Below are 72,089 nucleotides of genomic sequence, written 5' to 3'. Positions count from 1 at the left end.
TTTCCTGTTGAGTATTGCATTCTAACAGATTTGTTCTAGGAATAGATATTCTTGTAAACAGGTGATCTAACTTGAGTTTAGTTCATTCTTGAGTGAAAAACATGAAGAACATAGCTAGAAATCCTTATATTTTAGTTTATTTTTTAAAATTGTGACTCATTTAATACTTATTGAATAACAAAATAATGATTCTTCTTTATACAGATAGAGCCAGGTTTACAACCATTCTTGTAAATTTGTAGATTCCATACAAAATATTTAATATGTAATAGTCTCAGGAAATTGTTTCATGCTTGGAAATTCAAAAGCATATTTGGAAATTAGTAATTTGATTAACTACTGGAATAATTCTCAGGAAACATACATATGTATGTATATGCATACATATGTACACATGCATATATGTGTATATGTATATGCATATGTGTATGTATGTGTATATGTATATGTATGTAGTAGTATATGTGTGTATGTATGTATGTATGTATGTATGTATGTATGTATGTATGGTAACTAAGTAGAGCAGTGGATAGAATGCCCGGTCTAGAATCAGAAAGACCTGACTTCAAATCCAGCCTCAGACACTTACAAGCTATATGACCCTGGGCAAATCACTTAACTCTGTTTGCGTCAGTTTCCTCATCTATAAAATAAGCTGGAGAAGAAAATGCAAACCATTCCAGTATCATTGCCAAGAAAACCCAGGTCAAGAGGTCAAAAAGAATCCAAACACAACTGAAATAACACAACAACATAAACAACATCTATACCACATTATGTGTGTGTATGTGTGTATATATATATATATATATATATATATATATATATATATGATATATATAATTTATACTACATTATAAACATTCCACTAAGTGAGAACAAATAGCATCAGAATTTCAACTGAACAATTAAATTTCAGATGGATGATATATTGGGCAGTGTGCTTGACAATTAGTAACAGGTTTCTCGTAATGGCTAAAAGAAAGGAAAAGAATGGTAAAAGAATCGGGACAGTGGTTTGGGGGATCATTCTTACTACTCTAAATTTAAAAATATAAGGGAAATGTCACAACTTTTACTTTTTTTAACAGTCTTGCCCCCTCTATCTCAACAGACTCACTTAGGCATTAATGGTAAACCTAAAGTAACAATTTCTTATGAAAAATTAAGGGAAAAAAAAAAAACTAATGTGCTCACCGTATTACATTTTCTCTATGAAAAAGGACAAGAATAATGTTCTGTAAGAAATGAAACATATTGCATTTCCCCCTACTATTCAACTCTAACAACTACGGTGAAGATGTCTGTAAAATAGATTTATAACAGAAAGAGAAACCTTACAATGGAAAATAAATAACAAGGAAAATAAAATGCACTATAAATAGAATCACATTACAAGTCTCCTTTGAAATATAGTTTAATATGAACAGAACTGCATGGAAAAGAAAAGCTATAAAATAGACTAATATTATTACCCTCTAGAAATCATCTCTGTATTTTGGTGTTTGGTCACAGAATTGTGCTTGTCCTAAATGGATTCCATGCCAAGAGGAAGTCTTTTATGAAGGTCTTAAATAGCTGATGCAATCCTGTGCTACCCCTTTAAATTCATTCATAGGTAGATGCATTTCTGATTGAAAACCTACTTGCACTTAACACATCTCTATTTGATGGATATTAACCCCCAAAGAGCATTAAAATGGTGTTTATGATTCATGGTGTCATCTCTCAATGGCCACTATATAATATTAGCCCCACAAAAATGTTTTATTACACTATTATAAAAAAACATTGTGTGCTATCATATTGAAGTGAAATTGCAGCTAAAACTGTATGTGAGACCTGGTTCAAAAAGTTCAAAACAACCTATGTGATTGACCATTTGATATTTTGTATGACATCTATTAGTCTCTCTTGTGTAATTGAGAAGGATGTCTCCAAATGTCAGCATCCTTTTGAATTTCCAACCACCATTACATATAATTTACTTGTTCTTGACTGACATTTGGTGACACTATTTTCCAAGCTGCTTCTAACTGGAGGTCATTCTTCATATGTTCCTACACCATGTCCTTTTGCCCATGTTTTGCCTCTATGTCATAACCTAAAGCATGCTATCCCTTATACTTCCCAAGAAAGATGAATGGATTTTTATTTTAATCTGAGGTAGAAAATAGTAGTGCATTTAAAATGTCTAATCAAGTGAGATGATAGCAGAAATTTTACCTCTCTCATTCTGGAAAATATGCCACTTCAATTGTAGCTTGAGTTTGCATTAGGTTTTTGTTCATTTGTTTTTTGGGCTCCTGTATTATACTGTTTAATCAAATCGAGTTGGTAATCCACAAACACTTTCAAATCCTTCCTGGCAAATTGCTGCCTATCTACACATGTTCCAATTTATACTCATGAATGATTTTTTAAAAATATTCAGCACAAGACTATACACACAACACACACACACACACACACACACACACACACACATATATATATATAAAATTCAATTCAGTGTTTTGACCTGCTAAGAACTTTTGGAATTCTCATTTTCATTCAGTGTATTGGTTATCTATCCCAATCTTGTCATCTGCAAATTTTAAAAGTATTCCATCTTGACTTTAGCCCTAGTGATAACCACAAATGATAATAAATTAAATATCAAAGGTTCAAGTGTGGATTTCTGGGTTTTTTTTAAGGCAATTGAGTTTAAATGACTTGCCGAGGGTCACACAGCTAATAAGTATCAAGTGTTTGGTCTGAGGCCACATTTGAACTCAGGTCCTCCTGACTTCAGGGCTGGTACTCTATCTACTATGCCACCTAGCTGCCCCCTAAGTGTGCATTTCTGAGTCAGCATCTAAGAAACTTCCTTTCCTGTTCAACTTAACACTGAGTAGTTAGTAACTACTCTTTGGATCCAGACATTAAATCAGGTCTGTAGCAATTTTTTCTATCATCTAGCCCATTCTTTCCATTCTTTTTCCACAGGAGTATAATCAGGGGACTTCCAGGAGCCAAGATGGCAGAGTAAATAGTAAATAGTTGTCATTCTCCCTTATTGGCCACTGGAAAAAACAAAACAAAACAAAACAGAAAATAGGGCCCCAGGAAAAATCCTGGAACAGTGGAGCCAGCAGAAAGACAGGGTAGACCAGTCTTTTAGTTCAGGAAACTTGAAGAATCAGGAAGAAAGGTCTGTCTCACTTGGGTAAAAAGGGAACACATTCCAGAACAGGAAGCTTCCCAGCAAGCCATCAACAAGCCCCACGTCCTAAAAGCAGTGGAAGATCCTGAGCCCCAGGGTGGTGGAGCAGGCAAATGTCAACACAAGGATCCCCCAAATACCTTAGAACATCCAGGGCAAGTGACAGACTTGAGCTCTGAGAACCACTGCATGTGCTGGCACAATCCTGGGTGGTTAGGTGTCCCCTATATGTTTAAGCACAGACAAGGGTGAACAGGCATCCTCCATTGGTTAGACCCCAATTTCCTTCAGTGTAGTTCCTGGAAAATGCAGAAGAACCTCACCTGGTCTCAGGACATTCCAGACACCACCACTATGGTCCCAGCTCAGCACCAGGTAGGCTGCCAGATGGCTACAGACTCCACTTGCCATCATCTGAGACCCCAGCACACAAAAAAGTGATCAAGCCCCTGGTCCCCAGCACAAGAAGCTTGAGACAGTTCCACCTGTGCCCCAGCAACAGAGCTCAAATTTGAAAGCCAGGAAATAGGAAAACATCATGAGCAAAAAGCAAAAAATATTAACACTGACCATAGACAGTTTCTATGGGGACAGGGAAAATCAAAACACAAACTCAGAAGACGACAACATTGTCAACATACCTATATCTGAAAACTCAAATGGGAATGTGAATTGTTCTCAAGACCCCCCCCCCCCCATAGCCTTCTTGGAAGAGCTCAAAAAGGTTTTAAAAGTCAAATAAGAAAGTTAGAAGAAAAATTGGGGAAAGAAATGAAAGGTATGAAAGAGAGAGTCAAGAGTTTGGAAAAGGAAGGATAAAAATTGACTGAAGAAAACACTTCCTTAAAAAATACAATTGGCCAAATAGAAAAAAAAATCCACTGAACAAAACAATTCTTTAAAAAGTAGAATTGGCCAAATAGGAAAAGAGATTCGAAAATTCACTGAAGATTATATGAACTGATGCTGAGTGAATTGAGCAAAACCAGGAGAATATCATATACAGTAACAGCAACAATGTGCAATAACTAATTTTAATATGCTTAGCTCTTCTCATCAATGCAAGGATGTAAGATAACTTCAAAAGACTCATGGTGGAAAATTATATTTACATCCAGAAAAAGAACTATAGAGTCTGAATGTAGATTGAAGAATGCTATTTGTGCTCTCCTCTTCCTCTCTCTCTCTCTCTCTCTCTCTCTCTCTCTCTCTCTCTCTCTCTCTCTCTCTCTCTTATTATTTTTACAACATGAGAAAATATGTTTAATATGAATGGATATGTACAATCTATATCAGTTTGTACACCATCTTAGGAAGGAGGGAGGGAAGGAAAGGGGACAAAATTTAGAACTCAAAATCTTATGGAAATGAATGTTGAAAACTAAAAATACATAAATACATTTAGAAAAAAAGAAATAGAATGATGGATCAGTGGAATAGGGTAGGTACACAAGACACAGTAGTCAATGACTACAGTATTCTACTATTTGATAAACCTAAAGACTCTAGCTTCTGGGATAATAACTCACTGCTGGGAAAACTGGAAAATAATATGGCAGAAATTAGGCATAGACCAACATCCTACACTATATAAAAGAGCAACACATAGTTTACCTGTCAAATTTATGGAGAATGGAAGAATTTTTGATAGAGAACATCATGAAATGCAAAATGGATGTTTTTGATTACAGTAAATCAAAATGATTTTTCACAAAGCCAATGCAACCAAGATTATAAGGGAAGCAAAATTGTTTTACAGCTAGTGTCTCTGATAAAGGTCTCATTTCTCAAATAAATGGAAAACTGAGTCAAATTTATAAGAATACAAGAAGTCATTCCCCAATTGATAAATGGTCAGAGGATATGAACAAACAGTTTTCAGATGAAGAAATTAAAATCACATGAAAAAATGCTCTAAATCACTATTGATTAGAGAAATGCAAATTAAAACAACTCTGAAGTACATCATACCTATTAGTTTGGCTAACATGACAAAAAAGAAAAATAATAATTGTTGGAGCAGGTGTGGTGAAATTGGAACACCAAAGCATTATTGGTGGAGTTATGAACTGATCCAACTATTTTGGAGAGCAATTTAGAACTATGCCCAAAGGGCTATAAACTATGCATACTCTTTGACACAGCAATACCACTTCTAGATCTGTATCCCAAAAAGATCATTAAAAAGGGGAAAGGACCCACATATACAAAAATATTTATAGAAGCTCTTTTTGTGGTAGCCAAGAATTGGGAATCAAAGGGATGCATATCAATTGGGGAATGGCTGAATAAGTTGTGGTATACAGATGTAATGGAATACTTTTATTCCATTAGAAATGGTGAGCAGGGAGATTTTAGAAAAACCTGGAAAGACTTACATGAACTGGTACTGAGTGAAGTGAGCAGAACCAGAACACTGTACATAGTAACAGCAACTTTGTGTGATGACCAGCTTTAATGCACTTAGCTCTTCTAAGCAATGCAAGAACATAAGACATCTCCAAAAGACTCATGTTGGTAAATGCTATCCACATCAAGGGAACTAACTATGTGATTTGAATGCACATTGAAGCATACTATTTTCTCTGTCTCTTTTTTTCTCGCTTGTGGTTTTCCCCTTTTGTTCTGATTCTTCTTTCACAGCATTGCTAATGTGAATATATGTTTAATAGGAATGTATATGTAGAGCCTATATCGCATTGCATGTCATCTTGGAGGGTGGGGAAGGAAGGGAAGGAGCAAAATTTAGAACTCAAAAACTTATGAAAGTGAATGTTAAAAATTAAAATTAAATAATTTTTTAAAAAAAGTATCATGAGGGAAGGTTTATCAAACATTTTACTAAATGTATTACTTAACAAAAAAACAGGCAGACATAGAAAAAAAAACTTTGTCCAAAATAACCACAAATAATGTGTAAAATACTTAGGAAGCAACCTACCAAGACATGAAGAAAACTTGTGTTAATACAACTACAAAACACTCTTTACCAAAACAAAAAGCATGATATGTAATGAGAGAACTACTCATTGTTTATGGTTGGACCTAAAAATAAATACTCCTTCCTAGATAAATTTGTATATTTATAGATTTGTAAGATTATCCATCAAATTATCAAGGGGTCACTTTAGAAAACTAAGCACACTGATCATAAAATTTGTGCAATTCAAATGTTATAAAAATATAAAATGTAAAAAAAGAATTATAAAAATTGAAATCATGGGGCACTAACACGACCAGATCTCAGGTAACATTACAAAACAATAAATCTAGGTTATTTGATACTTAGTTAAAATAGAGAAAAGTTGATCAATGGAAGACCCACATCTAATTGAACAGGGCAACATGATATTCAGTAAATCTGAAAATACCAGTCACTCCTATTTTGTAAATATTCCTTATATTGAAAAAAAATGGGAAAATTATAAAGTAGTCTTTCAGAAATTAGGACAACTTATTCCATTGTAAATTTCATATGAACACATGACCTAAATATGAAAGGTAATATCCTAAACAAGTTAGAGGAGAATGAAAGGAGAAATATTATACACATATGTTTGGAGGAAACATTCTTTTCTTTTTTTTTGATGGATTCATTTATTTATTTATTTTTAGTTTTCAACATTCACTTCCACAATGTGTAAGAAACATTCTTGACCAAACAAGGGATAAAGGTAAAGACAGAAGAAAATATGGGCAACTTAGATTGTGTAAATTTGAGAAGCTTTTGCCCAAAAATTGTGACATGTAGAACTAAAAATTTAAGTAAAAATAAGTAAGAATTAAGTAAAAAAAACTCCATACAACAAATCTAATATAGAGGTTTTGATATCCAAGATATAGTCAAATTTATGTTGAATAGATATATCATGTGTGAAAAGAAGATGTTTTCCCCAATAGATAAGTGGTCAAAGGATATCATTAGTCAGTTTTCAAAAGAAGAAATATGTTATTAACAGTCATATAGAAGGATGATTTAAATAACTAATAACAGTAGAAATGAAAACAAAAATGTTTCTGCAGTTCCACCTCATGCCTATCAGATTCTCAAAGATAATTAAAGTTGAAAATGATGATTGTTGAAGATGTGATTCAAGAGGAGGCAGCCTAATGCATTGCTGGTTGAGCTGGGGATTGGCATAAATATACTGAAAAAAAATTTAGATTTCTGCTCCCCCCTTTTTTAAAACTATGTAAACCCTTTATTTCAACAATATAACTACTAGAAATATAATTCAAAGAGGTTATATAAAGAGGGAGATGCACCGTATGTTGTTATGTTAATAGTAGCCCTTTTATGATAACAAAGAATTTGAAACAAAGTTGGTGTGAATCAAGTTGTGAATGGCTGAGCAAATACTGGTGTATGAACAAAAATTTATATGATTATGCATGTGAAATGATAAACATAGGCAATACAAAGAAACTTGGGGAAACTTATGTAATGTATGCATCTTATGCAGGTTATGTGTATTTTTATATGCATTGTCCAAATGTAGCTTGAGGGGAGGCATTGAATGATAGCTCTGGAATTTTGTGCACTCCTTTCCAATAGAGACTTTGATTCCTGTCTGGACAGGGAAAAGAGAAGTGATCTTGAGACTAGCCATTCAGTTCTCCTCCCAAATAGGGTATCTAACTAGAATTATCTAACTACTCACCTAAACATTGCTAATATAGGAGCATGATTTTGGAGGTTCAGAAGTAACAAAGGCATTAACTGTTTTGGTCACCATCACTTGAAAGGAAAAGGGTAACCTCAAGCTGACTCCTTATCACCAAATGCTTGTCACACTTTTATGTAATCACAAAAAATAATTACAGAGTAAATTAATTTGTTTGCACATAGCAAATAGAAATCAAAATTAGGAAAATTAGAACGTTCCAGAAAAATATAAAGAGTGATTTAACTATCATACTGGAAGCAAGATATCCTGTTACAAATACAAGATCTTGTTAATGCTATCTCAAGGGTTGAATGGCAATGAACAGGAAAAAATACTGATTCCCAACATGAGGAATAAAAAGAAGAAATGGCTAGCTCATGGATTCAGACACTTTTCAGTTTGCAACATTTTTATTTTCCACACTTTTTTCAGTGACTCTAATATAATGTCATGTCACACTCGGAATTCTCTCCACCAATACGGAATTCCAACTCATCTTTCACATGCAGCCCTAGGCAAAACATCCCAAATGTGATTGAAAGTCTAGTTGCACATACTTGAAATCTTTTAAGCCTAGGCCCAGACAAACCTCAGAGTTGTTTCAATTTGCGTTTCTCTAATCAATAGTGATTCAGAGCATTTTTAAACATGATTATAGCTAGCTTTGATTTCTTCTGAAAATTATCTGTCCATGTCCTTCAACCATTTGTCAATTGGGGAATGAGTCATATCCTTACAACTATTATACATTCTGTGTGTGTTTGTGTGTGTATGTATGTATGTATGTAGATATACATATATATACACACACACATATTTATATATATTATATATGTATACACACATATATATGTATGTGTGTATACATATATTTGAGAAATTAAACCTTTATCAGAGAAACTTGCTGTACATTTACCCCTTCATTTCCTACTTCTCTTATGATCTAGGTCACATTAATTTTGATTGGGTAAATCTTTTTAATTTTATGTAATAAAATTTTCCATTTTACATCCCATAATGCTCCTTATTTTTTGTTTGATCATAAAATTTTCACCTATCCATAAATCTGAAAGATAAAGTAGTTCATGCTTCCCTAATTTGTTTATGATATCACTCTTTATGTCTAAATCATGTACCCATTTTGATTTTATCTTTGTATATGGTGTGAGATATAGATCTATTCCTAGTTTCTACAAAATAGCTTTTCTCGGTAATATTTGTCAAATAGTGATTTCTTGTCCCTAAATCTTAGATGTTTAGGTTTATCACTAGATTAATATGGTCATTTACTAGTGTACATTGTGCACTTAATTTATTCCTCTGATCCAACTCTACCTTTTTTTTTTTTTGCCAGTACTAGACTGTTTTGATGATAACCACTTTTTATTACAATTTGAGATCTGGTACTGGTAAGTCACCTTCCTTCATATTTTTTGTTTTAAATTGATTCTCTTGACCTTTTTCTAGATTGATTTTATTATTTTTCTAGCCCTATAAAATACATTTTTGGGCACATTGATTGGTATGGCACTGAATAAGTAAATTTATTTGGGTAGAATTTATACATTTAATATATGGACTCAGGATACCTATGAACAAAAATTCTTTTAGAGCTGACTATATCTGTGTGAAAAAGTGTTTTCTAATTTTATTCATGTAATCTCTGGATCTGTCTTGGCAGGTAGAATCCCAATAATTTTATATTCTGTACAATTATTTTAAATGGATTTTCTCCTTCTATCTCTTCCTGTTGGACTTCGTTGCTGATGATTTATGTGGATTTATTTAATATCCTGAAAATTTGCTGAGATTGTTAATTACTAGTTTTTTAGTTGATTTTCTAGGGTCCTCTTAGTATATAATTATGTTATCTGAAAAAAGTGATGGCTTTGTTTACTCATAGTCTATTCTAATTCCTTCAATTTCTTTCTCTTGTCTTATTGCTATTGGTAGCATTTTTAGAATAATATTAAATAACAGTGAAGAAAATGGACATCCTTGATTCACTGATGATCTTATTGAAAAGGCTTCTCGATTACCTCCATTACAGATAATTCTTGCTGATGGTTTAAAATTGATACTACTTATTATTTTAGGGAAAGCTCTATTTATCCCTATGCTTTATAATGTTTTTAATATGAATGAATGTTATATTTTGTCAAAAGCTCTTTCTGAATTTATTTAGATAATCATATAATTTCTGTTGGTTTGGTTATTGATAAGGTCAGTTATGTTGATAATTTTCCTAGTATTGAATCAGCTTTGCATTTCTGGTATAAATCCCACTTGGTCATAGTTTATAGTGTTTTTTTGGTGATAATTGCTGTAATCTTGCTAGCATTTTATTTAAAATTTTGAATCAATATTCATTAGAGACATTAGAGACATTGATCTATAGTATTCTTTCTCTATTGTTGATCTTTCTGGCTTAGGTATCAGCATTACATTTGTTTTGTAAAAGGAATTTTGTAGAACTTCTTCTTCGCTTATTTTCCCAAGTAGATTATATAATATTGCAATTGATTGTTCTTTAATTGTTTGGCAGAATTCACTTGTGAATCCATCAGATACTGGGGATTTTTTCTTAGGGAGCTCATTCAATGCTTATTTAATTACTCTTTCAAAGTTAGGGCAATTTAAGTATTCTATTTCCTCTTCTGTTAATCTGGGCTATATATATATATATATATATATATATATATATATATATATATATATATATATATATATATATATATATATATATATATATATATTCTTTAAATATTTATCCATTTTACTCAAATTGTCAGATTTATTTGCATATAGTTATTTAAAAATGCTCCTAATAATTGCTTTAATTTCATTTTCATTGGTAGTGAATTCACCCTTTTCATTTTTGATACTGATTATTTGCTTTGCTTTCTTTTGTTTTAAATCAAATTAAGCAATGGTTTATCTATTTTGTTTTTTTTTTAATAAAACAAGCACTGAGTTTTATTTAGTTAGTTTAATAGATTTTTTTTTTTACTTTCAATTTTATTTATCTGTTATTTGATTGTCATGATATCCAATTTGGTGTTTAATTGGGGATTTTAAATTTATTTTTTTTCTTAGTTTTTCTTTTAGTTGCATGCCCAATTCTTTGATCTGCTCTTTCTCTATTTTACTGATAAAAGCATTTGGAATATACATTTTCCACTAATTGCTACTTTGGCTGGATCCCATAATTTTTGGAATGTTGTCTTATTGTTGTTATTCTATTTGATGAAATTATTGTTTCTATGGTTTCTTCTCTGACCTATTGATTCTTAAATATTAAATTAGTTTTCAATTAATTTTACTCTATGTTCTTATGGTCTTTTATTAAATATAATTTTATTGCATTATGGCTTGAAAAGGATGCATTTACTATTCTTCTCTTCTGTATTTGGTTGTGAGGTTTCTGTGCCCTAATATATGGTCAATTTTTGTGAAGATTCCATTTACAGCTGAGAAAAACCTATACTTCTTTCAATACCTATTCAATGTTTTCCAGAGATTTATCATATATAACTTTTCTAAAATTGTATTCCTCTTCTTCTTTCTTATTTATTTTATGGCTAGATTTGTCTAGTTCTGAGATAGGAAAGTTGGGATCCCAGACTAGTATATACTGTCTATTTAATTCATTTAACTTTTCCTTTAATAATGTGGATGTAATGCCATTTGGTGCACATATATATACATATATAGTATTGATATTTCTTAATTAGCTATAGTACCTTTTAGCAAAATGTATTTTACCTGTTTATCTCTATGAATTAGAACTATTTTTCCATTTTGCTTTGTCTGAGATAATGTTTGATAATCGCTTTTTTTGGTTTTGGGTTTTTTTTTTTTTACCTCAACTGAAGCATAATACATTCTGCTATTCTGTGGATTTTTGTGCCTTTTTTTTTTTTAACAATTTGGCCAATTCTGTTTTTAAGGTGTTATTTTCTTCAGTATTTTTGTGCATCTTTTACCAAGCCCTTGACTCTCTTCATAATTTTCTGGTATCATTTTCATTTCTTTTTTTAGGTTTTTCCTCTACCTTTCTTATTTAATTTTAAAATTGTATTTGAGGTCTTTCAGGAATTTTGTTTGTGCCTGTGACCAGTTCACAAGTTGTAGCTGTAGTCAATGTAGCCACCCCCAAAGCTTGGCTTATGCTTTGCTCCTGAAGCCTACCACCACTTCAGAAAGACAGACTTTCCTGTTGAACTCTTAAGTTGCTGTAGGCTGGAAAATTGATTCACCCAACCTTTTGTTGGTTTTTCTGCTCCAGAATTCCATTTGAGGCATTTTTTTAATAGTTGTTTGGAGGGGAATTTGGGAGAACTCAGCTGAGTGCTTTTCTGCTTTGCTGTCTTGGCTCAATTTCCTAAACCTTGCTTCTAAAGGAAAATAATGCTTTATTTCCTTCAAAATGTAAGTGCCTTTGTTCTTTATAAACAGGTAAGTGTTAAGGAGAAAACATGTAAATATGTCTTTTTGTCTCTCTATTAAAGTGACAATCACTTTAAGAACTCTGAGGTTATGTCTACATAACAAACTCATTTGACCAGTCAAGTCAAAAAGTTCCTATTTTGTTGAAAATCAGTTTTATGAATCTTGACATATAAAAGAAAACAAACATGCTCCTGTAAAATTGAGCAAATGCAGGAATGAATAATAATAGGCTTCAAGTTTCTGAGAAAACAAGTTATACCATTCTAGGAAACAGCTTGTCTTCAATTTAATCTTATATCTTGCTTTTTTTTTCTCTGCATAAGGTGTTTTAGAAATATTTTATTAATGCATTTTTATTTCATGTGTGGCACTTTGACATTAACCAATAGAGGATCAAGTGAGTTAGTATATCCATACAGCTACTCACAGTTAGGATGAAATGCTGATACGCAGATTAGTATTTTTATAAAAAATTTCCCTAGAATGTCTTTAAGACAAATAATTCATATGCTCTCTCAAAATAATGTTAACCTGGGAAAAGTGAATATCTTTTTGAAAAGTATTTTATTAATTTTTGCCTTTCATAATACTCTACTTTTTTATGATTTCTTTACTCTAATGATAATCCCAACCCAAACCCTCAATAGGATCACAGAAGCTTATGATGAAAGCATGAATTATGAAATATTTTCAAATACTTGATAAGGTAAGGTCTGTGTCAGTTATCTAGCATTTATTAAGCCTTTATTAGCTAGGCACTATGTTCAGCTCTAGACAATAATAGCTACCTCCTCCTTATTCACTCCAGCTCTGACACCTCCAGCTACTAGGCATTCACAATGACCACCTTCTTCCCCTTGACCACTGCAGCAGCTGTGGAGCTGGCTGCATCTCCCTATTTCCAAGCTGCTCAACAGATAAGGATTGCAAAGAGCTATATTTTGGAGGAGTCCAAGCAATTTTATTTTTCATCATTTCATGTTGTTATACAAAAATGCCAGCAGGACAAGGACTTATAGGGAAACAACAAAAGTTGATTAGATAACACTATTCATGTGTGAAAGTATTTCACCACTTTCTCCATAATATCTTCTGGATAACTGTTCTCCCCGCCTCACCCCCCCCCCCATTCTAAGGACTTGTTGGTTCACAGGTTCTGGAACTGTAGGGTCTCAGAAGCCTCAGATCTTCCTACTGACACTTAACAAACTCAGGTCTTCCAGAAAGTTGATATATTTCTGGTATCCCAAGGCAATGCTGAGCTCAATCAGTTCATCCACAAATGTATTTCACAACCCTCAGCTGGTCAAGAAATCCATTAAGTGATCCCAATTCGAGAAACGTGTTCAGCATGTAGTTTGTGTCTTTCTAGTCGAACTTGCTGGTGGACTAAGATAATTTCACGGATGCAGAAAATATCACTCTTATCTTCTTCTTCCTGTTGAGCCTTTTTAGCTGGATAGTGGCAGTCCAACATAAGGGCCTTCTTTGGTATCATCTTTCACAGCCTCTGCCATGAAGTTCAATATTGGTTTAAGTTCAGGTCCTTGCTGCTCTTTTGCTTTCTATCCCTTTGGTGGCTCATCGTCAAATGTTGGTGGGTTACTGTTAAGATTGAATCTGACCATAATCTTCTTGCTAACTAATCTCTGGACTAACTTGGCTTCTGTCTTTTGCACACCCAGTTCCCAATCCCAGAACATCTTGGGGAGGTTTCTTTCTAGATTTTCCTCTCATCTTTAATTTTATCTGTCAGGAATTCCTCAGAAGCCTTTCCCCCCTTGCTTTAAAACATGTACACAAGCCTAGGCCATAGGAAAGGTACATTTATGAAGTCTCCAAGGAAGAGGCCTCTGAAAGCATAATGAGGCAGTGGAGAACAGGACCTGGCCCCATGATACAGCCACAACAGGATCATGATCCAGGCATGTGAAGGGGGTTGCAAAGCACTTTAAAAATATCACATGTTATCTTCACAAAAGCTCTTAGAGGTAGGTGCTATTATTATCTCCATTTTACAGATGAGGAAACTGATCCAGGCCAAGGGCACACAATTAGTATCTAAAGATATATTTGAATTCCCATATTCCTGACTTCAAATCTAGTCTTCCATCCACTCTGGAATCAAGCTGCACATCTGATTAAAGTTACCTACTGAAACCTCCTAACATCATCCCAGATTTTTTTCCTTTTTCCATTTTTTTTTTAGAAAAAGGTGGCCCTTCTCAAGGCTAACACCTCTATATGTATACTTAATTTCATCTCATCAGACTTCTCCAGAAGATTGAACCATCCCTCATCTTCCCTCCCTAAGATCTTCAACCTCTCCCTATCTACTGCTTCCTTCCCTACTGCCTCCAAATCCACCTGTATCCTCTACACAAAAACAAAAACAAAAACGAAAAACATTTAGTCACACAATCATCTCAAACTACCATCCTATATTTCCCCCCTCTCAGACAAAGTGCCAAAGTCTTTGGAAAAAAAAAACCTGTCCATGCTAACTACCTGTACTTTCTTTCCCCTTATTTCTCATATTTTTGGGATCTGTCTTCCAACTTCAATACTCAATTAAAATTTTTCTTTTTCAAAGTTAGATATCTAAATTGCCAAATCTAATGAACTTTTTTCAGTTTCCAGACTCTTTAATCATGTGTTGAATTTGCCCCTCTTGGCTTCCTCTTCTTCGATGCTCTCTCCTCTCTTGGTTGTCACAAAACTAGTTTCTCTGAGTTCATCTTCAACCTGTTTATAGGTTTTTTCTCTCTTCTTTGAAGTTCATCATTCTTTTATTTTTTCATTCATTTATTTGTTTGTGTTTATTTATTTATTTAGATGTAACAATCACTTACATAAGGTTTTGGGTTTTAAATGTTTCTCCCCCTCCGCCCCTCCCCACCTCCTTCCTCAAGATGGTACGCAATCTGTTATAGGTTATACATATATTCCTATTAAACATATTTTCACATTAGCGATGTTATAAGGAAGAATTAGAACCAATGGGAGGAACCACAAGAAAGAGAAAACAAAACGAAACAAAACAGAAGGAAAAAATAGCAAATAGTATGTTTTGATCTGCATTCAAACTCTGTAGTTCTTTCTTGGGATGCGGATAGCATTTTTCCATCATGAGGCCTTTGGAGATGTCTTAGATCCTTGCATTGCTGAGAAGGGCTAAGTCTATCAACTTTAGGCATTGCACAAAGTGACTGTTACTGTGTGCAATGTTCTCCTGGTTCTGCTCACTTCACTCAACATCAGTCCATACAAGTCTTTCCAGGACTTTTCTGAAGTCTGCCGGCTCATCATTTAGCACAATAGTATTCCATTACATTCATATACCACAACTTTTTCAGCCATTCCCCAACTGATGGGCATCCTCTCAATTTCCAATTCTTTGCCACCACAAAAAAGAGCTGCTATAAATATTTTTGTGAATGTGGATCCTTTTCCCATTTGTATGATCTCTTTGGGATACAGCCCTAGAAGTTCTATTGCTGAGTCAAAGAGTATGTACATTTTGATAGCCCTTTGGGCATAGTTCCAAATTGCTCTTCAAAATGATTGGATCACTTTACAACTCCACCAACAATGCATTAGTGTTACAATTTTCACACATCTTCTCCAACTTTATCATTTTCCTATTTTGTCATCTTGACCAATCTGATTGGTGTGATGAGGTGAAGTTCATCATTCTCATCATATTAGTTTTTTTTTTTAGGAGTTGGGAAAGGATCACTTTGTTTTTTATTACTGAAACTCAAATACACAATAAGAAAAGAAAAAGAAACATATTATAAACTTAAATATCAAAACCTAAATACAAAATAAGAAAAGAGGAAGAAAAGCATGTCAGGTGCACAGCAGAACATAAGAGAAGATTCATTATATATAGTAATAAACTTTCGTTTCAAGAAAGCCTATATAATAAATACTTCATTGTGATTGAGAGTTGTCCATATTTTCTTTGCTTCTTTGTTAATTTCTTTGCTTCTCGGTTCTCTGCTGTGCACTTTTTACTTTGCTTTGTTCCTCCCTCCCCCAGAAAGCTGCAATTAAGTGTGGATATATTTATGTATAGATATAGATGTATAGATACACATATACATATGTGCACATACATACATATATACCTACCTACCTACATACATATATAGACATATACTTTCCCTAACAAATTCTACTTCTTATCTTTGCTTTTATGTTTGTGTGTATCTCTTTTCTTATCTCTCCTAACTTCTCTACTTTACCTCTATCCTCTACCTTGCCCACCTATTACTTAACCTGCCACCCCCACCAAAGATCCCTCTCTTATCCTCTCCTTCCCATAAATCTAAACACTCTTTTATAACCCCTCCTTTGACCTATTCCCTCACTCACCCCTCTAGAGATCCCTCCCTTATCCTCTCCCTCCTCCCTATCCCCTTAGCATTTTTCTTTCTAAATTTAGAAGACTTCTATACTTTTCTAAATACATATGTATTATTCCCTCTTAAACCCACTCCTGATGAAAGTAGGTTTCCAGAACTAACAGTTCTCTCCCATCTAATTTCTCTGCATTGGCTCTTCCTCTGGCACCTCATTGGTATAAGATACTCTTTTTAGATGTTTCTAAATGGTTTTACTTTTTAAAGCTATATCATACTCAGCTCTACCCCAATCTTTCTTATGAAATATCCAATTACTAATAACAATCTTACACATACATTTTATATCTCACATACATAAAAAGTAAACAGGGTGCCCTTATTGAATCCCTTGTAATTATTATTTGGTATGTACCTTACATGTATCTTGGCTCTTGTATGTCAAATCTTCTATTAAGTTCAATTTTTCTTTAACAAAGTACTGAAAGTCTGACAATTCATTAAGTACCCATTTTTTTAATTCAGAATTATGCTTAGCTTTGCTGGTTATGCTATTTTTTGCTGAAACCCCAGTTCTTTTGATCTTTGATATATAGTGTTCCAAGACCTGCTGTCTTGTAGTGTTGCCACTGCTAGCTCTTGTGTGATTCTAATTGTGGCACTTCCATATTTAAATTGTTTTTTTTCTTGTTGCTTGTAATATTTTATACTTGAGCTGAGGGCTTATCACACTCCTTAAACTCTTCTTTTCCCAATATATACTCTATATTTTGGTAAACTTATCAGAACCCATGGATTTATCTATCATCTCTCTCTATGTAAATGGCTCACAAATGTATATATTCAAGTATAATCTCTCCCACAGCACCAATTGTGTACTGGCTATTCAATACTAGATGTCCTCAAGACATCTCAAACTCAACATCCCTAAAACTGAACTAACTATCTCCCTTTCAAAATACAAAGAAAAAGAAACCTTATCATCTTTCAAACTTCCCTGTTTTAATGAAAGACACTACCAATCTTCCAGTCTTCCAGGCTCAAAATTTTGGCTTCATTCTGGTCTTTTCCACTTTCCCCCACTCCATATATTCAATGAGTTTCCTAATCTTGATATTTCTACCTTTACAATATTTCTTTTATCTAACCCTTTCTCTCTGTAGACAAAAATATAACTAATTCAGGTGCATATTATTGCAATTTCAAATGGTTCTTTCTCCTTGCTTCAAGGGTGTCACCACTCCAGTCTATCCTACAGCTTCCTGTCAAAGTAATTTTCCTCAGATCCATATTTGAACATTTGATTCCCTTATCCAGTCAGCTGTATTAGTTTCCTATTTCCTCTAGAATAGCAAACTCTTCAGTTTGTCATTTAAAGCCCTACACAACCTAGACTCAATTTATCTTTCTGGATCGATTGGATGTTAGAATCTAGCTTGCACTTTTCCTTTAGCCAAACTGGCCTTGCCTCTACTCCTCACACATGAAACTCCTCCCATTTTGATACCATTGTAGAAGCTGTCCCAAAAGCCTTTAGTGTATCCTCATCTTTCCTGATAGAGTCTATCTCTTGCTTTAAGTCACGGCTTAAGCAACATCTTTTATGTGAACTTTTTTTGAACTACGAAACGTTAGTGCTTCCCAAACTATCTTTTATTTACTTTGCATACGTACATATTTATATTTATGTTATATGTACTTATTTCCCCATTAGAATGTAAGAAATTTATGACTATGTTGTTGTTTTTTTCATTCTTTGTAACTGCAGTGCACAGTGTCTGACACATGGTAAGTCCTTAATAAATACATGATGGTTAATTGCCTAAGGAGCCTGGATATATGTCTGAATTAACTGGTAAACTTTTAACTGAGCTGGTGGAGAGATAAGTCGATCAACTTAAAAACAACATATTGAGAGCCCCCATATAATAAGGAACCCAGATGCTCTATTAACAAGTTTTGAGAATATGTAGTTTGCCATTAGTTGGAGGGATGGATTTGTTTTCAGAAAGAATAACGAATCACTCGATATTGAAAAGATGTGGAAAGTAACTTTTGGTGTGTATCTTCCTACCCAAAGCATTAAGCAACTTCACATATGTTATATTTAATTGACCTCCTTGCTTAAGGATAAAGAGAAAAGACTTCAGGATTTTTTCTTCTGTTCTGACTCATTACAGTGGGAAAGGAGTTCCTAGAGAAAATAGAAGAAGAAATATTCCAGAAAAGAAACCTCAAAGTAAAATGTTCAATGGAGGCTTAGGAAAACATGCAGAAAGGATGAGAAAAAGGGAGGATGAGGAAATTTGGAAGCTATGCCACAGGGATAAGAGCCTTTTCACAGAGAATGAATCTTGGTTATAAAAAGAAAAAAAAACCCAGTATCTCCCACTTCACCGAATAGTAAGGAAACTCTCTAGGAACTAGCAGAAGTAAGATGAAACAAGACAATCTATTACTGAATCCAGAAGAAAAAGAAAAAAAAATTCATGTTTGGCAATGATGAACTTCTGAGAGGATAGAAGTAGTCATATATACACTTGAATTCTCCATATGCAATATACACAATGGAACAGAGATCTCATTGTGGCTTATCTAACCCTCTGACTGCTACTTACTAGTGCTAATTCATGGGTAGGAAATGATATTATTTGAAAAAGGTAGGAAGCATTTTTGGCTACTGTAAAGGCCTTTATAAGAAATTTTAGGACAATGAAGGCCAAATTGTACTTTAAAATATTTTTTTCTCCATCCAAATATTGGGATTTGGGTAGATAAAGAGGCTATGGAAATAGATAGATATAATATATGATCAAAAATGAGATACCATATTCTGGCCCATGACTTAATATATTAGAATGAAATTTGATAATACAGAGAGATTTGAAATGAAATGTAGGGGAAAGTGGAAAAAAAATCTCTAAAGTGGATATATTTTTGGAATAAAAATAAGCATAGTATAGCTATATTTAAAATTATAAAAAAGCAAATCATTAATTCGTGAGATGAAATAACTATGAAAATGGTCAAAAAGTATATGAGGTTTCTGGTGTTTATGTTTCATTGCATGTGTCAGAAATCACTGTATCATCTGTACCCTAGATTAGAAAAGAAATGTGAAGTGTAATAATAGCTAATAGTAGCTAACATTTATATAGTGCTTACCATATGCCAGGCAGGGCACAAAGGGCTTTACAAATATGATCTCATCTTATTCTCACAGCAACCTGGGAGGTGGGTGATATTATTATCCTCATTTTACAGATGAGGAAACTGAGGCAGACAGCAGTTAAGTGACTTTGCCCAAGGTCACAAAGCTAGTAGATGTCTGAGGCTAGATTTGAACTCAGGTCTTCCTGATTTCAAGCCCAACACTCTATCTCTTGTGCCACCTAATATGACTGATGTACTCAAGTATTTGGAGAGTTGTAATGTAGAAGAGAGCTTAGTTTGTCCTTTTTGGCTATAGAAGGGGGAAGTAAAAGTAATATGTAAAGAGGAGTCAATTTCCTTTTGATATGAATAAAAACTTCCCAACAAATGAGAGGGGCTCAAAGGTGTAGTGGATTGCCTAGGGAAGCAATGAGTCCCTGATCGATGGAGACTTTCAAGTGCAGGTTTTATAACCTTTGCTTGTCCAGTCTAGGAGTCTTAGGAGAATTTGGTGGGCTGCCTTAGTCCATGAGTCACTGGTACCACTTGTGTCAAAACTAGAAGCTTATTTCCCTTTGGGTAATGATTGTATCTCCCAAAATATTATTTGCTTCAGAAGTCTGGGCCATCTCTCTAGCTTTACAATCTTTATTGTGAAAATTAAAGGTGGGCAAGCCTTTGTGTCACACATGTGTAGGCCGTGTCTACTGAGTAAGAAAAAAATTACTCTGTCTTCATTAGGGATGAGCTGATGTATGGCAGTGATCAGGGTAATTAATAGAGATGGAAAAGAACAGAACAAGTCTAATGTCAATTCTACTTGCTAACTGTTAAAATATTGGAAGATACTCATTCTACCTTTAAGCTGTCTGTCCTCCAATGTGATTAGAATGTTGTGTTCCAAAATATAGCAAGTACTCAATGTGTTTTTAAGTCAGAACTAAGAAATAGGATGCTCCCTGTGTGGCTCAGGTGTCATCATTTTGTGAAAAGAGGACTTGGGGTTTTTAGAAGAAGTGCAGGACTGAAGGTCAAAGAAGCTATATTCAAAATATACCTGTGCTGCTTTCTTCTGTGTGAACCTAAGTAGGCTATATAACAACTCTAGACCTTAAATTTCCTATTTGTAAAATAAGGGGTTTCAATTAAATTATTTCAAAAGTGCCTTCCAGTTTTAAATTATTTTCATATGCTCCCAATTCTATGGCTTGATCTAAATGAGTATGGGCAAATGTTGTTGTTGTTCCTCTTCCATTTTCTAAGAAAGCCAATGATATATCAAGAGTGATGTCTTGACTTGCACTTGAATTGGATTTAGGTGGAGCAGAGTTGTGCAAAGTTGTCAGCCTCATTCTCTCTTCCAGAGTCATCAAAGTCCAGGGGCAAGACAGAAGTCAGGATGGCTGGCAATGGCCTAGGCTATACTGTTTCCTTGGCATCTTTGATGTCTTATCAAACTCTAAGTGCTTCACATAGCTTGCTTCAGTCACCTTCATGGTTAATGGAACACATTGTTCTCTCTTCCCCTAGAAGCAAATAAATCCAGACTGAAGAGTCAATTGGTTTCATTTTATTTTTCAGATGGTTTATGGTAGAGCCTCAGGAATAAAACAACCTTGAGCAAATTAGCCCCAATAAAATTTTCGGTTCTAGTTGTCTGATTCATCTTTGGCAGCATTGTTATAATAGCCTATGACTAAAAGTACTTAAAAATTTTGCTTGGGAGCTCAGCCTTCAATCATGCAGTAATGAAAACAACTTCTGGGATCATTACTCATCAACAGAGATAGTAAGCTCATGCTTTGGAAGAAGATGTTAAAGTTTCATTTTTTTGCAGTGGGAAGTTATTTCATTAAAAAATAAATGTATATTAAAATGTTGAAACATACATCTCTTCAGTTTGGGGCTATAATTAACTTCAATCTCAAGAATCACTCTGACAACTATTGACCATGTTGGTTTCAGTCAGTTTCATAACCTATCCTCCTTATTTTGGTACTAAGGCACAGTTTTCCTTATCTTCAGTATGAGAAGTCAGAGTAAGTAAGCAGTAGAAGTCCTAAGCTTTCAAAAATCTACACTGTGGATTGAAATGAATGAATAGAGAGTAAAGAATTTTTGTAATAGAATTCACAAATAAAAAAAAATCATAATATTCCTTAATAATTTATGTTCCCTCAAGGGATATTTCTTTTCCCCCTGATATATGAAAAAAGGCAATTAAAAAAGAAAATATCATACCCAAATCCTCACCAAGATGCAGTAAAATAGAGGATTTATGATATAATTGGGAAGATTTATAGATAACATCCTAAAAGGGATTACATATGTACTGTCATTACACAAAAAATACTTGGAATATTGTATATTCTACCTCCCTGTAAAAAATCTTGTGATCTTAATGCTTTCTAACAGTTAGTATGTGACTCCTGTGTTGCTAGTGATTCTTATACTTCAACAGCTTTCAATTCCTGAGGCAAAATCCAGATGGACAAATGGTAAACCTGATGAGATTTGACTCTGATACAATGTCGCACAAAGTAAGCTAAGTGTATTTTCTGTAGAAATGTAATATCACCTCGACTCCTGGAAGAATGCCTACTGACTTTCTGATATGATATAATACCCATTTTCTACAAGAAATGCATTATATTATGAAAAAAAATCTTTCATAATTCTTTGGGATACCATTAGATTGAGTAACCTATTTCACAAAAGGGCAGATATCCATTTCAAGTCAAAAAGCAGAATTGAAAAATTGGAAGGGGAAACCCCACATTCCATTAGCACAACAAAATAATGGAGAGTGTTTCAACTACAAAACTATTCCATTCACATCTGGCTGTAGAATATTTTTAAAATGGTAGCTACCAGTACTGGAACATTTTGACATCAATGTGAACAACATACATTGAATTTGTGTATGAAAACACCAAATTCATCAAGCAGTTAATTTTCCAGAGTGATCAGAATAAGTGGTGTTTCCAATGGTTTGAGTGCCTGGACAACACAGTCCTTTAGGCACTGAAAGCTTCAACAGTTGTTGAAAAGTAGAATGTAAGAATAAAGGTATATTCTTCTTACCGAACCTTTTGAACTGTGAACTCCTTGAGGTCAGGGACTATTTTTTGTCTTTCTTTGTATCTTTAGCTCTTCCTTTTGTTCCTTTCTGTTCCAACACTTAAAACAGACTTTCTAAATAATCCTATAGTAATGATTAAATCGAACCAAATGATTAAATTATGTCCAGTGTCTCCTGTTTAGCAAAGCATAAAATAATATGATCCATTTTTGTAAGATAAATTATACCAAATTATGCATTGTGAACATATGCACTACTAGGGCACATTGTATGTAGATTAATGCTTTCCTAGTCTACTGAGGTACTGTGTTTTAGCTTGACCATTAGTAGCTATGGACTATTGTTATCTCCTTATCATTTCTTCTATTGATTTTCCTGCTAATTCCTTCTTGTGCCCCATTATAACCTCTGTTGCCACCCGTGACTTTCTACTTCTGCTGCCTTCTCTAGCTTCTATTTCTGTATTTCTACATTTCAGTTCTGAGGTTTCTTCTTTAAAGTTATGAAGGATGGTTTGAGATAGGGAAAGATCGTCCTTAGCAGACACTCATTCCTAAATAGTGGAGGAAGAGAGCCCTAATGGGTTTGAAATAGGGATATGGTTTTATGCCATTATGCAGCCTACTTTGGAGATTGTGAACATTGCATCTTCCCAAAAATATATGCTCAGTCTACCTTCTTCATATTCTTCAGCCTTCTTGACTATATTTTTTTGTTTTTTGGCTTGGTCATTATATGACATCACTAGGACTTTCTTTAGCCCTGGGCTTTCCTGTACTACAGGGGACAGAAAGGTGAAAACTGTATCTATTTATATTTTGTTGATGGAAAATGCAGAATGAAAGTTGAGGATTTTTCCTCTTTTTCACATTTTAATGATGTAGCTATTACAGCTGGTGTTGGAATAGAGATGCCAAAAATCAGTAGACCAACTGTTGTTTCGTCTGAACCTTTTTCATAAGAGGTACAAGGGCTCTTTAACTCCTGGGAATTAGTCCTAAAGAGCCTGGCACAAATCATAATCAAATCTCTGCTCAAAACACCTTTCCATTTCTTTCTGTTTTGGATCAGGATACTGGTTTCAAAAGCATTCATAATAACACAAGCTGGCACATGCTCAGAGCTAACATTCCCAGTAAATCAGCAACCCAGGGTAATCTCTTTTGAGCATTCACTTGTCTTCCATTTCTAATATAAACTAGGTGGAAATGCACTCTACAGTTGAAGCATAGTGGGGTCTAAGATTAGGGGAGAAAAGGAGAGGTGTCAGCATAGAACAATAGGCAAAAATGATTTGAAGAGGAAAATAGAATGTGGTCAAGAGTCAGTGTGATGCAATGAAAATAGCACAGAATTTAAGAGTTAGAAGATCTAAAAGGAATCTGTAGCTCTGCCATTTACTACATGGGACCTCAGTTTCCTCATTTGTAGCTAGAAAACCTCTCAGGTTCTTCTAACTCTTAATCTACCATCTATAAGATGGGTCTCACTAGGAATACAAATAAGTGATAGGTATAGGAGTATGTTATAAAGAATGCAACTCAAGCATTAACCTACTATGTAACCTCCCAGATTATTCATGTACAAAATGAAGCAATTGGAGTAGGTGATCTCTAGGCTCTTACATTGTATATATAATATTTTTGTGTGTGTGTTGGTCCAGTACTAGATCTGTCAACTTTAGGAGCATGTCTACATACCAAAGGTTAGAGTAAGGCCAACCATCTTAGCAAAACAAAATTAATGTATGTGTAAGATCAAGACTAAGTAATGGCAGCAGATTAGAAATCCTGTATATAGGTAAGAAACAGAAAGAAGTCAAGAAGTCAAGAGCTCTAGGTAAATTATCATTAACCATGATATCAATGGAAATTAAGGAGAAGGACATGGCAATGAGGATTTTTGAGACCCCTGACCTCGACAATAATAGGCTTTAGGGAGGAGGGAATGACAAAGAAATCATTTTCAAGGAGGCATCTATCATTCACCTTGTGACAGGTTTGTTTACACTACATATCTTTAGTTTTCTCTCTGTATTCCAGGTATTCTAGTACCAGAGCCTAACACGTAACACTCTCAGGTAAAAAAGTTAGCATGGGAAGGAGAAGCCCATTGAGACACAATGGAAGATAGATGCCCACTACAATGAAAGACACCAGGAATAACTGAATCATGAATACAGGATACTATAGGATGAGGAGATCCTACGGGTGTCTTCTCTCTCTTCTATGACATTATTTTTTACAATGTACAATTTGTACAATTAAACTAAATACTATTAAGAAGGCTAGTTTCAAATACCACAAGTAAAAGGCCTATGTCTTTTTCATTTCATGTGCTGGCTGAAGCTAGTCTCCCAATGTGGTAAGTGCCTACGTCCTCCTTAGTGGTACTGGTTGAAGCTATGTTACCTGACTGTCCTCCACAACTCAACATTTTCCTTTCCTTTCCAGATGCAAGACACATTAAAAAGTATTTATAATTTAGACCAAGTGCCTTGAGCTAGAAGGAATCTTAGCAGTCATCTTGTTCAACACTTTGATTTTACAAATGAAGAAGAGTGAGAGGTGGTAACTTAACAGTCATATAGGTAGTTTTAGAACTATATTTTGAATCTTATATCTCTTGAATCCAAATCTATTCCTTTTCTTCTATAGCACTTTCTCTGCTGTTCCCCATCCCAACTCCTGAAGGTCTAGTGACTTCATAGAGTCCTTTAAGAGTCAAAAGCTAAGCACTGGAATGGAGAGTCTAGACCCTGAAGTTAAGAATAAGTAACAAAGCATTAACTGAGGTGAAAAGCATCCTTTCACATTCTTTACACAGGGTAAGTAGGAGAGTCTGGAAAGAAAATTCTGACAAGTCAGAGGGAAGAATCATTCTAGTACAGGTTTGGGATAGAGATGAAATATAAAAATAAGAGTATCTTAGAGGTTACTACACCTGCTTTCTCATCCTCCCTCACCCCCCATCAATCTTTGACACTTCCTGTCAAAACAGAGTTAACAGGAAATACCAAGTCATAACTTCATGATGCTAATCCCATCCAATTCACTTCCTTACAAGAATGTAACTGTGTATGCATTTCCTTCTCTCTAGCTGATTTATATGGAACTGTTTTTTCATTCTTTTTGGGAATTCCAAGTGAAGAAACTCTCTCCATGTATGTAAACACATTATGCACCTTATAGTCTTGGAGAGTTTTGAAGGGCATTAAAGTTTAGTGAGGTAGAGCCAAGATGGTGGAGTAAAGGCAGGGAATTGTCTGAGCTCTTCCTCAAAGCCCTCCAAATACCTTTTAAAAATGACCCTAAACAAATTCTAGAGCAGAAGAACCCACAAAAAATATGGAGTGAAACAAATTTCCAGAGCAAGACAACTTGGAAGGTCATCAGAAAAGGTCTATTATAGGCAGCAAGGTGAAAGAGAAATGCAGTCCCTCATAGGCCACACTAGCACAACCTGGCCTCAGCAAACCAGAAGCAGACTTTTGGAGCCACTGAATCAGCAGCAGGAGTCGTAGCAGCTGCTTCTGGAGCTCTTAGCCCACGGATGGTAAGGGGTGGATGGATAAACAACTGGTCAGAAGGAGATTACAGGGTTCTGTTTTTTCTATTATTAAGGCAGGATTCTGTTGTTTTGCCTATAACCATATCCAGTTTGTCGTGCTGGGTAACAGTCCCAGGGGGAGGAGAAGCACTAGCATAGCAGAGCTTGTGGTAGTAAAGGAGGGGGGACCCTCCTTACAAGTCCAGGGCAAAAAAAGAGTGCTTCTAGTCACTCACAGAACAGAAGCACAGCTAGAAAAGTAGTAAACACCTCTCCTTTGGTCATACCACTTTAGAAGAAATAAAAACTTGCAGGTCCCTAGAAGTATCTCTGAAAATAGGCACATAAAACTCCTGAAGCTTGGGACAGTGCACCCTCCACCCTGGAAACAGAGCCCTACTTTATTTAATTTTGTTTCATTTCATTTTGTTTTTAAGCAGTTGGGGTTAAGTGACCTGCCCAGGGTCACACAGCTAGTAAGTGTCAATGTTTGGTCTGAGGCCAGATTTGAACTCAGGTACTCCTGACTTCAGGGCTGGTGCTCTATCCATTATGCCACCTAGCTGCCCCCAGAGCTCTAATTTAAGAAAGAGTTAAAAGTGAACTGATAGTCTGGGAAAATGAGCAAGGAATGGAAAAAAAAATCTCTGACCAATGAAATTTACTATGGTGACAAGGAAGATCAAAACACATTCAGAAGACAACAAAGTCAAAGTTCCTACATCCAAACCTCCAAGACAAATATAAATCAATCCCAGGCCATGGAAGAGTGCAAAAAGGATTTTGAAAATCAAGTAAGTAAGGCAAAGGAAAATTGGGAAGAGAAATGAGAGTAATGCAAGAAAATAATGGAAAAACAAGTAAACAGCTTGGTAAAAGAGACAAAAAAAATTGAAGAAAATAACACCTTAAAAAAAACAGACTATACCAAATGGTAAAAGAGGTCCAAAAAGATAATGAGGAGAAGAATGACTTAAAAAACAGAACTGGTCAAATGGAAAAGAAGGTCAAAAAGTTCACTGAAGAAAATAATTCCTTAAAAATTAGATTGGAGCAAATGTAAGCAAATGACTGTGAAAAATCAAGAAACAATAAAACAAAAAGAAAAGAATGAAAAATAGAAGACAAGTGAAATATCTCATTGGAAAAACAACTGGCCTGGAAGAGATAATTTTAAAATTATTGAACTACCCAAAAACCATGATCAAAAGAAAAGCCTAGACATCATTTTTCAAGAAATTATCAAGGAAAACTGCCCTGATATTCTAGAACCAGAGGGTAAAATAGAAATGGAAAGAATCCACTGATCAGTTCCTGAAAGATATCCCCAAAGGAAAACTCCTTGGAATGTTATAGCCAAATTGCAGAGTTCCCAGGTCAAGGAAAAAACATTGCAAGCAGCAGAAAGAAACAATTCAAGTATTGTGGAAACATAATCAGAATAACCCAAGATTTAGCAGCTTCTACATTAAGGGATCAGAAGACTTGGAATATGATATTCTAGAAGTCAAAGGAACTAGGATTAGAACCATAAATCACCTATTCAGCAAAACTGAGCATAATCTTTCAGGGGAAAAGATGAGTATTCAGTGAAATAGAGAACTTTCAAGCATTCTTAATGAAAAGACCAGAGGTGAATAGAAAATTTGACTTTCAAACACAAGACTCAAGAGAAGTATAAAGGGGTAAATAGGAAAGAGAAATCATAAGGTACTTATTAAGTTTGAACTGTTTACATTCCTACATGGAAAGATATTTGGGCTTATATTCTTATAATCTAGCCAGACTCTTAAGGAGTCTGCACAATATGACGGATGTTTAATAAACCTTGTCTTTGGCTGAAAGAAGGCTTGGGTTGAATTCTTTCTGACAGTACTCGTGTGTTGTGATATTGGGGTCCCAGCACCCATGAACCCCTGAACTACATCATTTTGGTGGCCTGTACAGGGAAACTACCTAACCCTAAGTTCTTCTCCAGCCAAGACTGGAAGGTATGTAAGCCTCTCCTCTCCCCTCCTTTCTTGCTATGCAGTTGGGGTTGCTCTCCAAGCACCAAGGCTTGGAGATGCTTTTCTGGCAGACAGTTATGAGGCTGTCTTGCACTGGGTCTGATGCTCTCAGGCTCTCAGTCCACTGGGTCAGTTCAAGGCCATGGACCTGAGTACACCTTTTGCAGCATAGAGGACAAGGATCGGCTCCCTATCTGGAAGTGTATGCTTAATTCCCTCAGTGCTAGGGAATTGGGGAAAATTGCAGTTGCTTTTTGGTTCCCTGAGGCTTACTTACTCCCTTCCCTCTTCACCTCTGAATCCTTCTTCATGGAGGTTATAGGAAAAGTTAGAACAGCTAAAAATATCTTGGCACATTCTGGAGGTTTTGTGATTGATTATTAAGGAGTTTTGAAGCACATGTACCACCTGTTCACTACCTTTCTTTGGGTCAAGAGGGTGTCTGTTAACCCCTCTAATAGGAGAAGAGAGTTTCACTCTTTACCTCTCACCTTTGATTTTGCCCTCCCCCACCTGGGAAAAGAAGATGGGGGGAGGGGCAGCAGCTACAGCATGGGCCCCACTGGCAATGGCCTTGGGCTCTAGGGCAACCTTAGCTGGAAGCATCACCCAGGTTCAGCATATCCTGCTCAAGGTAATGAAGCTAGCCTCCAAACTTGGGTAAACACCCCTTTTAAATTTGTAGTTTTAACTGTTAGTGATGAGATGTTGATTCTCTGTGTAAAGTAATTTAGAAGTTCATTTAACAAAACTGAAGTCACCTTGTTGGTAATGGGTTTGTTTCAAGTTTCAAATTGGTGAACTTTCTGTATCAGTTATGTCAAGCAAGTTTTCATAATTTGGTTACTGCTAAAATAATTTAGCTATTGTTGGTTATTGTTTTAATGTGTAAACTAGCCCAAAAGCTTGTTTGGGTTACGTATGGATTGCTGAAAAGTTGCAAGTGTATAGACATCTTTAGTGATTGGCTTTTTACATCAGGACAAATTTAGTTTGAGGTGTAAATCCTGGAAAAGTTTTTCCTAAGCTGTGATCAGTAAAATTTGTTTTAGGTAGAAGTTTTAGGATTTTATTTTCAGTTGAGTTCAATAATGAATAATCCACCATCTGAGAGAAATGTTACAAGCTACTCAGAGAAGGTGATACTGGTGGTAAGTCAGCATTGGGAAAAGCTGAGAAGACAATTTTAGTCTCAATATAAGATGGGATCCTCCTGGCTCAGTTTCCTCATTATATTTCTTTGAAAGGGAATGTTACTCACCTGGCTATTTCTGAGTCTGGCTATGAGGTGGATTTGATACTGCATGGTTGGAAAACTGAATCATCTGAATCCAAACAGAGCTAAGGATGTTTCATCCTCTCAAAATTGGGCCCTAAATCTAGTCCCTGTTTTACATATGGGCCCTGCAGTCTTTTCTGTCAGATTTGTGTTTTCCAGACTACAGACCAATTGTAGGTGAATGGATGCAGCCTGTGCTCCATTCCAGTCAACCTCCTCTTTGGGACCCCCTCCAGGCAGTTACAGCTCTATGTCCCTTGCCAGCAAGAAGCAGTTTCAGAAGCTGAGACCTTCCCCCCTTGCTCCAAAAGAATTTGGGTCCCATTTGTTTGAGGGGGGAATAATGAAGGTGGGATCTAGACTCCAGAAAGGAAAAACCCTGGACTTTCCCAAGAGGCCAAATCTCTGATATTCCCCTGAGGCTATAATCCCATCAACTGGCCTTTCATTGTGGCTAAACCAATCTCCCCTCCAATGTCTTGTCTCCCTATGGCCCCAGGCTACTTCCTACCCTTAGTAATTATAGTACCTTATGGACTACTTGGCCACTCCTGGATCCCTCCACTGGTTTTCTGTATATAAGGTCCATCTTGTCTCCATTAAGGTGCTTAGATTCTTATAATCTAGCCAATAGCTTACTAATGTTCAGACTCCTTAAGAGTTTGCCCAATATGAGGGATGTTCTAATAAACCTTGTCTTTGGCTGGAAAAAAAAAGAAAGATGATATTTGTAACTCATGAGAACTTTCTCAGTATTTTCTCAGTATTAGGATAATTGGAGGTTGGATATATATATATATATATATATATATATATAGATAGATAGATAGATATAGATACCTATATCTATATCTAGATCTAGATCTAGATCTATATCTATCTCCAACCTCCACTGACTACACATATAAATATATAGAGATAGATAGATAGATGATAGATAGATAGATAATTACAGAGGGCACAGGATGAGTTGAAGATGAAAGGATGATATTTTAAAATAAAATTAAGGGGTGAGAGAGTGAATGACCTAACTAGTCTCAGCAATAAAATGATCCAAGACAACTCTGAAGGACTTATGATAATAAATGCTGTCCATCCCCAGAGAAAGAACTGATGGCTTCTGAATATAGATTGAAGCATACGTTTTGTTTTACTTTCTTTATTTTTCTTGAGGGTTTTTTTTGTGTTTTTTTTTTCACAACACGGCTATTATGGATATGTTTTTCAGGGAGTGGTGGGGATAGAAGAAGAAAGAGAATTTGGAACTTATAGTTTTTAAAATGAATGTTAAAATTGTTTTTACATGCAACTTGGGAAAATAAAATACTAAATAAATTTTTAAGGAAAGTTAAGTGGCTTACCCATAGTCATGAAACCAGTATTTGTCATATACTTATTCTTTCCAAACTTCAAAGTCTATCTCTTTATTCAATGCTCCATATTGCTTTCTTTGTAGTAAACACTGTCGGTAGATTTCTTCAATGAAACATGATGATTCCCATGTTCCTGGGCAGATCTAGTCTTCTAAATTGCACCTCGACAGTGATGATAGCTGGGTAGCATATAATGCTCTACCTTTCTCCCTTCAATATATCTCAGTCACATGCCGGTTCCTTTGAAAGCTGAGGAGGTTTATTTATTGAACATACAAGACTAAAATACACATTGAAGACTTTGGGGAAATATCTGAAGAGACAGACATGCTGATCCATCCAAATAATCTCTAGGCTTGGGGAATATTAGTACTCATACAGAAATACTCAAAATCCATTCATATATCAAACGCACAGACAGGGTTGACATTGATTGCATACTTCTACTGCTTTTGGTAGATGGATGCCAAGTTCACAGAGGAGGTTAAGGATGCCAAGGCACATGACAGTCCTTCAGAAACATGAATGCAACTCTAATATTCCCTCAAGTGTCTTTTTTCTTTTAAAGGATGAATCCATATTATCAAAGAAATTAAGAATTTATCAGGATAGGAATCCTGGGAAGATGGAGGAATGAAAGGTATCCTAAGGGTATTTCTCTACTAACACACTAAGTGATTTGAGTTAAGAGCTCCAAAATGCAAAAAACTCAGTAATGACATGAAGAAGAAAAGTTAAAGGGGAAAAAAAGTCTTCAGAACAAGGTGATTCTTAAGGAAAAAAGAAAACAACTGAAAACCAGTTTGTTAGAGTAGTGTTACTTTATTATGACAATGCTTCTTCCTTTCATCTTCCCTGGCTTGCAGAACTCAATCTAAGCCCAGGAAAACCTAGAATCCTTATATCTGAAGTTTATTTGGACACTTTTGTAATTAACCTTTGAAGTAGAAGAGCACGAGCTCTCCTTCCAGGCTGGACAGAGGTCCAGTGGCTCTGGATCTTCTTGTCCCTGCCATCCATTCCCTGACACTGACGTAGGGCATTACTGTTATTTTTATTATCAAGGTCATCAATTTATTAGACACAAAACCAGAATGGCTAATAATGATAATCATAATGATGATGATGATAATAATAATAAATAAATAACATTTACATTGTGCTTACTATGTGCAAGGAATTTTGCTAAAAACCTTACATTTATTTCATTTGATCCTCGCAAATATGGGAAGCACGTACTATTATAATCTCCATTTTACAGATGAGGAAACTGAGAAGAACAGAAGTTAAGTGATTTGCCCAAGGTCACTTGTAAGGATTTGAGGCTGAATTTGAACTCATATCTTCTCGACTCCAGGCTTGGTGCTCTCTCCACTGTTTCATTTAGCAGCCTACTATGCCAGCTGGCTGTCACATGTGGTTAGTATATTTTTAAGTAATTAACTTAAGAACTTGATATGTTGTCATTATCCCATTAACAGGTTGAAATAAAGCCTGATAATTAGATGAACCTCAGATTGGGAAGAAGGAAAGGGGGCCATTATGAAGCAGTATAGAGCTCAGGGGAATAAGAGAGAAAAAAGGATACCAGAAGTACAGTGCTACATTTAACTAGTTTATATAGTACACAAGGAAAGAAGCAGCCAGTAGAAAGAGAAAGAAATTCATAAAGAAGGCATCCAAACACTTCTGAGATGGGGCAGCTAGGTGGTGCAGTGGATAGAGCACTAGCCCTGAAGTCAGAAGGACCTGAGTTCAAATCCAGCCTCAGACCAAACACTTGATACTTACTAGCTGTGTGACCCTGGGCAAATGACAACCCCAATTGCCCAAAAAACAAACAAACAAATGCTTTTGAGAGTACTACATTTCAGCAGTAGAATAACCAACCCCTGGGGATAAATCTAGGGAACTGAAGAAATTAAGTTTCAGAATGGAAAGAGGAGACCAGAAGAGTTGGATTTGGTGAACACAGGCCTTTAGGCTCTCTTCTGCAGTAGCACACCAGCAGGTCTGGTCATTTTAACTATTTAAGGGACAGATATTATCAAAACCTGGTGGTCTGAAGAAAGAGAGGAAAAAGTAGCAAGATCAAAGGGTGAGCTATAGTAGTAGAAGCCATTTTGGAGCAAGGAAACCAAAAAAAAAGATCAGCAATGATTGATAAAGATAGGTAAATACTGACTGAGGAGGAAAAATGAGCAAACATTCAAAGGAAAAGCTAACAGAAAGACACTTAAAGGACACTGATTCAAAATTCTCTGAGGAAGATGAAGCTATCACAATTTCTGTAAGGACACCTGAAATAAGAATAGGACAACTTCAAGAACCTGTAGAATGGTCTTGGAGGGCAAATTAAAACAACAACAACAGCAACAACAACAACAACAACAACAAAAACTGAATATGTCAAAGAAATGAGGCTAGCAATTAAATATCCTAAAGAAACAATCAGCAAGTACATTCATTAATTCAGAATTAAAAGTAAAGATGCTCACCATTACTGTATAACCTCTGAAAAGAGGAACTACAGAATTGCAATACAAAAATGCAAAGTAAAGGAAACATAATGGAATAAAACTTAAAGCAACATTGGAAAAACATAATAGCCCTAAGTAGCAAGAAAAGTGATCTCTACCTAGCAATCAAAATCTTGTCAGTTGTTCACAGTCAAATTCTTAGAAAAAGGAGGAACTTGCCTGTTGTTTCCTCACTCCTACTTCTTAAGCTTTTGCACCCCTCTCAGGACTTCATCACTTTGTTAAAACTTCTCTCTCCAAAGTTCCCATTCATGACTTCCACTTCCAGGAGAGAAGATGGTGGAATAAGAGGTGAGTCTCTCTTATCCTCTCTTATTAATCCCTGAAAGCCCAGAAAATATCACCCCAGGAAAAACCCTGGAAGAGATGAACCAGAAGAAAGATGGGGTGCAGAAATCCAGTAGCCCAGGTGGCTTGAGGGGTTAACTGGAAAAGCCTGGGGGAAGGCGAGCAGTACAGAATGGGAGGCATCCCAGCAAGCTAGCAGAAAACTCCACCTCAGAATACCAGGAGGAGATCCTGAAGCCCAGGTGATGGAGCAGGCAAACACCAACACCTGGACCCCCAATTGCTTTATTGAGGGTAGGGGAACTAGTGGAAACCAGCTCAGAAAATACCAGGTACCTCAGCATTCTACAGCAACTGGCTCTCACACTGCCTCAGCAAAACTAAGGGAAGCAGCACTCCAAGGGGCCCCAGGCAGATGAACACCCTACGACATCCATCTGAAAGGAGTTGAAGAAAGCAAAAAGAAGGAAAGGCCTGGGGGAGCAGGAAATCTTCAGAAGCTTCACTACCCAATCCTACCCCCAGAGTTCCAGTGTTGCTGATTCCAGCCCAACATCAGGTAAGCTGCCAGAATCCTGCAGCCTCCAACTGCCAACATTGAAGGCCCAAGCACACAAAGCCATTGACCATGCCCTAGGCTCCCAACACAAAAAGCTTAGGTCAATGCCCTGTGCTTCCCAGCAGGAGAGACCAATCTCTTTTTGTTTTTTTGCATCTTCTCCAATTTTATTTATATTTTTAATATAAATTTATTTTTAGTTTTCAACATTTACTTCCACAAGATTTTGAGTTCCAAATTTTCACCCCATTTCACCCCTCCCCCCACCCCAAGATGGCTTGCCTTCTGAATACACCTTCCCCTAGTCTGTCTTCTCTTCTATCTCTCCCCCCCTTCTCTTATCCCCTTCCTCTTCCATTTTCCTGAAGGGCAGGATAAACTTCTGTATCCAATTTCCTGTATTTCTTATTTCCCAGTTGCATGCGAAAACATTTTTTTTAAACATGTTTTTAAAACTTTGGGTTCCAAATTTTCTCCCTTCCTCCCACCCCACTCACCCTTATTGAAAAGGCAAGCAACTCTATATAGGTTATACATGGGCAGTTATGCAAAACACTTCCATAGTAGACATGTTGTGAAAAACTAACTCTATTTCCCTTAATCCTATCCTGCCCTCCCATTTATTCTATTCTTTCTTTTGACCCTGTCCCTCCTCAAAAGTATTTGCTTCTGATTACCCCTTTTCCCAATCTGTCCTTCTCTCTCTCACCCCCCTGCTCTCTTGTCCCCTTCTCCCCCTATTTTCCCATAGGGTGAGACAGATTTCCATACCCAATTGAATGTGTGTGTTATTCCCTCCTAAAGTCAAATCCTATGAGAATAAGATTCACTCATTCACGTTCCCCTGTTTCCCCTCCACTGTAAGAGTTCCTTCTTTTCTGTTTTTTTTTTGTGAGATAATTTACCCTGTTCTACCTCTCCTTTTCTTCCTCTCCAGTATAATCTTCTCATCCCTTAATTCTATTCTCCAGATATGACCACTTGATCTTCAACTCACCCTGTGCCCTCTACTCTATGTATGTATGTATGTATCTATCTATCTATCTATCTATACATAAATATAATTTTTTTCCCTCCAAATACCCTAAGACTGACAAAGGTCTCATGAGTTATAAATATAATCTTTACATGCAGGAATGTAAACATCAACCTTAATAAGTCTTTGAGATTTCTCTTTCCTGTTTACCTCTTCATGCTCCACTTGAGTCTTGTATTTGAAAGTCAAATTTTATATTCAGCTCTGGTCTTTTTATCAAGAATGCTTGAAAGTCCTCTATTTCACTGAATGACCATTTTTTCCCCTGAAGGATTATACTCAGTTTTGCAGGGTAGGTGATTCTAGGTTGTAGTCCTATCTCCTTTGCCTTCCTGAATATTATATTCCATGCCCTGAGGTCCTTTATGTAGAAGCTGCTAAATCTTCTGTTATTCCGTTCCACAATACTTGAATTGTTTCTTTCTGTCTGCTTGTAATATTTTCTCCTTGACCTGGGAACTCTGAAATTTGGCTATAATATTCCTAGGAGTTTTCCTTTGGGGATCTCTTTCAGGAGATAGGTAGATTCTTTCAATTTCTATTTTGCCCTCGGGTTCTAAAATATCAGGACAGTTTTCCTTGATAATTTCTTGAAAGATGATGACTAGGCTCTTTTTTTGATCATGGGTTTCAGATAGTCCAATAATTTTGAAGTTCTCTCTCCTGGATCTATTTCCCAGGTCAGTTGTTTTTCCAATGAGTTATTTCCCAGTGTCTTCTATTTTTTCATTCCTTTGGATTTGTTTTATAGTGTCTTGATTTCTCATAAAGTCAGTAGCTTCCAACTGCTCTATTCTAATTTTTAAGGAAGTATTTTCTTCAGTAATCTTTTGGACTTCATTTTCCATTTGGCCAATTTTTCTTTTTAGGGCATTCTTCTCATTGGCTTTTTGGACCTACTTTGCCATTTGGGTATACTATTTTTTAAGGTGTTATTTTCTTCAGTATTTTTTTGGGTCTCCTTTAGCAAGCTGTTAACTTGTTTTTCATGATTTTCTTGCATCACTCTCATTTCTCTTCCCAGTTTTTCTTCTGCTCCTCTTACTTGCTTCTCAAAATCCCTTTTGAGCTCTTCCAAGGCCTGGAACTGACTCATATTTTTCTTGGAGGCTTTGGATGTAGGATTTTTGACTTTGTTGTCTTCTTCTGGTTCTATGTTTTGATCTTCTTGTCACCAAAGTAAGATAATATAGTCTGACTCTTTTTGCATTGCTTGCTCGTGATCCTTGCCAATTACTTGAGTTTTAAACTCTTTGTTAAGATAAGAGTCTACTTTCAATGTGGAGAATGTAGTGTCCCAAGCTTCAGGGGTTTTCTGCAGCTGTTTCCAGAGATACTTGTAGGGACATATACATTTTCTTCTCCTTCCAGATAAGGGGAGAGGTGTTTACTCCTTTCCTGACCTTTGCTCTGGTCTATTAGTGACCACAAGCACTCCTTTTCTGTCCTGGAACTATGAGGACGAATTCCTCTGCACTGCCAGTACAAGCTGCAGTGCACCTCCTCACTCCAGGACCGCCACCCAGAACTATGACCCAGATCCAAGCATGAGCAAAGCAAGAGATTCCTGCCTCACCACTGGCAAAGAGATCCCTGCAATCCTCCTCTGATTAGCCAGTCGATTCCCCCTCAGTCTTTGGGCTAGAAGCTCAGGAGGCAGCACCTGCCCCAGGCCACACTCAGGGAATGAGCTGAGGCCACCTCTCTTCTCTCTCAACACAGCAGAAACAGACTTTTCCCACGGGCCTTCTAAGTTGTCCTTGGAATTCGTGGGTTGAGAAGTCTGGAAACTGGCACAGCTGCCCACAGTTCAGTTCTCTGAGGCCTGCTCCAGGTTCACTGAGGCCCGTGTGCCTATGCCGATCTGTACTCCACTCCCCTCCCAGCACGATATAACTTTCTGATCAATCATCCAGTTTGTCTTGGGCTGGATATTTGCTTCACTCTGTCTTTTTGTGGGTTTTGCTGCTTTAGAATTTGTTTAGAGCCAGTTTTTATAGATATTTGGAGGGTTTTCTCTCTGCCATCTTGGCTCCACCCAGATCTTTTTAATCTTTTTAAAGGCCAGGAAATAAGCAAACACCAGGAGCAAAAGAAATGTATGACAGACTCTTATTATGGGAAGAATAAAAATGAAGGCAGAAATTCTGAAGAGAACAACATTGTCAACAAACCTACATCTGGAATTTCAAAAGAGACTATGAACTGGTGTGAAGCCCAAAAAGCCTTCTTAGAAGAGCTCAAGAAGGATTTTAAAAGTCAAATGAGAGAGGTAGAAGAAAACAATGAGAAAAGAAATGAGAAGTATGCAAGAGTATGTCAATAGTTTGGAAAAGGAAGGACAAAAATTAACTGTAGAAAACAAGTCCTTAAAAATGCAATTGGCCACATAAGGAAGGAGGTACAAAATATAACAGATGAAAACAATTCGTTAAAAGTTAGAATTGAGCAAATGAAAGCTAATGACTCTATGACAAAGCAAGAATCAGTCAAACAAAAACAAAAGAACGAAAAAATAGATGAAAATGTAAAATATCTCATTGGTAAAACAACTGACCTGGAAAACTGATCCAGGAGAGACAATTTAAAAATTATTGGTCTACCTGAAAATCATGATGAAAAAAAGAGCCTGGACAGTATCTTTCAGGAAATCATAAAGGAAAACTGCCCTGAGGTCCTAGAACCAGAGGGTAAAATAGGCATAGAAAAAATCCACTGATCACCTCCTGAAAGAGATTCCAAATTGAAAACACCAAGGAATATAGTAGCCAAATTCCAAAATTACCAGGTCAAAGAGAAAATACTGCAAGCAGCCAGAAAGAAACAATTTAAATACTGTGTAACCACAAGATCATGCAGGACCTTCCAGCTTCTACATTAAAAGACCACAGGGTGTGGAATATGCTATTCCATAAGGCAAAGGGGCTTGGATTACAACCAGGGATCAACTACCCAGTGAAAATGAGCATGGTCTTTCAGGGGAGGAGATGGATATTCAGTGAAATAGGGGACTTCCATACCTTACTGATCAGAAGACCAGAGCTCAACAGAAAATTTGATCTTCAAATACAAGACTCAAGAGAGACATAAAAAGGTAAATGGGATAGAAAGAAACAACATGTTATCAATAAGAGCAAACTGTTCACATATCTATAAGGGAAGTTGACACTTCTAACTCTTCAGAACTGTATTATTATTATTATTACACCGTGTTAAAGGGGTATAAATAAAGAGGATGGGTATAAATTGACTTTGATGTAATGATAAAATCTAATCAAATGGGTTAAATGGATCCAAGGAAGGAATTAATCTGATCTAAGAAAATATACTGAGAGAAAAGGAAAGAAGGAGGCAGACAAGGGTAAATTACATCACAGGAAAAGGCACAAAAATCTACTATAGCAGAGGGAAAGGAGGGAGGGAGATGAGCATTGCTTGAATCTTACTCTCATGAGATTTGGCTCAAGAAGGCAATAACATAATCAGTTAGGTATAGAAATCTAACATGCCCTATAGGCAGTAGGAGGGGAAAGGGGAAAGAAAAGGGAGGGGGGATGAAAGGGAAGGAGGAATCAGTAAGTGTAAAGGGGAAGAAAAGAGAAAGGGCTAATAGAAGGGAGGTGAGACTGAGGGAATGGGTAGTTAAAAGCAAAACATGAGTGAGGAAGGAAAAGTAGAAAGGAGAAAGAAAAGCATAAATGGAGGGGTGAGGAAGGATAGAGAGAAAGACAGATAGTAAAAATAATTGTGATTTTATGAATACATACATGTATATATATATATATATATATATATATATATATATATATATATATATATATATATGAATGTAATGTAATACTATTGTGCTATAAGAAATGATGAAAAGGCAGACTTCAGATAAACCCGGAAAGACTTGTATGGTTTGATGCTGAATGAAGTGAGCAGCACCAGGAGAACTTTGTACACAGTAACAGCCACATTGAGTGATGACTGACTTTGATAAATTTAACTTCTCTCAGCAATACAAGGATCTAAGACATCTCCAAAAGCCTCAAGATGCAAAATGCTATCCGCATCCAAAGAAAGAACTATGGAGTTTGAATGCAGATAGAAGCATGATATTTGTATTTTTTTTCTTCTGTTGTGTTTTTTTCCTCTTTCTGATGATTCCTCCTATTAGTTCTAATTCTTACCTACAAGATCACTAATGTGAAAACATGTTTAATATGAATGTATATGTATAGTGTATATTAGATTGCACACTGTCTTTGGGAAGGGAGGTAAGAAGGGAGGCGGAGAAAAATTTAAAACTCAAAAGCTTATGGAAGTGATTGTTGATAATTCAAAATAAATTAATAAAACATTTTGGAAAAAAAAACAAAAGAAACCCAAAGTTCCCATTCATCTCTTAATTGTCACCTGACGGACTTTTTGCAATCTTCATTCTTCTTCACCTGTTTGTAGCATATGCAGTCAACCACTCATTCTTCTTTTTTTTTTCTTCTCAAAGAGCATTTATTTTATTTTTTTATTTGTATTTTTAACATATGTTTTCAAAACTTTGGGTTACAAATTTTCTCCCTTCCTCCCTCCCCACCCACCCTCATTGGAAAGGCAAGCATCTCAATATAGGTTATAGATGTATAGTCATGCAAAACACTTCCATAGTAGTCCTGCTGTGAAAAACTAAGTATATTTCCCTTCATCCTATCCTATCCCCATTTATTCTATTCTCTCTTTTGACCCTGTCCCTCCTCAGAAGTGTTTGCTTTTGATTATCTCCTCCCCCATTCTGCCCTCCCCTCTATCAACCACCTGCTGTCTTGTCCCCTTCCCCCCTTATTTTTCTGTAGGGTAAGATAGATTTCCATACCCCATTGTGTATGTTATTCCCTCCTTAAGCCAAATCCTGTAAGAATAAGATTCACTCATTCCCTCTCACCAGCCCCCCATTTCCCCTCTACTGTAAAAGCCTTTTCTTGTCTGTTTCATGTGACATAATTTATCCAATTCTACTTCTCCATTTCTCCTTCTCCAGTATAATCCTCTCTCACCACTTAATTTTATTTTCCAGATGTCACCCCTTCATCTTCAACTCACCCTGTGCCCTCTATTTATATATACATACATGTAATTTTTTCCCCTCCCACTCCCCTAACACTGACAAAGGACTCATGAGTTACAGATATCATCTTTCTATGCAGGAATGTAAGCAGTTCAACCTTAATAAGTCTCTTATGATATATCTTTCTTGTTTCCTCTTCCATGTTTCACTTGAGTCTTGCATTTGAAAGTCAAATTTTATATTCAGCTCTGGTCTTTTCCTTGGGAATGCTTGAAAGTCCCCTATTTCATTGAATGACCATTTTTTTTTACCCTGAAGGATTATACTCAGTTTTACTGGGTAAGTGATTCTTGGTTGTAGTCCTATCTCCTTTGCCCTCCTGAATATTATATTCCATGCTCTGTGGTCCCTTAATGTAGAAGCTGCTAAATTCTGTGTTATCCACAATACTTGAATTGTTTCTTTCTGGCTGCTTGTAATATTTTCTCCTTGACCTGGGAACTCTGGAATTTGGCTACAATATTCCTAGGAGTTTTCCTTTGGGGATCTCTTTCAGGAGGAGATTGGTGGATTCTTTCAATTTCTATTTTGCCCTGGGTTCTAAAACATCAGGGCAGTTTTCCTCGATATTTCCTTCAAAGATGATGTCTAGGCTCTTTTTTTGATCATGCCTTTCAGGTAGTCCAATAATTTTTAAGTTCTTTCTCCTGGATCTATTTTCCAGGTCAGTTGTTTTTTCCAATGAGATATTTTACATTCTCTTCTATTTTTTCATTCTTTTGGATTAGTGTTACAGTGCCTTTATTTCTCAAATTGTCAGTAGCTTCCAATTTCTCCATTCTAATTTTTAAGGAAGTATTTTCTTTAGTAAGCTTTTGGACTTCCTTTTCCATGTGGCCAATTTTTCTTTTTAGAGCATTCTTCTCCTCACTGGCTTTTTGGACCTCTTTTGCCCTTTGGGTTAGGCTATTTTTTAAGGTGTTGTTTTCTCCAGTATTTTTTTGGGTCTCCTTTAGCATCACTCTCAGTTTTTCCTCTATTTCTCTTACTTGCTTTTCAAAATCCTTTTTGAGCTCTTCCATGGCCTGGGACCAATTCGTATTATTCTTGGAGGCTTTGGATGTAGGATCTTTGGCTTCGTTGTCTTCTTCTGGTTGTATGTTTTGATCTTCTTTGTCACCAAAGTAAGATAATATAGTCTGACTCTTTTTGCATTGCTTGCTCATGATCCCGGCCAATTATTTGAGTTATAAACTCTTTGTCAAGATAGGAGTCTGTTTCCAGTCTGGAGAATGTACTGTCCCAAGCTTCAGGGGTTTTGTGCAGCTGTTTTCAGAAATACTTGTGAGGACCTGTAAATTTTCAGTTCTTCCAAGGTACTATGATGAAGAATGAGGTGTTTACTCCTTTCCTGGCCTGTGCTCTGGTCTATGAGTGACCACATGTCCTCTTTTCTGTCTTGGAACTGTGGGGGTTTCCTCTCCAGAGCCACAACAAGCTTGCCATGCCAGCACTCCTCCTTGCCCTAGGACTGCCACCCAGAACTGTGACCCAGACCCAAGCACCAGCAAAGCAAGAGAATTCTGCACCTGCAGAGAGATCCCTCCAATACCCCTCTGATCAGCCACTGGATTCCCCCTCAGTCTGTGGGCTGGAAGCTCAGAAGGAAGCCTCTGCCCCAGGGGCCAAGCTCTCAGGAACTGGAGCTGAGACCCTATGCTCCTCTTCAGCATGGCAGAAACAGACTTTTCTCACTGACCTTCTAAGCTGTCTTGGCGTTCTTGGGTTGAGAAGTCTGGAAACTGCCACAGCTGCCCACGATTCAGTCCTCTGAGGCCTGTTCCAGGTTTGCCGTGGCCTGCACACCCACCCCAAACTGCTGTCCTCTCTCAGCCTTGCGCCATATACCTTTCTGATCAACCATCCAGGTTGTCTTAGGCTGGAAATTTCTTTCACTCTGTCTTTTTGTGGGTTCTACCACTTTAGAATTTGTTTAGAGCCATTTTTTGTAGGTATTTGGACAGGTTTGGGGGAGAGCTCAAGCAAGTCACTGCTTTCACTCCGCCATCTTGGCTCCACCCATCAACCACCCATTCTTTCTGAATACTCTGTTCTTCCTGAATTTTTGTTGCATTGGTTTTCCTCATACCAATTTACACAATCATTCACAGTCTCCTTTGCTAGATCATAATTCAATCAAGTTCCCTATCTGTGGGGAGACATGTAGATACCAAAGTATTCCTGAAAATAAAAAAAGGCAAAAAGATTGTTCCCTGCCCTCAAAGGGCTCAAATTCTGTTCTCAAATAGATTAAGCATTTGCCTCAATGTTCTTTTCTTTTTTCAATTTTGAGTTCCAAATTCTCTCCCTTGCTCACTCCTGCACCTCCACCACCCATTGAGAAAGAAAGCAAAATTATATTAATTATACATATGAAATAATGAAAAATGTATTTCCATATTAGACACATTACAAAAACAGTATTTAAAAATTAAGATAGCAAGAAAATTATTCTTCAGTTTGCTCTCCAATTTCATCAGTTTTCTTTCTGAAAGATAGCATTTTTCTCTTCATGATTCCTTTTGCATTGTCTCCAATCATAGTATTGATCAGAGTAGCCAAGTTCTTCACAATTCAGCATCATTACAACATTGCTTTTACTGTGGAAAATGATGTCCCAGTTCTTCTTACTTCACTTTGCATCAGTTCATACAGATGTTGGCACATTTTTTCAGAAACTACCCCCCTTGTAATTTTTCATATCATAATAGTACTCTGTCACAATCATATGCTACATTTTGTTCATCCCTTCCCTAATTGATGTACATCCCTTCAACTTCCCATTCTTTGCCAGCACAAAAAAAAATGGCTATAAATATTTGTACATATAGGTCCTTCTCCTTTTTCTCTGATCTCTTTGGATTACAGACTTAATAGTGGTATTGCTGGATCAAATAGTGAACAAAGTTTTATAGCTCTTTGGGCAGAGTTCCAATTTGTTCTCCAGAACATTTGGATTAGTTCATAACTCCACATAAAATTTATTAGTCTACACATTTTCTCTCATCCCCTCCACATTTGTAATTTCTGATAAATTTGAGGTTGTAACTCAGTTTTTTAAATTTGTTTTTCTCTAATCAGTAGTGATTTGAGCATTTTTATATAACTAGATAGCTTTGATTTTTTTCTTCTGATAACTGCCTTTTCATATCCTTTTTCCATTTATCAATTGGGGAATGGCTTTTTTAAAGTAAATTTGACTCAGTTCTGTAGCACTCTCTCCCTCTCTCTTTCTCTCTCTCTTTGTGTGTGTGTGTGTGTGTGTGTGTGTGTGTGTGTGTGTGTGTGTGTGTGAAATTAGGTCATTATAAGAAAAAAATTTCCCTTAAAAATTTTTAATATTCCTTTGTTGTTTATGGTACCTTTTATTAAAATATAATTTTCCTGCTTATCTGTTTTAATTGGGTCTTTTTTGCTTTTGCTTTCTCCGAGATCGTGATTACTATATATATTAAATGGAAGCTATTCTTAGAAGGAAGGCACTGTTACCTGGAAGATGGGCAAATAACTCCAACAGAAGGCTGTATCAAAGCTAAATATGAAAAGAAGCCAAGCAAGCTGAAAGGCAGAAGTGAGGAGGGAGAGCAAAACATAATAGACATCAGGGTCAGCCAGTGAAAAGGCAAAAAGTTGATAGATGGAGTGCCGTATGTGAGGAACAGAAAGTAGTTCAGTTGAGTAGAGTATGGTGAAGGGAGTTAAGTGCAAGAAGACTAGAATCATAATAAAGAGTCATGTTATAAAGAGCTTTATATCCCAAATGAACATGAACTTTAAAAGGAGATACTGGGGTTTATTGAATGGAGGGCACAGAGCAGGGGGTGGAATGGAAGACATGGTCAGACCTGTGTTTTCAGTGGACCACTTAGGAAATTGAGTGGAGGATGGATTAGAATGGAGAGGGGCCTAAGGCAGGAAGACCATTAGAAGTCTGGTGTGATAGTCCATGAGGGAGTTGATGAGGGCCTTTCTTAGTATCCCACAGCACCATTATAAAATGAGTATGTATTACAGCATAGAGGAATCGTGAACAAATATAAAAGATAATCATAGTAAATACATCCATTATAGACCATAATGAAATAAAAATTGCAATGGATAAAAGAAATATGAGCAAAAGATACAGATATTAATAGACATTAAATAATACCTGAATAATGAATATTCAAAAAACAAATAATTAAAAACAATAAATATGTTAAAAATAATGATTACAATGAAACACCATACTTCAATATTTATGACCCAGCTAATGCAGTCAGTCATCAGTGGTAAATTTATATCTTAATAAGCATATTAACAAAATAAAAAAGAGAGGATCTATGAACTGAGTATGTAATTAAATAGACCATAAAACAAATTAGCAATCTACAAGTATAACAGAAGAAATCTTGAAAATTAGAAGCCAGAGACACTTGAAAATGAAAATAATATGGAACTGAAAAGTAATAAAAGCTGAATTGTTGAAAGGAAGAAAAGAAGGTAAACTATTAGCTAACTTGCTTAAGAGAAAAAAGGAAAACAATTATGTTTTTAAAATCCTACTAATACACAATTATATAAATGAAAACTTGTAAATACAAGTAAGTTGATAATTGTCTAGGAAACATAAATTACATGATTTATAAAAAAGGAAGAATATATTAATTATTTATATTTCAGAAAAAAGGAAAGTAAAGTCATAAATAATTTGTGAAAAGAAAGAAGAAAAGAGAAAGGAAAGGAAAGGAAAGGAAAGGAAAGGAAAGGAAAGGAAAGGAAAGGAAAGGAAAGGAAAGGAAAGGAAAGGAAAGGAAAGGAAAGGAAAGGAAAGGAAAGGAAAGGAAAGGAAAGGAAAGGAAAGGAAAGGAAAGGAAAGGAAAGGAAAGGAAAGGAAAGAAAGAAGTAGGCTAGGCAGACTTACAAGTAAATTCTATCAAAATTTTAAAGACCAATTAATACTATGTTGTGAAAAATATCAAAAATAGATACAGAGGACACCAACAAACTCCTTTTATAAGACAAAACAGGAAGAAAAAAATATCCAAATAATTATTCATTGTAACTATATTGAATAATAAATTATAATACTTCTCAAATTAATTTATAAATTTAGTGCTATACAAATCATATATATATTGTTGAAAGAATACATTATAAAGGTAGACAAAATTAGAAAAAAATTAATTTGAAGAATAAAATATCTAGAATCTCAAGAGAAATAATGAGGCAAAAGTGATGAAGTCTTAACTCAACTCAAACTGGACATCAAAACTATTCGGTACTAGTTAAGAGGCAGAAAGAAGATCAGTGGAAAGGTTAGATAAATAAGAAATTGAAGCAATAAAAAGTCTAGTTTTAGAAATATCCAAAAATCTAAATTACTGGAGAAAGGACTCTCTTCTGACAAGAAATTATGGAAAATTATTTGGCCATATTTAGATATAGAACAACATCCCATACTGTATGTCATGATAAACTTAAAATTGTTTTGCAACCTGAGTGCAAATGATATACCATTTTAAAAAAGGGAAAAAAATACAATTATAATCAAGCCACATCTACAGGTAAGGGGAGAATTCTTAATTAAACAAGGGACACAAGACATCATAAAATACAAACCAGAAAATGCTGCCTATATAAAATGTAAAAACTTTTGTATGAATATAATAAATAAGGATAAATGGTAGAGTGGGTAATATGACCAATAAAATGCTGATAAAAATATATAGGTATTTGACCCAGGAGCCACTCCCAAGTGGGTAAGTGGTTAAAGGATATGTACAGTTTTCAGATGAAGAAAGGCAAATTATAAATAACTACCTGAAATTTGCTCTAAGTAACTAATAGCAACAAACTGTTTTCTTTGCTCAATAGATTCCTGCCTTTTTTCCCACATGTCTTGTACTTCCACCTCCCCTAGAAAGCTGTTCCTTATAATAAAGACTTTCAAAAAAAAGGAAGGAGAAGACAAAAGAAAAATCAGCAAAATGAATCAAAGCATAGGAAAATAAAACTGCTCACATACTCAGTATTTTAAACCCTTGGACCCTTGACCCTTGTAAAGGAGTTAGGTGAAGTATCATTTATATCTTTTCTCTGGGACAAAGTGTGATCATTATAATTTTACAATAATCCATTCCAATCATTTAGTGGTGGTTATTCTTTCCATTTACACTGTAATAGTCATTGTCTGTGGTTTCCCCTCTCTGCTTACTTTAATTTTAATCAATTCATGTAGGTTGTTCCATGCCTCTCTGTATTCAACATGAATAGATGATGTTATGAAATAGCTCTAAATAACATGGTAAGAAAAATGTTAAAAAATTCCCCCACTTTGGCCGTCTTACATGATAATTTTTTATTAAGCAAATTTTTATATCCAAGTAACAATAAGTTGTTGTGTTAACACTATTCTAGAGGAAGAGAGAAAAGGTTCATTTTATAAAAGCAACTATTCTGCATGTTTCATTTACTTTTAATTGTGTATTTATTTATCATTCCTATATAATAACTTTATATATTTATAAAAATATATTTATATATTTTATGTCTAAGCATCATGAAAGATGATATGTAAAATGAAGGTAAAATCTCAAGTGTAAGACACATATATTATTTACCACTGGAAATGAACATTAAAACAATAATGTATAATGGAATTTGGTAGAATTATTTTTACCATTTAGAATAACATAAGCCATAAGGAAATTTGCAAAACTTATACTGCTTTTATGAGAAAGTAATAACAGACACTCAATCCCTCATATAAAAACTGCAAATCTTAAACTGTTCATGTTAGGAAATAAATATTGTTTTCACACCAGAGTATTTCTGAAAGTCAAGGCAAAATGCTATGTACAGCATGCTCTTATCTGACTTTGCAGAGGATACACTAGAGAAATGTGGATGTGCACATGGAAATTAAAAAGAAAAGATAAGCTTGCTCAGTGAGCAATATCTCTTTAACAGACACCTTAGAAATTAAATTTTCTCTGGCATCTTAAACACACTTCATTAGCCTACTTTAGGAATACAGTTTTAGTGATAAAATTTTTTTTGCATACCAAACTAAATAGGCCCATCATGGGATTGTGTTCATTAATGAAACATTTGGTTGTTGTGCACTTTTGAAGCAATTATTTTGTTTTGTTTTAGAGAGGGGCTATTAAAGGCTAAACTAAAATAACATTCCATGATACTCTTGAGATAGTGCAATCTAGTACAGCTCTGTTACAGTCCTTTGACATAATCCAAGAATGAAATATCACAGGCAACTACTGTTGACTGAATATTCATTTGTATTACTCAATGACCATGAATAATTCATGTGAAGCTAGTTGAGTTTTTTTTTTTTTTAGTAACTCTCTAAACATTCAAGTAGCCTTTTTTGCCTTTTCTAAGTGTATGAGTAAGGGAGGCTCTTTTACTGAAATTTTCACTAAACAATTTTAAATCATAAAATCTTAGAACTTCAGATTTCAATTAGACCATTAGCTAGTCCCTTCTTGAAATATAAATGAATAAATTGATTATTCAATATCCCCAACAAATTGTCGCCTACACCCTGTTTGAATCACAACATTATTTGGATAATTTGTTTATCATGTTTCTTTTTTCTTTTCTTTTTTTTTTTTTTGGCTAGGCAATGGGGTTAAATGACTTGCCCAGGGTCACACAGCTAGTAAGTGTTACGTATCTGAGGCCAGATTTGAACTCAGGTCCTCCTGACTCCAAGGCCAGTACTCTATCCACTGTGCCACCTAGCTGCCCCTTATCATGTTTCTAAGTTTAATCTCTCTTTAAAAGTCTGACCATTTTAATGCTATAATTCATTTGAAAATATTTTCTGCCATCAAATTGAATTGTTTAAATGGACTTAATTATTGATGATACTTTGAGAAGTTCAAATTCTCAAGTATGATTATAATATTAAAGGGGCCAAATTATAAATATTTTTAATGTCATGCTCAGTGAAAATAATATGAAAAAAGAAGTAAAATGGTATATCTGGTTCATTAGTTGAAGATTTAGTAGGCAGAATTCATGACTAGAGAACAACTAAGATTAATAACATCTAAGAAACCTGCCTTATGAAGAAAACATTTTTTTTTCTACCTACACGTCTGAACTTTGGTTTTCCCAATAGTCTTTAAATATAGATAGATAGATGGATAGATAGATAGATACGACATAGATATATGATGGAAATAAAGCTATATTCTTTTTAGAGTAATTATCTGAATAAAATTATAAACTTTGTAATTATGCGTACTAGAATCAGCGAAATGATATACTACAGAATTAGTGAAGCTCACGGTTTCTATTTATAATTATTTCTAGCTCTTCCTTATCCTTTAAAAAAAATTAGCAAGGGGCTTATAAATCTCTTGCCTCATAGTCCTTTTCAACATGTTGCTATTCAAGGGGCCTCCTACTTCAGATCTATTTTATTTCATTCAGTTAATTTTATTAATGGCAGAACATTTTGCTGTTAGTTACAGGCTTTAAAAATAGTCATAGAAACATCTTTAGAGAACTGCAAGTACAGTCATAAATTATACCTGTCTTATCAACTTACTGTTATATTTATTTATTTTCCATGTGTGAGTGTGATGTTCATTTTTTAGAACATTGTTACTTTATATTTCTTTCTATTTCATTTACGCAATTAGAAAGAATGAATTTGAATACAGAAGATTAAGATTCAGGCCCCATTTCTACCACTTACAGGAGTCTGATTTTTGGTAAATCAGTCTTCTTGAATTTTAGTTTTCAATTGTGAAACATAAATATATCTTATATCTGTGCTTGTGTTATTTAATTCTCATAGACCAGGTCCAATTTGAGGGTCTTACTGGATCATTTTCTTCCTTTGTCTTATTATGACCATGCCTTGACAGTCTCCAAATATAGCTTATTTTTATGTAGTCATGGGCAAAAAGGTTACTAGCTCCTGTACAAGCACTTAAGATAGCAAAATGTATATGACAAAATGAAACTGTCATTTTTTTCCAAAGAAAATTTTGACTATAAAATGATTCACAGGAACCCAGATACATATTAAAGAGAATTATGCACAGAAGCCAATAAACAGTTAAAGAAAACAGAAAGACACTAAAGACACCAGAGCTCTAAAGCAAATTTAAAAAATAATCTTCTCCAAAAAGTTCAATTTTATTATTGGGTTGTTGAACAAGCAAAACCACTTTCCACAAGACTTGTGTTAACCAAATATTTGCTGATGTAGTAGTGTTATGTGACGATCTAGATCTCATTTCCGCAAATCACATGTTCCCTTTATTGGAACTTTGGTTAGGGTGGGTCTTGTGATTCTTTCCCTTTTACAAGCAACAAACTGTTCATGATATCCCCTTCTCTCTCTAGAAAGCCAGGACTCCAAACTCTCAACCATGCAAATCTTAATATTGGGGACATTAGGATAACTATAGAGATAGATAGATAGATAGATAGATAGATACATAGATAGATACATAGATAGATACATAGATAGATACATAGATAGATACATAGATAGATACATAGATAGATACATAGATAGATAGATATGTATCACCAAGTAAATTCCAAGGCTAGTACTACTTATGAAACCTCTCTACTCTGATTAGAAAGCTAGATTATATGATCTTGATGCCTAGAAATAGAAATATACCTACCTCTTCAAAGGAGTTTGGTTTTCAAGAACATTGTCTTTGAGTTTCACTCTAAGACTAGGAGTGTGTATACATGATTATTTTGGCTATGTGCTTTTATAGGAAGATTACCAAAGCTCCAGTTTCTGCCATCTATTGGGTTTGGAAGATCTAGCTTCAGGATGCATTTAAGCACACATCTTCCTCTGCTTTGTCCTCCTGCCTCCATTCACTATCAACTGCTTTATTGGATGAACTGAAGGGGAAACAGTTGTGAGAAAGAAAGGAAAATCATGACCTTCCAATCTCCTGCAGTAACACAGAAGAAATATTCAAAGGAAAAGATGGAGAGAGTAAAAAGGACCAAGAGCTCTCTCTGTCTCTCATTCTGCATTATAAGTAACTGCAGAAGAGTAGATCTTCCAACAAGACTCCATTCTCCTGAGTTCCAGATAGCCATGTATTCTGGAGTCAGCCCCAGACCCAAAACCAATCAGGAGTTGTTTGCATCTTCTAAAGAAGGAACCAAAACATGGTTACTATGGGATAGCACTTTTCTGACCCAAGTACTATAGATATCATTAAATTGACTGGAAATTCCAACAAATTGTTTAGGTGGCTCCACAAATCATCCCTCCCATACTAATAATATATGCACTGATAACCTCAAAGAGGTCTCTCCCTAAAAGATTAAGTTAAAATATCTATTTCACATTTTGTTAATATATGCATCTTATATTTATGTAAATATTCATCCATTTTACTTAAATTGTGAGTTTTTATTGGCATGTAACTAGGGAAAATAATTCCTAATAATTTCCTTTATGTATTTTTCATTTGTTGTGAATTCATTTTTCTCATGTGTAATGCTTATACTTTGGTTTTCTTGTTTACTTTTAAAACCCAAATTAGCTAATGATTTAGTACCTTGTATTTATATACATATATGTTCATATATGTTTATATATATGTTTACAAAAATATACATACATACATATATGTGTATGCATGTGTGCACATATATATACATATATACATATATACATATATATACATATATATATTATAAATGTACAGCACCTTTTACAAGGGAATAGTTACTTAAAAAGTTATAATGACAAATATATAAATATACTCTCCCCCTAAATGTAGGAGAATTATCTTCCCTCCCACTTACACCTCAGACCCTGAGGGGGTGAAGGAGATTAGGTTCACAGCTTAGCTCAGTTCCAATAGAGCACAGTCCTAGTTCCAAATCCAAAACCTTGCCTTGGGCTCGAATCCTAGGCACCTTGGTTTCTCAGGGTTTCCATGCTGGGCTGGCTTGCTGCACCACCCTACCAGCAATCCTGGCTTCAAGGTCATCATGGTTTGAACTCCCCAATCCATGAGGATCACCTCTGCCACTTGAAGCTGAGGATGGATAACATAAAACAGAAGTAAACCCCCACAAGCCTTGGACCTTGCTTAAAAGAGTGTTGGGAAAGAACTATATTTCCTCTCTTACTAGTCCAGTTCATGGTATCCATGCTGGGCACAGAAATAGGTGTTGTAGCAGACAGGAGTCACCAAAAAGAGTGCAGCTGAAAAGATGGCAGTAAAGAGAGGGTAAGGCTGTCCTGCAACTTTTAAAGTCTCCATCCAACCACCAAAGCAATTTTCTTAAAGTGCAGATACAACCAACCATGTCATCTCCCTATTCAATAAACTCCAGATGCTCCCTATGGCCTGCAGCGTCAAACTCTTTGGCATTCAAATGCCTTCCTAACCAGCCCCATTCTACCTTTTTAGTTTTCTTCTACCTTGCTCCTATCATGTACTCTTTGATCCAGTGATACTGGAGTCCTTGCTTTTCCTTTAAAAAGATGCTCCTTTTGGGTCTGGGCATTTTTACTGTTTGCCCCCAATGGCTGGAACCCTCTCAACTAAAATCCCATAATTTACAGGAAATTCCCAACCCTTCTTAATTCTAGTGCCTTCCTTCTGCTAATTATCTCCTATTTAGCCTGTATATAGCTTGTTTGTACATTTGCTTGCATTTTGTCTCCCCTATTAGATTGTAAATTACTTGAGGGAAGGGGTTATCTTTTTTTGCTCTTTTTGAATCCCTAGAATTTAGCACAGTGCCTGTCACATAGTAGGTGCTTAATAAATATTGGTTGATTAATTATTGAATTTTCAGCCCTGTTCAGGGGTAAAACAAAACAAAACAAACAAATAAAAAACATTAGCTGCTGCTCTATGCCATTATTGTGGATGCCAAAACATAGTTTCAAGGTTGCAGCCCCTCCAAGCTCTGTTATATAGCTTGCCAGTTGGCTACCCATAGGATCAGGTCCCCTCTACATTCTGCTCGGTATCTACAAGCTGATTCCTCTTTCTGCTCCCTACATTTTCTCAGGTCTGACCCTGTTGATTTGGGGACCCTCTCTTGTCTTTGCCTTTGTACAAACTCCTATTTAGTCCCTGTGCTAGAAATCTCTGTGCAGTGTCTTGCTGGCCAGACCTTACCTCCAGTGCCTGCAGACCTTTGTTTATCTCTTTATTCTAACTACAGATTGAAAAATAACCCATTGCATTTTGTCCTTTGGATTTTCCAATAATAATTTTCTCATATTCATTCCAGGCCTCTGTGAGAGTGGTTGTCATAGAGAGCTGGACTATATTATTTCTCCTATTCCATCAGTTTTACTGGTCTCCACCTAACAATATTGTCTTGAGAATTCAGTGAGATAACATATGTTATTTTAACTGTTAGGTGAAATATAATGCCAGCAATTACTTTTTCTATTATCACCATCTTCCATTACCATCATCTTCAATCTTGGCAAATAGGTAGTAATAGTGAATAAAGTACTAGAATTAGAATCAGAAAAATCTGAGTTCAAGTCCTGTCTCAGACATTTACAGACATTACTATTTTTATGACCCTGAGTAAATCACTTATCTTCTCAGCCTCAGTCACCTAGAATGAAAATACTGTTAGCATATACCTCATACAGTTGTTCTAATGATCAAATGGGGTGATATATATACCACAAAGCACTACATAAATATCATCATCACATTATCATCATTATTGCTATTAGTATTGTATCCATACATATACTAAGAAACAGAAATGCTATGCTCAAGTAATAATAATTAATAATGATAACTCACAATTTCATAGTATTTCAAGATTTAAAAGTGTATGTATATATGTATGTATTTGCATGTGTGTATATACATATACATATACATATATATATATATATATATATATATATATATATATATATATATATATATACACAAATATAAAATTTTATCATTACAACAGCCCTTTGGCTATATACCATGAAGCTCATTTCACAATGTAGGGACTGAGGCTATAAAAGATTAAATGAATTACTCACGTTCACAAAACTAGTTGGTGGTGGGGTTTTTACTCAAACCCATATGTTCTGACTTCAAATATCATTTTCTTTTCATTATACAATGTTATCCAGAGTTGGGGAAGGGCAGATGAGAAAATGCTCTAGCAGTCACTTACTAGTATAAGGTGATCTTCCCCTGATGGTTCCCATTTTACACTTTTCATACAAGAGGTAAAAGGGACTTTGATCATTCCTACTTGAAACAATGCATAGGTCTAGGCAAAAGGGAAAATCGAAGAGGAAGATATATTACAAAGGCCATTTTCTCCCTTTATAAATAAGGAAAATACATTTCCTAGATAGAAGTACAATTTTTGGCCCAGGATTGTTTCTATAGTTTCCATTAAGTGAGGGTCAGGTACATATCTGAGAATAAATTTGGAACATACTTTCTCAGAAATATTTATTTTTTAATCATGGAAAACTATTCATAATCTATTAGGTAAACTCAATCCCTATCTTAGATGCATGGCCCTCTTCAAATTCTTAATCACAAACATCTGTGTACAGGTGTTGAAAAAGATAATGGAGGTTGATGAGATACATTTATTAAGCACTATAAGGTTGTTAACACCAATTACAATTTTCATGCAAATAGAACATTCATGTTTGGTGCTTAAATAATTTCATTATCAAGAATAATAGGATTGACACTGACAACTTTCTCAGTTGCTAACTCTGACAAGAAGCCAATGCTAATCAGAATTTCAATTTTTTTTTAAAGTATTACGCTGTTTGCAATCAAAGAAAATGGCTCCAGTGAAGGAGTTTGGATATTGACTGGGTTACCATTTTAATTGCTAGTATACGTGGAAAGGAAAAAGATTTATATGGATTTAAAACTGCTGGCTTAAAAGTTGTCTAGTGCATAAGTGGTTTTCAAGTAGATGGTGAGAGTGTCTGCTATATTTGACAGATCTTAAAAATGATTTTAACATGTCAATCATACTTTAAAATGAAATCTTCCCAAGATGAAAATATTGTAAATTGCCTTAGAAATAATAGCATTTTACTTTTTATGATGAAAAATTAAGCTTTGGCACTAAATATTTTGGTCATATAAATTTCTTAAGATAATGGTGTCATATCTTAATCATACAGGTGGCTGTTTGGACATAATCAAATTATAGTTCCAGGGCTGTCCTACAACTTACCCCTTAATTATGGATCAGCATTAGCCAAACAACAACCCTCCTATCATAACCACCTAATCATAAATTTCTCTCCTTCAAAGAAATGTCTTTGATTAAGGTAAAAATATTTACCTTATGTATTACACACATATCTTTGTAATATGTGCTAACGTTCATAGATACACTATAAACTTAAAGGCTCAGTCAGCATGGATACTATCAGCTGGACATTTAAAACCATATGGGAGAAGGAGAAGATAACAGGGTAATCTATATTCACTTATAAAAGAAATCAAGATGCTTGGCCAACAAGAAACACTAGACCATCCTCCTTTCGAGTGACATTACTATGTTACTTTATGAAATCAGGTTTCTGTCATGGAGATCATTCCCTCCCTCTAATATTAATCTTTTTCACTCCAAATTTACTGTCCTTTCCTCTATTCTACACTTCTTTTCTGTGTCAAGCACCTGTTAATACTGCTGATAGAGTAGCTCCTCTGTCAACACTAACAAATTTAATATTGCCTATGTCGGAAAGTTCTATGGTAAGGGACCTCTTTATCATATCAATTCCCTGCTCAAAAAGTTTCCCAATTAAATCTAGGACAAAATATAAATCCTCTATTTGACATTTAAAGAATGTCTCAATTTGGCTACATTCTATCTTTCTAGGCCTAGGCTAATTATATGTTACTCCCCTCACCCTCTGCTATTTTCTAACCCAACTGGTCTACTTGCTTTTCCCTTAAATCAATATTCCTTTTATTATTTCTATGCCTTCACACAGGTTGCTCACTTCACCTGGAACATACACAAATACACATGCACACACATACACACATACACACACGCACACACACACACACACACACACACACACACACACACACACCATGCACATATAAAATTTTGATGGTCTCTTTTCAAAGTGGGAAACCTGCCTAATAGTATCCCAGAGCAATAAAATGGATTGCCTCTAGATATGATTCCTCCTCTCCTCTCTAACTCCCTCCTCCCTTCCCCTAACAGGAAGCCTTCAATCATTAGCTATATGAATACCTTTTGAATGTTTCAGTGGGCATTGTTTTCAGGAATGGTTTTGGCTAGATGACTGTTGAGATCCCTTACAAATCTCAGATTCTTATCTGTGACAACCTAGGTGGGATTGGTGGTAGAAAGAGAGACATACAGAATTTCCCTCCCCTTCAGGACGGAGCCCTCGCTAGCTTGAGAAAGTGTGGGTAGTGTGCACACATATGGTAATGGAAGCTGCCCCGTCACTTCTATTCAATAAGTGAAAATTCAGTAACAATAATAACAACAAAATGTATTAAATGGCTAATAAAGGCAAGACCTTTTACTAAAGGCCATGGATACAAAAAGGAAAATTAAGCTGCCCCTTTCATCAAGGAGCCTACAGCATAATAGTTTGGGGTCATTGGACAAAAACTGTTATGCACACCCAAAATGAGGCATACCTGTGGGCATAGATAGGCCAAAAAAAAAAGAATATACCTACTTACATACATATTTTCTTCACCATCAAAACGTAATCTCTCTGAGGTCAGACTATTTTTTGCCTCTCCACCAAGCACTCAGTAAGCAGTGACTATCACATTGTAATATTTAAATAATTGCCTCTTAATTGATATCTATCTATATCTATATCTATATATGTATATGTATCCATGTACTTAAAGATAGATGTATATGCATAAATATACACAAATATGGTATTGCAAAAAAAACACTGCCATTCTGTTTTGAAAGACATGACATTTTATCACATAAAAAAAAGCCTGTGATTGAATGAGATGACTATCTTTTAAGTATAGCTGTTGTACTTACCTGACTTTTGGATTTGCAGCAAATTAAAGGAAAAACGAAATAAACAAGTTGTATAAAACAGGCTTCATAAAAGAGCAATTCAAAGGCTTAAAACACAAATCAATATTTTTTTTTTACTGAAAGTAAACAAAGCCATTTCCACCCTGTATTTTATACTGATTTAGTTATATTCTTGATAACAAAAAATATAAAAGGCCAGTGAAAATATGTACTCTAGAGGAAAATGGAGAAAATCATGCTGTATGCTTTTAGTTAGGCTTATAATGTGAAATAATTGTCTACATTACATTCAGCCATGAATATAGTTCCCTTTGTAGCCATTTTTTTAACAAAATCTTTTTAAAAATATATCTGCCAGAGCAAAAACAAACAGCATCACTACTGCTTTACTATTAAAAAAGCAAACAGGGATTAAACATTCTCAAAGACACAAAAAATAACCTATTTCAGGTTGATTCAAAATAATATAAGGAAAATTGTTTTCTAAAGCTCAAAATGCAACTCATGTTCAAATGAAATTTGAAGCCTTTGACTTTAGAGATTACATCCAAGAGGATAAATGTTAAGAACTGTAGTGACTCTCTCTATAACCTACTTTAAATCTCAGTCATCAGTACATTGAATTGTGAGAAAATTAATCTGTCCACAAAAAATCACTCAATCTGATCCCACAAAATCTCCAAAGTCCATATGATTAAATGTTTAAATGCTTTGACCAGTATCATATGAATAATGCAGAATTCTCTACACTTTAGTAAAACCCCATTAAAACATCTATGCAAATCAGTGTACATAGGATTTATGTGTTCATGAGTACATTATTTGTGCCAACTGTGTATACATAATAACAAAGTTAAAAGCTTTTTCTAAGCTTTTATGTCTGAGTAAAGAAGACCTGATAGTTATTTTCAGAAAAGATGCAAATGGTCACTCAAAGTTCCATCATTAAACAGGACTATCCAGAAGGGCATATGCCATAGATTAAATGCAGCAATTCAAGGTCTCTATATAGTTTTAATTGGTTTCTCATGTTTTTTTTTTCTTATAACTTTTATGAATTTTGCTTGTAAGAGTTTGAAACTTCTCTACATACAATATATTTAAGTTAAGGACATTTTGAAGCTAAAGCTAAAGTTAAAAAATCATATAGTATAGAAAACCTTGAAAGGATAGACCGTGTTACCCCAAGTCACAAACAACAGCAACTATAGAATATATGTCAGTTTTGTCCACATTTTTAAAAAATCATTGTTTTAGCCTAATGTGAGTATTACAATCAACTATAATCAATTTCTCTTCATTAAGTCTTTCTTCTACAGTCCTTTTCTGAGGTCCTTTACTCCTCCATGGAATAGCAACCAGCTCTCCTCCTATAACCAGACCGGATTGCCTTAATCCCAAATAACTAAAAATCAATCTTTGAAATGTTGGAACATTCCTCATCAAGCAAGGGAAGAGAAAATAATTGAGAAATAGCTTTCATAGTTTTCCTTAGACCACTAGGTATGGAATAAGAATTTTTATTCTTGTACCTGATCTGGTTCCTGCCATGTCTTACTTCACCCCATGTTCCTGAAATTTTAATTCATTTGTCATTATAACAAAATTGCACGTATGGTGAGTGGATTGTTCTGTGTGGTAGTCATTTGAAAACTTTTAGGATTGGATCAGAGAGAACAAGGAATTACCAGCTAGGGTGATGAATGCAGACAGTAAGAGAAGGAAGATTAGAGAAAAGTCACAGGTAAGTATCTTATCATATGTTAAGTGGATTTTAATACTGTCTCATCTAATGATAACTTCCCTGGCATTTCAAATACAATATAATGGAACTCACTGGTCATGGCTACAGCCAATATAGGCAAACAAATAGGGCCATTTCCTGAGCCTGATTGTCTGCCTCTGTCTTGATCACTATTCTGCTTCCGATACAATGAGCTACTTAGATCTAGGGGGTTGAAAGTCCTTTTACTACAAAAAAAAATTACAATTCTCATACATAGAAGCAGTTTTCAAGATAGTTAAATAGATGTCCAGGGGATAGAAACATATAAAAGCTACCCACAAGTTTTCAAAAGCACTTCAAAAGAAGGTTCCCTAAGATCTCAGGAACATCTCGTGAAACCCTTAAAATTACTTTTATACTCCCTGCTCAAAGAGTTCAAAGCCACATTCCAGATCTGTTTACCTGGGACAAAATTAAGATCAACTGCCCTTGGAATGCACCACACCTTTGTTTCTTGCAACAGTACCAGCATGTCCTTGTGTAGGTTATGGAGTGTATTGACTCATATCTTCCCAGTTTCATCAATATCCAGGTCTACAACATTCTCGACCTCAATAACTATTGTAGTCTCAGTTTCCAGGTTGGTAGGAATATAGAAGCTGGTCAATGGGGTCAGGGCATTACTACAGGTTCATTTAAGGAAAGAAAGAAAGAAAAGAAAGAAAGAAAGAAAGAAAGAAAGAAAGAAAGAAAGAAAGAAAGAAAGAAAGAAAGAAAGAAAGAAAGAAAGAAAGAAAGAAAGAAAGAAAGAAAGAAAGAAAGAAAGAAAGAAAGAAAGGTGGCAGACACAAGATGGCAGAGTAAAAGCAGTGACTTGCTTGAGCTCTCCCCCAAACCCTCCAAATACCTGTAAAAAATGGCTCTTAACAAATTCTAGAGCAGCAAAATGCACAAAAAGACAGAGTGAAACAAATGTCCAGTCCAAGACAACCTGGATGGTTGATTGGAAAGATCTGTTGCACCAGACTGGGAGAGGAGCCCAATTCAGCATGTGCTGTGCATGCAAAGACCAGGCTTCAATCAACCTGAAGCAAGCCTCAGGGGACTGAATCACTGGCAGCTGTGGCAGTTTCCAGACGTCTCAACTCACAAAAACCAAAGACAACTTAGAAGCTCAGAAAGAAAGGTCTGTTGGACCTCAGTGAGAGAGGAACTCAGTCTGACCCCAGTATTGGCACAGCCCTGGGGTGGTGGCTGCTTCCAGAGCTATTGGCCCACAGATGGAGAGGGGATCAAGCAGCTGATCAGAGGGGGATTGCAGAGATCTCTTTGCTGGTGCTGAGGCAGGATTTTTTTGATTTGCCTGTACTTGGAAATGGGTCGCAGTTCTGGGTGGCAGTCCTGGGGCAGAGAAGAAGCTGGCGTGGTGGAGGTTGTGGTAGCAATGGGAGGGTGGGAATCATCTGCACAGTTCAAAGCAGAAAAGAGTGCTTGTGGTCACTCCTAGACCAGAGCCTAGGCCTAGACAGGAGTAAACACCTCATCCTTGATTATACCACCTTGGAAGAACTGAAAATTTACAGGTCCCTAGAAGTATTTCTGAAAATAGCTGCACAAAACCCTTAAAGCTTGGACAGTACATTCTCCACACTGGAAGTAGACCCCTAGATTAACAAAGAGTTTATAACTCAAGTAATTGGCTGGACCAAACAGCACAAAAAAGTCAGACCATAGAATCTTACTTTGGTGACAAAGAAGATCAAAACACACAACCAGAAGAAGGCAACAAAGTCAAAGCTCCTACATCCAAAGCCTCCAAGAAAAATAGAATCAGTCCCAGGCCATGGAAGAGCTCAAAATGGATTTTGAGAAGGAAGTAAGAGAAGTAGAGGGAAAACTGGGAAGAAAAATGAGAGTGATGCAAGAAAATCATGAGAAACAAGTCAACGGCTTGCTAAAGGAGACCCCAAACAAAATACTGAAAAAAAATAACACCACAAAAATAGCCCAACCCAAATGGCAAAAGATGTCCAAAAAGCCAATGAGGAGAATGCCTTAAAAATCAGAATTGGCCAGATGGAAAAGGAAGTCCAAAAGCTCACTGAAGAAAATACTTCCTTAAAAATTAGGAAGCTAGTGACTTTATGAGAAATCAAGACATTGCAAAACAAAGCCAAAAGAGTGAGAGAAAAAATAAAAGACTATGTTGAATATCTTATTGGAAAAAAGAACTGACCTGGAAAATAGATACAGGAGAGATCATTTAAAAAATTATTGAACTACCTGAAAGCCATGATCAAAAAAGGAGCCTAGACATTATCTTTCAAGAAATTATCAAGGAAAACGACTTTGATAGTTTAGAACCAGAGGGTAAAATAGAAAATGAAAGAATCTAATAATCACCTCCTGAAAGAGATCTCCAAAGCAAAATTCCTAGGAGTATTATAGCAAATTCCAGAGTTTCTGGGTCAAGGAGAAAATATTGCAAGAATCTAGAAAGAAACAATTCAAGAATTGTGGAATCACAATCAAGATAACACAAGATTTAGGAGCTTCTACCTTAAAGGACCAGAGGGCTTGGATATTCTGGAGGGCAAAGGAGATAGGATTACAACCAAAATTTACCTACCCCAAAATACTGAGTATAACCCTTCAGGGAGAAAAATAGACATTCAGCATAATAGAGGACTTTCAAGAATTCTTCACGAAAAGACCAGAGGTGAATAGAAAATTTGACTTTCAATTACAAGACTCAAGAGAAACATGAAAAGGTATACAGGAAAGAAAAATCATAAGGGACCTATTAAAGTTGAACTGTTAATATTACTGCATGGAAAGATGATATTTGTAACTCATGAGGCCTTTCTCAGTATTAGGTAGTTGGAGGGGAAAAAATTTGGATAGATAGATAGGTAGATGGCACAAAGTGAGTTGAAGACAAAGGGACGGTATCTAAAAATAAAACTAAGGGGTAAGAGAAGATTATACTGGAAGAAGGAGAAAGGGAGAGGTAGTATGGGGTAAGTCATTTCACATAAAACAGACAAGAAAAAGCTTTAACAGTGGAGGGGAAGTGGGGAAGGTGAGAAGGAATGAGTGAATCTTATTTTCATCAGATTTGGCCTAAAGAGGGAATAACTTACACACACAATTGTGTCTGGAAATCTATTTTACCATACAGGAAAATAGGAGGGGATAAGAGAGTAGTGAGATGATAGAAGGGAGGGCAGATGCAGGGAGGGGGTAATCAGAAGCAAACACTTCTAAGGAGGGACAGGGTGAAAAGAGAGAATAGAATAAATGGGTGGTGGGATAGGATGAAGGGAAATACAGTTAGTTTTTCACAAGACTGCTATGGAAGTGTTTTGTATGACTACACATGTATAACCTGTATTGTGTTGCTAGGTATGGAGGGAGGAAGGGAAAGAATTTGGAACCCAAAGTTTTAAAAACAAATGTTAAAAATTGTTTTTACATGCAACTGAGAAATAAGTTACACAGGCAATGGGGTATAGAACTCTATCCTGCCCTATAGGAAAATAGAAGTTGAAGGGGATAAGAGAAGGGGGAGGGATGATAGAAGGGAGAGCAGATTAGGGGAAGGGGTCTTCAGAATGCATTCTGTCTTGGGGTGGGGGAGTGGCAAGATGGTAAAAAATCTGGAACTCAAAATCTTTTGGAAGTGAATATTGAAAACCAAAAACAAATAAATTAATAGAAATATAATGGAAAAATGGAAGAATGAAAGAAAAAAAGAAGAAAGGAAGGAACAAAGAAAGAAAGAAAGAAAAGAAAGAAAAAAATTAAAACCTACATCAATTATTATCTTAGCAAAATCATACTTTGTGTTCTTTTCCTGAAAGGGAATATGTACTTGTTTTTTGTTCTCACTTGCATCCCTAACACAGGATGCTATAAATTTTACCTTATCAATTTGAGATACAACTCTGTAAAATGACCTTAAGAAAGAAATGGCAAACTACTCCAGTATCTTTGCCAAGAAAAACTCAAATGGGGTCACGATAAATCTGACATGACTGAAATGACTGGACAAAATCATTATGTCGAGAATGCAGGTATTGACATATTAAAAAAAGGAAATAAAGTTAATGATTCAATGAAGGCTGTGAAATCAAGATTCGTATAAACCTTTTAAATAAGGTATAGTAGAAAGAAGAATGGAGACACTTAGCAATTTGAAGAGAACGAGTTTGTACCTTGTGGGAAAGGAGCCTCTTAAAATAAAACTATTTCTTTTTCAATAGGTATTACTTTTGAGGGAGAAAATAGAGTGTGTAAACAATTTAATGAGATAAAGAAAATGAGTTAATTATCTTGTAGTCAAAAAGGTTTTCATTTTGAGAATGAGAATCAGGTGAGTGTGATCACATGTGCTTTTCATATTTCAGGTGTTGTCTCCCAAGGGAATCACAGATCCAGATCCTTCAAGTATCTTGGCTGAAGATACCAAAGGATGATTTGAGTAGTTCCTAAAATCTCTTCTGCTTAAAAATAGTTCCCCTACTTCCCTGAATGCAGAGTCTCAAATCTGTGAGCTTTTCAAAGGCTTCAAATATCCCCATTCAAACTGACATTTGCCCGGGTTTTCCAGGGGTGTAGGCAAAATATCAGAGTAGAAAAAGAACTCAGCCAAGCTCTCCCAGCATATCCTGTCAAAGAATTTTAAAATAGCACCTCAAATAGAATCTGGAATGGCAGAGTGAACAAAAAGTCAGAGTAAGATATTGTTCTAGTCAGTTGGGTGTTTGGAAAGAGAGGATTGTGACATAGGAGTAGAGACTGGCTCAGAGCCCACATGCATGAAACATGAGTGGTGGGACTAGGTGGCAGTGACAGAAGCATCAGCAGCTTCAGGAACTCTCAAGCCAGAGACAATAAGGGGACCTGACAACTAGTCAGGAAGGATTACAGGGTACTCCTATGCTAGCACGGGTTGCAGGACCAATGTTGTTTGGCAAATCCATTGCCCACATCCACTTCTGGGTCGTAGTTCAAGGATAGAGAGGAGTACTTTTAGTCAAGGAGGGAGGGGGATCTCTGAGAAGGTGTGTAGCCTTCTTCTTGATGTGTCCTAGGAATGCGGTTTACCTTCATTGTTGGCTTACAGCGCCAGTATTTTTGTTAAATTACTTGGACTTTTATTTGGGTTTTAGTATGAAGTTTTCTAGTAGCCCTGCTATGGGTATTAGAATAATGATTAGTAGGAAATATATGATGGATGCTACTTGGCCGATAGCGATGTAAGGTTGTTCTACTGGTTGGCTTCCAATTCAGGTGAGGGTAAGTAGGTTAGTTATTAGGCTTCAGAATAAGGTTTGTGAGATTGGTCGGAATATTAGACTGCTTTGTTTGGATGTATGGAGGAGTGGTATAGTAAATAGAACTAGGATGGATTGCTTTTGGTCTCAAGGGATCAGAGACAATGAAGAACAGTATCACTTCTGGACCCCAGGGAGCAGGGACCCTAAGAAGCAGTATTGTTTGCAATCCCATGGGAGTAGGGGCCCTTCCTGGATAATGAATAGGGCAGAGATCAGGAGAGCAGTGACTCAGATCACACTGCCTTGGAAATACCAAAAACTTACAAATCCCCAGAACTAGGTCTGAAATAGTAGTGTAAAAAACCCTGAAAATCAAAAAAAGTGCTTTTAATCCCTTCCCCCCCCTGAACTTTTTAACATAAAGTTCAAAATTTAAAAAAAAAATAGGGTGGAAAAATTACCAAAGCACAAAAAGAGAACCGGATTATAAAAGCTACTATGGTAACAGGGAAGATCAAAACACAGATGCAGAAGAAGAAAAGGGAGTCAAAATAGCCACAAGCAAAGCCTCAAAGGGAAAAAAAAGTGAATTGGACACAAGCCTAACAAGAATTCCTATAAGACTAAAAATTAATTTTGAAAATCAAATTAGAGTGATGGAAGAAAAATAGAGAAATGAGAGAAAAGTAAGAAAATTATGAAAAGATAATTGATTATTTTCCCTCGTTCTCAAAGAGAATCAAAATGACCTCTCTATGCTAGAGTCAAGTTACAGTTTGAGTGTTGCTGATCAGATGAATATGAGCTTGGAATGCTCTACCACAGGTCTGGTACAAATAGTCCACGTGAACATTGCAGTGGATTCTGTAAATCTGTGCATCTCACTTTTGAGCTGCTGCTATTCTTCTTTGCACATAGAGCACAATGCCTTCTTTGATGCAAGCACATGATGCTGGGTGGTCTTTGCCAGTGTTTCCCATATCATGCAATCATTCTCAAAGTTCTTCAGAAAGACCTGAAGAGTGTCCTTCTATTGCTTCGTCTAATAACCCCATAAATGCTTTCCTTTCATGAGTTCACTGTCAAATAGTCTTTTTGGCAAGCATACATTTGGCATTCAAACAATGTGGCCAGGCCATTGGAGTTGCACTCTCTGCAGTGGAGTTTGAATGCTTGGCAGTTTAGCTTATAAAAGATCTCAGTGTCTCATACCTCATCCTGCCAGGTGATTTTCAGAATCTTCCTAAGATAATTCACATGGAAGCTATTTAGTTTCCTGGCATGGCTCTGGTCCAGGTTGTGCAGGCATACAACAATGGGGTCAACACAATGGCTCTGTAGACCTTCAGTTTTGTTGGCAAGCTAATACCTCTTCTTTTTTCCTTTAGACCCTCCCAAACACTGAGCTAGCTCTGTCCATATGTGTGTCAATCTCATTATCAAAGTGTACATCCCGAGAAATTATACTGCCAAGGTAAGTGAACTTCCACAGTATTCAAAACTTCTCCATTTGCAGTAACCAATGGTTACCATGTGGCATTGTCTGGTGGAGCACCTGTGTTTTCTTGGTGTTAATTATTAGGCCAAAATTAGTGCAAGCAGCAGAGAATTAAGCCATACTTTGTTGTATCTGAACTTCAGAGGCTGCATTGAGTGCACAACCATCTGCAAACAAAAAATCATGCACCAACTCCCCCTCTACTTTAGTCTCAGTTTGTAGCCTGTCAAGTCAAATAATTCACTGTCAGTGTAGTAGCTGATTTTGATGCTGTTTTTCCTCACTGATGGTGCCTGATAACATTGCTTAAAATATCATGCTGAAAAGCATGAAAGTGAGCAAACAGCCTTGTGATTGGGAAAATTCAAGAGCACTGTACACTGTCCAGAATCTGGGCAAGCATGCTGTTGTGAAATTGATATAGAATACTGATAAACTTCCTTGGCCAACCAAATTTTAACATAATTTTCTATAAGCCCATAGTTTTGACAGTATCAAAGGCCTTAGTCACATGGATGAACATTTTGTATAAACTTCTTTCTGCTCCTCAAATTTCACCTGGAGGTGTCAGGCAGCAAACACTATATTGATTATTCCGTGGCCTTTTCTGAAACTACACTGTGTCTCAGGTAGAAGGAAAGCAAAACAAAGAGGGGGGAGGGGAAATTACAGTAAATTTCTCATTTCTCAAAACATAGAGAAGCAAGTCAAATTCATAAGAATAGAAGATCATTCCCCAATTGATAAATGGTCAAAGAACATGAATAGGCGGTTTTCAGAAGAAGAAATCAAAGCTATCCATAGTCATATGAAAAATGTTCTCAATCTCTACTGATTAGAAAAATGCAAATTAAAAAAACTTTGAGGTATCACCTCTCACCTAAAACATTGGCTAACACATCAGTAAAAATAAATGACAAATGTTGCAGAGGATGTGGAAAAATTGGGACACCAATGCATTGCTAGCAGTTATCTACTGATCCAACAATTCTGGAGAACAGTTTGGAACTATGACCAAAGAGCTATAAAACTGTGCACACTCTTTCACCTAGAAATGCCACTACTAGATATGTTACTAAAGAGATAAAATAAAAAAGAATAAGATCTATTTCTTCAAAAAATTATTATAGATCTTTTTGTGGCAAATAATTGAAAACTGAGGGAATATCCATCAATTGGGGAATGGCTGAATATATTGTAGTATATAATTGTGATGGAATACTATTGTTCTATAAGAAATAATGAGCAGGATACTTTTTGGAAAACTTGGGAAGGCTTATATGAACTGATACAAAGTGAAATGAGCAGAAGCAGGAGAACAATGTACATAGTAACAACAATATTGCAAGGATGATTAACTGTGAAAGACTTAGCTATTCTGATTAAGAAAATTTTCCATGACAATTAGTAAGGAACCCCAATAAAAAATATTATCTACCTCTAGGGAGAGAGAGTGAGATGATGAACTCCAAATGCATACCAAAGCATTTTTTTTAAACTTTCTTTTCCTTCTTTTTTTGTGTTGCCTTTTGCAACATGGCTATCATGGAAATGTTTTACATGACTGCACATGTATAACCTCAAATTGCTTGCCTTCTCAAAGAGGGCTTAGGGGCAGGAGGGAGGAACAGAATTTGAAATCTCAATTAAAAATAATGTTAAATTTTTTATGTGTAATTGAGTAAAAAATAAAATGAGAGAAAAAAGAAAAAAGTATGAGCCACAATTAGAAGTAAAGCAGGAAACTAAAGAAAATGTTATAGCAAGTTTCTTTAATATAGGCCTCATTTTTCAAATATTTACATAACTGAGCCAAATTTATAAAATAAGAACAATTCCCTAATTGATAAGTGGGCAAAGGATATGTGCAAGAAATTTTCAGATATAAAAATCAAACTATTTATAGTCTTATGAAAACACATCTAAGTGAGAAAAATGAAAACATTTCTCAGGAGGAAGAAAGATAATCTGGAACTCAAAATTTAAAAAAAGAATGTTAATTTTTTTACATTTAATTGCTAAATATTTAACAAAATAAATTTAAAATATGTTTAAAAATTATTATCTGGAAGCTTTTGATGAAAACTGATTAGATCAGTCCCCTTCACCTGCATAAGTTGGTTAAATGGGAGGGATGCAAATCAAGAGTGTTAGAATGTTTGATAAAAATTAATATGAATGCAGCCCTAGATTAATATTTTTACTGATATTTAAACTATCCAAGTTGGCCTCATATGAAAATGTCTCCAGATCATGTGGGAATTACTACATAAGAAGAAGGATTGAATCATTTGTGTATATTGGCCACATTGAGTATTTAATGTGTTTTCTATCTTTGTCTGTAGGATAAACTAAAGTCTATCCTGCAGCCAATATGCATTGTAACCTTGAGTTTTGCACAGGAGCTTGGGATGTATTTACCTGCATCTGTGTAGTCATAGGCAGAAGCTACTATGTAATATATTTGGAAAATCCCAGATAAATTTCTGGATGGGGGCAAAATGAGTTAGAGTTATTTTCTTTTAATTGCTAGAGGAGTGTTTCAGATTAAGATTAAATTTGGTCCATGTTAGCTCTGGAGTGTCGATGATGCAGAGGATAGATAGCTGTTCTTGAAGTTAGGAAGCCATGGATTAAATATTTGCCTCTGACACACAATTACTGAGATTGGGTTAAGTCACTAACTTGCAGGGCTCTAGGCAATTCTCTATCACTATATGTTACATAAATGTTACTTACCTGAATTAAGATGGGGAATTTGATCATTAAGGGTTCCCTAAGTTAGTGTAATCAGAAGTCTAGAACATATCAACGGAATATACAATAGTCAATACTCATAGTCCCAACTTTTCCAGTGACTTTCCTTATCTCTTCTTATGGTCCAAGAGTGGTCATTATAATTACGCTGGATTTGGCTTCATTTCTCTGCAGGCAATGTTGTCATTGGACACGTTTTTTTCCAGGTTATTCTTTTTTTTTTTTTAAGATTCATTCATTTATTTATTTTTAGTTTTTAACATTTACTTCCACAAGATTTTGAATTCCAAATTTTCTTCCCATCTCATCCCTCCCCCAATCCCAAGACAGCATGCATTCTGAATATTGTTTCCTCTAATCTGCCCTCCCTTCTATCTCTCTCCCTTTCTCTTATCCCCTTCTTCTTCTATTTTCCTGTAGGGCAGGATAGATTTATTTTCTTTCTTTTTTTTTTTTTTGACTAGGCAATGGGGTTAAGTGACTTGCCCAGGGTCACACAGCTAGTAAGTGTTATGTGTCTGAGGCCAGATTTGAACTCAGGTACTCCTGAATCCAGGGCCTCCTCTATCCACTGCACCACCTAGCTGCCCCCAAGGATAGATTTATATACCCCATTGCCTGTATATCTTATTTCCTAGTTACATGCAAATTTTTAACATTTATTTTTAAAACTTTGAGTTCCAAATTTTTTCCCTTCCTCCCTCCCCACCCACCATCATTGAGAAGGCAAGCAGTTCAATACAGGTTATACATGTGTGGTCATGCAAAACACTTCCGTCATAGTCATGCTGTGGAAAACTAACTATATTTCCCTTCATCCTATCCCACCTCATTAATTCTATTCTCTCTTTTGACCCTGTCCCTCCTCAGAAATGTTTGCTTCTGATTACCCCCTTTTCCAATCTGTCCTCTCCTTTATCATCCCCACACCCTCTTATCCCATTTCCCCATATTTTCCTGTATGGTAAGATAGCTTTCCATACCCAATTGAGAGTGTATGTTATTCCTTCCTTAAGCCAAATCTGATGAGAATAAGATTCACTCATTCCCTCTCACCTTCCCCCATTTCCCTTCCAACATAAAAGCCTTTTCTTGTCTGTTTTATGTGAGATAATTTACCCCATTCTACATCTCCCTTTCTACTTCTCCCAGTATAATCCTCTCTCATTCCTTAATTTTATTCTCCAGATATCACCCTTTCATCTTCAACTCACCCTGTGCCCTCTACCTATCAATCTATCTATACGTATAATTTTTTTCCTTCTACTACCCTAAGGCTGAGAAAGGTCTCATGAGTTACAAATATCAACTTTCCATGTAGGAATGTAAACAGTTCAACCTTAATAAGTCGCTTATGATTTCTCTTTCCTGTTTACCTCTTCATGCTTCTCCTGAGTCTTGTATTTGAAAGTCAAATTTTCTATTCAGCTCTGGTCTTTTCATCAAGAATGCTTGAAAGTCCTCTATTTCACTGAATATCCATTTTTCCCCTAAAATATTATATTCAGTTTTGCTGGGTAGGTGATTCTTGCCTGTAATCCTATCTCCTTTGTCTTCCAGAATATCATATTCTAAGCCCTCTGGTACCTTAATGTAGAAGCTGCTAAATCCTGTGTTATCCTGATTGTATTTCTACAATATATGAATTATTTCTTTCTGAGTGCTTGCAATCTGTTTTTTCCTTGACCTGGGAACTCTTGGGGATCTCTTTCAGGGGTTGATCGATGGATTTTTTCAATTTCTATTTTACCCTCTGGTTCTAGAATATCAGAGTCAGGTTATTCTTATATCACTCTACAGCATTACATTAGACTCTTCCAATGAGTTACATCTCTGTCTAGATGCCAGATACTCCAGCAGAATGGAAGCTTCTTAAAGGAAAGTACTTAATAAATGTTGTTTTATATTGGATAGTATCAAAAGGGGTGGGGAGAGCAGCTTAAAACTCACTAAAAGCAGCATTCTGCACACTACTCACTAGTCAATGTATTAGGCAAACCTTACATTTCCACGAAGACATCATGGTGTGGTGGAGAGAGGCCTGCACTATAAATTAAGAAATCAGTCAGGGGTCTGGTGCTGTCAGATCAGATCATGTGTAAAGACCTGAATTTCAGCTTTCTCTTCTATAAATTGAGATAATAATGTTTGCATTATTTACCTTAAAGAGTTGTTGTGAAGGTAAAATGAGGTAATCTTTTTAAGTGCTAATATTTTAAAGTGTTATCCAAATGTGTTGTTATTAAAGACAAATAGAAGGAAATGAAAAAAAAATCTTTGTTTCAACTTTTAAAAAAATTTTCATTCTGTAAATATTTTAAGATGCATTTAGTGAAGCAGCATGGTATAATGGAGACAGAGCTGACCTCAGAGCCAGAAAATCTGAGTTCAAGTCCCACTTCATAAGATACTGAATTTAGGCAATTTAGTAAAGTTCTTGGTACTCTATGTCATGGATATTAATTGGCCCCAGTGCTCCAGAGCACGGCTCAAACCAGATTAAAAAATATTATTCTTTTCTTATTTGAATGTATTTATAAAATAGAAATATGTAACCAGGTTCAGTTTTCCAAGTAAATTTTGGTCCACAGGGATACTTGTGTCTGGCTTATTGGTCCCCAATTCCATTTCACTTTGATTATAAGGTGCTAACCTACACTGGTAGATGGAATTTCCTCTTCTGGAAGTTCCCTATATCCCTATATCCCTATGTCACAGGTACAGGTTCTATTCCTAAGATGGCAATTGCCTTATTTCCTTTCATATTTCACAATTTTTTTAGCCCTTTGAAAAAAAAAAACAACTAAGGAAGTCTTAGTTAAAGTTTTGAGGTTAGGAAGCTAAGTAAGCATCTGTAGGAGGAACTAAATATGAAAAATGATTCAACATGACAGAAGTGATTATCTTCTAGTCAACAACACATCTATAGATTTTTTTAGTTATACAATTATCAAAACCAAGAAATGAAGTTGAAATTTGCTTAACAGGCCTCCTCTTTTTCTGGAAGAGCTGTGTAAGAATTCTAACCTGCTCTACAGGCACAGCTACTAAAGAAGAAGAAGAGTGGAAAAAAAAGTTCTTACCATCAAATTCCTTGGCATTGTCATGTGGTTCAACATCAGGAACTTGTATAAGGCTAAGAATGGAAATGACATTGAAAAATATGATTAGCCACTGCACCCTAAGAACCATGGTGACTTTCCATCTGACTTGCACCAGAAACCTCCTATTTATGTTGTAGAGGTTAAGAATTGTATCTTTAACCAAACAAGAGATAGAAGCGATTACAAAAAATAAAACAGATAATTTTGATTACATGAAGTTGAAAGCTTTTGCTAAAACAAAATTAATGTATCTAAATTAAAAAGAGAAGGAATTGAATGGGTAAAAAAAAGTTTTACATTTCTCAAATAAGGGTTGCATATCACATACATACACACGTGTGTATACCCACACATATTTGCGTATATGTGTATATGCATATATGTACATGCATGCACATGTTTTATATGTATAAGTATATTGTACAGATATAAAACCAAAAACTACATCCCAAACTATTAACTATCATATGAAAGAATGCTCCATATAACTAAAAATAGGAAAAATGCCTTCTGGATGACTTTGCTTAGTCGGTTCTTTGACTAAATATTTTTAAAGCCAGTTTACTACCACCCTACCACTACCTCTCACTCTTTTATTTGACTATAACACTCCCAGTGTTCTATCACCCTTAAATGTAACACTTTATCAAAAAGTATTTTAACCTAATGTTTCCTTTGCCTCCTGTATCTCTTTGTTTGGCAAGAAGACCAAGCACATGATGACAGAAGGCATTTCTGGTGGGTTTTTTTTTAAATCACTTTATTATGGCTATTTATTTATATCACTTAAACCCTAAGAAACTGTAGTCAGAACTGATTTTTTTTCCTTTATCAATGAAACAATTCCTTTTTTTTTTCAATTTGAGCTATCTAAATATGTTTAAATAGTCATATTACAATTGTTTTCATTGAATGCCACTTTTTTCTCATTTTTTGTCTTTCTTCTATCTTAGTTTTAATGTTGATCTTGGCTGTCACTAAAATTCAGTGATCTGACTATATCCAGGCTTCCCCAGAAACA

General features: G+C 35.6%; 1 pseudogene; it reads right to left on the bottom strand.

The window, feature by feature from the left end:
• Positions 1-13,505: 13,505 nt before the first annotated feature.
• LOC144457707 (complement component 1 Q subcomponent-binding protein, mitochondrial-like) lies at positions 13,506-51,939 on the bottom strand (annotated as a pseudogene).
• Between the last annotated feature and the right edge of the window lie 20,150 nt (positions 51,940-72,089).

The sequence above is a fragment of the Phascolarctos cinereus genome, unplaced genomic scaffold (genome assembly GCF_003287225.1).
Source record: "Phascolarctos cinereus isolate Bilbo 61053 unplaced genomic scaffold, phaCin_HiC Scaffold_5;HRSCAF=322, whole genome shotgun sequence".
Taxonomy (NCBI): Eukaryota; Metazoa; Chordata; class Mammalia; order Diprotodontia; family Phascolarctidae; genus Phascolarctos; species Phascolarctos cinereus.
The sequence above is the reverse complement of the archived record's forward strand: the minus strand, read 5'-3'. Positions and strand labels throughout refer to the sequence as shown.